At 35.7% G+C, this 72,089-nt stretch overlaps 3 protein-coding genes across 3 annotated transcripts in view; 1 reads left to right on the forward strand and 2 right to left on the reverse strand.

Moving 5' to 3' along the window:
* Positions 1–6,313: 6,313 nt before the first annotated feature.
* On the reverse strand, positions 6,314–35,810 carry LOC121384699 (TNF receptor-associated factor 2-like). Its single transcript, XM_041515189.1, has 8 exons — positions 35,726–35,810; positions 25,582–25,750; positions 23,183–23,264; positions 19,437–19,535; positions 17,115–17,273; positions 12,452–12,526; positions 11,236–11,304; positions 6,314–9,115 (listed from the first exon to the last, which is right to left on the reverse strand). Exons 2-8 carry the CDS (start codon positions 25,722–25,724, stop codon positions 8,096–8,098), a joined length of 1,647 nt encoding a protein of 548 aa, XP_041371123.1. The 5' UTR covers positions 25,725–25,750; positions 35,726–35,810; the 3' UTR covers positions 6,314–8,095.
* A 273-nt stretch (positions 35,811–36,083) lies between these two features.
* On the forward strand, positions 36,084–49,118 carry LOC121384466 (WD repeat-containing protein 31-like). The gene is made up of 10 exons (XM_041514871.1): positions 36,084–36,218; positions 38,213–38,351; positions 39,007–39,081; positions 40,783–40,924; positions 41,418–41,518; positions 43,244–43,311; positions 44,543–44,684; positions 46,136–46,289; positions 47,411–47,480; positions 48,370–49,118. The coding sequence occupies exons 1-10, from the start codon at positions 36,175–36,177 to the stop codon at positions 48,449–48,451; spliced, it is 1,017 nt and encodes a 338-aa protein (XP_041370805.1). The 5' UTR covers positions 36,084–36,174; the 3' UTR covers positions 48,452–49,118.
* A 15,533-nt stretch (positions 49,119–64,651) lies between these two features.
* Positions 64,652–72,089, reverse strand: part of LOC121382540 (phosphatidylinositol 4-phosphate 5-kinase-like protein 1) — a 22,606-nt gene continuing 15,168 nt past the window's right edge. Inside the window, exons 5-10 of the mRNA XM_041511997.1 lie at positions 71,795–71,863; positions 70,904–70,994; positions 69,485–69,580; positions 68,510–68,582; positions 66,895–67,051; positions 64,652–65,402 (exon numbers count right to left, since the gene is read on the reverse strand). Coding sequence (XP_041367931.1) covers positions 64,934–65,402; positions 66,895–67,051; positions 68,510–68,582; positions 69,485–69,580; positions 70,904–70,994; positions 71,795–71,863 — 955 coding nt within the window. The 3' untranslated portion in view covers positions 64,652–64,933. The remainder of the gene's footprint in view (positions 65,403–66,894; positions 67,052–68,509; positions 68,583–69,484; positions 69,581–70,903; positions 70,995–71,794; positions 71,864–72,089) is intronic.

Here is a 72,089-nt window from a genome sequence, read left to right on the forward strand (position 1 = left end):
ATAGTTAACCTGACAATCACTTGTCTGTGACGTGTAACTTAGCTACAAGCGCAAGGGCTGTAAATAACTTTTAGTTGAAAAAAGATGTTAAAATGTGCTTAAAACCAGGTTTTTGAGCATATGTAAGAAACAGAACACTACATTCGTATCCATTAGATACCAGTTACCTTACAACTTGTTGTTTAAAACAGTATCCAACTCGCTTTCGGTCGTTAGATACATTTTGAAACAACTCGTTGTAAGATAAATGGTATCTAATGGCCACTTATGTAATATTCTCTATATCGATACATGCCATTTGTTGACAACCATTTGGTCACACACCACCATTAACTTTATTTAACATTTGTGATATGATGTGTAAATAAAGTTATTATTTTAAAAAACCCATTACGAACATAGCAAGACTTAAACGAAGGAAATGTTTTATTTAACGACGCACTCAACACATTTTATTTATGGTTATATGACGTCAGACATATGGTTAAGGAGTACACATATATTGAAGGAGGAAACCCGCTGTCGCCACTTCATGGGCTACTCTTTTCGATTGGCAGCAAGGGATCTTTTATATGCACCATCCCAGACAGGATAGCACATACCACGGCCTTTGATGTACCAGTCGTGACTTAAATGAAATGCACTTTGGTATGCAGACTATGTGATCAAGTGTATGTAGTATCTACCAACATTTTGTCAGTGGGCCCATTGGGCTATTTCTTGTTCCAGCCAGTGCACCACAACTGGTACATCAAAGACCATGGTATGTGCTGTCCTGTGGGATAGTGCATATAAGACATCCCTTGCTACTAATGGAAAAATGTAGAGTTTTCTCTGATGATTACGAGTATAAATTACCAAATGTTTGACATCCCATCCAATAGCCGATAATAATCAATCAATGTGCTCTAGTGGTGTCGTTATACAAAACAAACTTATTATTATCAAAATTGTATCTTTGCACAAGGCAGAGTTGAAAGGATGTTAGGAAAAATGATTACTATTTCCATAATCTACTATCAGGTGCTAGATCTTAGGAGGACTGTCACTACCCTAGGAGATGGCAACATATTTCATCCCTCTTGCATCATCAGGAGGACTGCCACTCCTAGGGGAGATGGTAACAGGTTTCATCCCTCTTGCATCATCAGGAGGACTGCCACTCCCCTAGGAGATGGTAACAGGTTTCATCCCTCTTGCATCATCAGGAGGACTGTCACTACCCTAGGAGATGGTAACAGGTTTCATCCCTCTTGCATCATCAGGAGGACTGCCACTCCCCTAGGAGATGGTAACAGGTTTCATCCCTCTTGCATCACCCTTAGGAGGACTGCCACTCCCAAGACTAGAAAACCTAAACTTGCACAAGATAGAGCTCAGTGGAATACACACAGCTGGCAAGTCTTCAAACTGCACATTGACCAAACCTCATGCCTTTTCTGTGCAGTGTATTAAAGTCTATACATAACCAAATTAAATAAATATACATGTACTATATACAAGCATGTAATACTGATATATATATGCATACACCAAACTATATACCATACTAGAGCAAATTACTAATTGTAATATGCTAACTTTTTAACTCTCCATAAAGAATTATTTTAAAATAACTAAATTAACTTGCAAATAAATGTCTTGATGCCAACTTGAATGATGTAAACAAACTATACACTGTACTAAAGCAACAAATATTTAACAAACACTAATTGTAATATGTTAACTTTTGAACTATCCATAACAAATTATTTCAAATGACAAACTAAATTAACTTAAATGATGTAACTGAACAATACTAAATGAATGTCTTGATTCTAACTTGAATGATTATAGGCCTCTATAAACTGCGAGAATGATCGTTTCATTTGTTTTGCAAAACCTATTTGTGGTTTGGGTGAAAATTGGAGCACCATTTACATTTACTTGGATATAACGGGTTACATAAAAAGGAAATGGTTTACCTGGATTTATTTCTGCGTAACCAATAAATGGGTCTCGCAGATTCGCAATTCTCAGAGGCCTGCGATAAACTGCAATAAAAGCCTGCTGTTTTTAAAGGGACTGTGATGAGTTTGCTTCCACTGTAAGATATATTTCAGTATAACAGATCCTTTTTGGCGACTTAAATTACATATTGTTTCTTGTTAAAATATCGCTGTCTGATAAATAGTTCATGTAGATTTTCAATTCTAAGAGGCCTGATGATGTAAACAAATAATAAAGCAGTATCTTTATCCTAATGCCCTCCAAAACACAACAATACATGTGGACGAGTCAATAAACACCTCCCACCATGTTAAAAGATGATATCGTATGAGAAATGAATCTTTGTTCACTGACACCTCTGCACAATTTTGTTTGAGTTTTAACATATTGTTATTTTGACATTTGTTTAAGAAAAAGGATATCAATCTTTAAAGGAACAGACTCTAGTTTCAGCCCGTGAAAATTAACACTAAGTTTAGTTAATCTACAAACCTGTTACACATTTGGATAATGTTACAATTGAGTGAAACATGAGTCTGTGACTTTGAAATGGTGAAATACCCTCTAAAACATAGACTAAAACTCAACTCCATAACTGTTACTTCTCAGACGCACGTGCGTTTTTAAAAATATGACAAATGCATTGTGATATTAAAAACACCAGGATGACCAAAATTACTTTGAATGTACGTAAATGGATAATCTAAACAATAAAATCTAAATAATGTCTAATTTCAGTTATCAAAAACGGCTCCAATAGTCAAAAGTATGTCTTAGTGTTTAAAAACTAGGGTATGTCCCTTTAATATGCACTTTCCCATAGACAAACCAGTACCATAATCTTTGTAATATAAGTCAGAAATGGCCATGGTACTGATCAGGGCAGGAATAAACCTGAGTCCATAGAGTCCAAACATCGAAATCGGTCAAGGATTGTCATCCAAGTTACCACGAGGCTAGTTACCACATGTCCAAGAAAGTCCAGAACAGTACATCAATCAATCTCCACAAAATGTTATACGAAAACCCCCACACCATCTAAATATCGATCTGCTGTGTATTATTTAAACACAAGATATAGCCTATACATAGTACTTCAGTAGTATTAATACACTGGGAACAGTGATATGAATGAATGTGACAATGAATGGATTTAATAGTACATGTAATACTAATGTGAATTGTAAATTGATGTATGTGTAGTAACCTATAGATTACCAAAGTTAAAGTTTGTTTTGTTTAATAACACCAATAGAGCACATTGATTAATTAATCATCGGCTATTGGATGTCAAACATTTGGTAATTCTGACACGTAGTCATCAGAAGAAAACCGTTACATTTTTCTTAATGCAGCAAGGGATCTTTTATATGCACTTTCCCACAGACAGGAAAGTACATACCACAGCCTTTGACCAGTTGTGGTGCACTGGTTGGAACAAGAAAAGAAAAAAACCCAATCAGGTGACTGGATCCACTGAGGTGGTTCGATCCTGCGACTGAGCTATAAATAATTACCAGGTGTGTATTTTATAGTAACTTGTACATGGATTACTAGATATGCTCATTCCAATGTCTGTAAAAAACAACTGATCTGCTACCACTAAGTTATATATATCCTACCCTGAAGAGATCATTGAAAAGATCATATGGAGCAGGACGCAGCCCAGTGGTAAAGCATTCGCTTGATGCGCGGTCATTGTGGTAACGATCCTCGTTGGTGGACCCATTGGGCTATTTCTTATTCCAGCCAGTGCACCAAGACTCGTACATCAAAGGCCATGGTATGTGCTATCCTGTCTGTGGGTAAGTGCATATAAAAGATCCCTTGCTGCTAATCGAAAAAAGTAGCCCATGAAGTGGCGACAATGGGTTTCCTCCCTCAATATCAGTGTTGTCCTACGCCATATAACCGTAAAATAAAATGTGTTGAGTGCGTCATTAAATAAACCATTTCCTGATCAGCTACCACTAAGTTCTATATCTCCTACCCTGAAGAGATCATAAAGCTGATCTTCAGCCAGTTTAATTGAACACAACAGTGTTATTCCCCATATCATGATCGAAATAGATCTTACAGTACTGTTAATTCTGCCATGTCTCCGTCAATAGATCTGAACCAAGACAATGTTATCCCATGAAAGCCTGGTGATTTTTCACTCAACTAATATAAAAGCACTTTCAAAATGCCTGTTGACAAATGAAATGTCAGTTCCATGGACACATGAAATGTCTCTGAGTAATGTCAGATCCTACTACATGAAAAAAACGAAGAGAGTACAATAAGATCTTGGCTTGTGCTTACTACTTATAAGACTAGACTCAAATCTTTAAAGGCATCATATACATGCAATTTGTATGGCAATGCCATGATGTTCAAAAGTTTTGTTAAGGACTTACTTGAGTCTAAACTTTATAAAAGTTTTATAATCAAGGGGACCCAATTTCAATCAGTCTGGTTATTTTCTGTTCAACCAGTTGTAAATTATTTGTATATTAAGGGAAAGAACATGTTCTGTCCATGAGAGAGAGATAGAGAGTATTTCAAGATTGCTTACTGGGAATCTTTACCACAAATGAAAAGATGACGGCTTCTGCTTGTGTGCTTCTCTAACCGATGGGCGGGACTTAGCTCAGTAGTAAAGTGCTAGCTTAATGCACGGTCGGTCTAAGGTCCATCTCTGTCGGTGGCCCATTGGAGCTATTTCTTGCTCTAACCAGTGCACCACGACTGGTATATCAAAGGCCAGGGTATATGCTATCCTGTCTGTGGGATGGTGCTACCAATGGAAAAATGTAACAGGTTTCCTCTCTAAAACTACATGTCAAAATTACCAAATGTTTGACATCCAATAGCCGATGATTAATAAATTAATGTGCTCTACTGGTGTCATTAAACAATTAATAATAATATTCCAACCCCAGTCACTGCTCAACTATGTACTTGGTCAGTAACAAAATTAGTCAACTACTAATATTTACACAGAGTGATTATAATAAAACTATATTTGGCTATTAAAATGTTGCATAAATCAGTGGCAGATCCAGAAAATCCATTTAGGGGGGTCTCAGTGACATGAGGCGGAATGCCAAGGGAACTTTGGGGGAGGTTTGGAGGGGTATCACAGAAATAAAATGAAGTAGTGACAGTGGGTTTCTTCCCTCAATATCTGTGTGGTTCTTAACCATATGTCTGACGCCATATAACCGCAAATATAATGTGTTGAGTGCGTCGTTAAATAAAACATTTCCTTCCTTCACATCAAGAAACATTGGGCTGAATTTACAAAGCCTGCGTATGTCTTACACAGATGTAACTACCTACATTTACAATGCTTATAAGCACCTGTGTTTAAGAAAAACAGTTTTCATAAATTCGGCCTTTGATCGTCTATTTTATAGACATTACGACAATTCACAGGGACTTGTAGCGATCTTTATAGCACTTTAGTAGAAGAAGAAGGAAATGTTTTATTTAACGATGCACTCAACACATTTTATTGACGGTTGTATGGTGTCAGACATATGGTTAAAGACCACAAAGATATTAAGAAAGGAAACCCACTGTCGGCACTTCATGGGCTACTCTTTTCGATTAGCAGCAAGGGATCTTCTATATGCACCATCCCACAGACAGGATAGTACATACCATGGCCTTTGTTAAACCAGTTGTGGAGCATTGGTTGGAACGAGAAATAGCCCAATGGGTCCTCCGACAGGGATTGATCCCAGACCAACCGCGCATCAAGCGAATGCTTTACCACTGGGCTACGTCCTGCCCCTAGCACTTAGCAAGTCTATATATATATATATATATATATATATATATATATATATATTTATATTTATTTATCATATAATATATGTGATATTTTTCAGATCACATACTTTAAGAATCTGATAACTGCAAATTAGATGTAAATTAGTCGAGGTCTCGGCACTAGGTTTATTGACATTTAAGCAAACGTACTTGGGTGACACTCCATGATTGACGTATGCATTCATAGTCATAGAATAAAAAATTTCAATGGCAATTTGACACTAAAAGCTGTCCAGCGTTCGGAAAACAAAAAACGTTAGGCATAACTTTATTTTGATGTAAGGACATCCAAAATGACGTCATTCGAGTTTGACGTCATTTCCATTCAAAAATACACCGCGCCACATATTCTTACGTCATTTGAATATCTAGTAATGGCGGACTAGAATTAAAGTTGCGTGTACAGTTTACAAAAACATGTTGTATTAAGCTTGAGCTTATATGATAAAGAGATTATTACCCTCGTGTATTTCGGTATCGTCAATATCGCCAGAGGCTCGCATAATACAATTTTTATTCCTAATATATGATATTGACGATACCGAAAAACACTCTGGTAATAACCTCTATATATACAGTCAGACCTCGTTACAACGACTGTCATTACTACGACATTTACACCATCTGACCACAAATTGTTAGGAACAAACATACATCAGTGTTATTCTGTTCATTCCGTTCACCGGAATTCACACCTTCTGACACCGACAGGGCAAATTAGGAACAAACGTACATCTGATGTCTGAAAACACCTCTTTACAACGACATTACATAATCACAGATACCGTAGCATGTTGGCAGTACACACATAGCCACTTAGAATCCTTGGATCTCGTAGTGAGCCGACAGTGTCACATGCTGTCCAAGCTACCGATGTTTGCGAAATCTGTAGACATGTACTGCTTTTGCAAATAAGTCTTTAGTTAACCAATTAAAGGATTAACTTCGAACAATAAAATCTTCTATTTTCATGATATTCTGTAAACGAAACAGGTACCAATCGGAGATGTCTTTAACCAAGCAATAAATGAATGAATGAATGAATGTTTAACGACACCCCAGCACGAAAAATACCTCGGCTATTGGGTGTCAAACTATAGTAAATGCCATGCAATGATTAGACTGATGCATTACAATGCATTAATTATTTAAATGCTATTCAGTCATCAGTTAATATTAATTAGTATTTTTTGTTACGTTATTTTGGCAATGGGGATAACTCAAGACAATTCGATACCCCAGCAATTTAGATATAACGCAAAGTGACCCAGGGACGAACATGGTCGTTTTAATGAGTTGCGACTGTATATACAATACATGGATATAGCTTCGGTGATCTGCCGTAAAGATCACTACAAGTCCTTGTGGCATAATTTAAAAAAAAACCCAACCAAACAAAATGTATAAGCACACCATTCTGGTCAGTAGTTTGTGTAGCAAATTAAGATAATCCAGTTTAGGAAATACAACCCACTAAAATGCCTTTTGAAACTTTCTTTAATGATTACAAGTAGGTTGACCTCTGTAGAATAGAAATAACCCATGGGATCGACATTGTTATTGTTATTACTACACATAAATAACAAGTGTGCATGTAGTAGGCTGTCACTTACATAACAGCAAAATGAGACAGCACTTTGGATTAATGATTGATAACTAAAATTTTGTGTACCATATTTCATGGTAAGAGAATAAGGTATCTTGAAATCTGTATGGAAATAGACCATTACATGAATTCAAGATGAGATAAAAGCATCTTGGATATTTTCAATATAAACTTTGCACATGGATTTTTGGCTTAACACACGTCACATTCTTAGCAGGATTTACAATACAGGGGCCTAATTCACTAAACACTCACAATTTTGCAATCTCACAATGCAGTGCAGTGCAAAAAAACTTAAGAGTTTTATGAATTAGGGCCCCGATCTCTAATTTGCTTAATCAAATATGCTTGATTTTATTTTTGTATGTACTACATGTATGTTATAAAAGCAATTATATTTAAACAAATTAAAGAGAGAAAAAATTACTGTACCTCTTAAGGTCAGGAAAATATCAAATGTTTGTACACACAACAATTAGCTTCAAAGAAACATAAACATTCAATTACTTTTGTTCTAAGATAAAAGAACTACAAAAAAAATATTTAAAAATATTCTTAAACTACAAGGGAAATTATCTTCCTTTATGCCAGGGTTACTTTTTTCAACTATAGGTGGCACCACCAGCTATAAATTTTAATATTTTGTTTTAACAAGGGGAATTGTCTCCCCTCGTGCCAGTGCTACTTTTTCAAACCAGGTGGCACAACCGGCACACTGGATCTTAGTGGATTCAATTCAGTGTACTTTGCCAAGCCGTCTGTCTCTACAATGATCTTGATGAAAATTACATCATCCTTAACAAAGCCAAAAGCTGGGTCATCAAGTCGCGAGAGTGGCAAAAACAGCGGACAGCCACTGGCAATGTTCATCTCCGAGATGGGTCTGCGGAAGGAAGAGCTGCCCGTGTCTGGCTGAAACGTGTCGATCACATGCTCCCGGAAGTTCTGATCCACTATCATCAGAGTGACTTTCTGCCGAAACGGCCAGGGAAGGAGTGCATCGTAGTGTCCTCGCATGACGACGAAGAACAGCGATATGTGCGTTCCTTTACCGATCCCGTCTCCGTTGAGGTAGACCCTGGCACACATCTTGTAGCCGAGCCTGCCCGTGAAGAATGCTGGCGAGTACAGACTGGTCACGTTGCCCATCAAGGCATCCTGCCTCTTCTTCTTGATGTCCCCGATGCGCCACAGCAGGCTTCCATCATAGCTGGCGAACTCCAGCCCTTGCATTCTCAGCTCGTGTTCAGCCAGCGCGATCTCCTTGATGGCCAGGTTCCGCTCCAGGTTCTGGATCTTGGCCTGGAACTCCTCCGTCTGCTGACATATCTGGTCGAGCCTCTGCTGCGACGTACTGCCCACGCTCCGCTCCACGTCCTCCACCACATGCACACACTTCTCGATCTCCTTGTGCAGCACACCCATGATGGGCTCGAACGAGGTCACCTTGGCCTCGGTCACCTCCAGCCGCTTCTGGAAAGCCGTGAAATTGTTGACACTCTGCAGCTGGGCCTCGAAGGTGCTCACCTTGTGCTCGAGCCGCGTGATCGCCGTGGTGATCTCGTTCAGGCTGCCCTGAGAGTGATTGCCGGAAACGCCCTCGTTGATCTGCTGCTCCAGCTGGAACAACTTGTCCATGACCCACGCCAAGTGTGAACCTACGTTCTTACTCAGATGGGCGTGAAAACGTGGCCAGCTCATCTACAAATAGGGAAAGAAAAAGAGTAAAATTTGTTTTATTTAATGACGCTACTAGAGCATATTGATTTTTTATCTTATCATCGGCTATTGGACGTCAAACATATGGTCATTCTGACACTTTTTTTTAGAGGAAACCCGCTGTCGCCACATAGGCTACTCTTTTACGACAGGCAAGGGATCCTTTATTTACGCTTGCCACAGGCAGGATAGCACAAACCATGGCCTTTGTTGAACCAGTTATGGATCACTGGTCGGTGCAAGTGGTTTACATCTACCCATTGAGCCTTGTGGAGCACTCATTCAGGGTTTGGAGTCGGTATCTGGATTAAAAATCCCATGCCTCGACTGGGATCCGAACCCAGTACCTACCAGCCTGTAGACCGATGGCCTAACCACGACGCCACTGAGGCCAGTGTTTGGGATCGAAAGACCCTGGTATGTGTCATCCTGTCTATGAGATGATGCATATAAAAGATCCCTTGCTACTAATGGAAAAATGTAGCAGGTTTCCTCTCTAAAACTATATATAAAAATTACCAAATGTTTTGACATCCAATAGCCGATGATTAATAAATCAATGTGCTCTAGTAGTGTCTAGTATCTGGATTAAAAATCCCATACCTTGACTGGGATCCGAACCCAGTACCTACCAGCCTGTAGACCGATGGCCTAACCACGACGCCACATAGGCTGGTTTTACCCAAAAAAAAAAAAAAAAAAAAAAAAAAAATTATTTAACGACACACTCAACAACATAGAAAAAAGGTACATGTTCAGCGTTTCTGCCAGAAAGAAAGGTTTGGGTATAGCGCCATGGAATTGAATCCAACCAGCTCCCCCAGAAAGAAAATGGGCTAAGTTTAGGGCTGGGGTTAAGAAAATCATACAGTAATGATAAGGGTAATTAATTTTGTCAAAAGTTTAACTTACCGAAAAAAAAACTCTGCAAAAAAAATGTGGGTATGGCACCATACCCGTTTTACCCTCTGGCAGAAACCCTGATGTTAAAATTGTTTTATTTATACCATTATATTGATATATTAGACTTAATATTCTTGTTTGATGTTATGATAAATTAAAATAACTGTTTACTGCCTTATGACATTATCAGGCTCAGGTTAATTAAGGATTGTCTTGTTTTTTCTTTTATGTTCATTTGGGTATGAACCAAAAAAATCTCACGCACACTGTGTGAATCGGCGAAGCCGTTCTCACAAAAGTTTGCAGATGATTTCTTTTTTTTCATACCCAGATGAACGTAAAAGAAATAACGGACAATACTTATAATTAAATTAGAATCATATTTGCTAAAAAATAACACTAAAACTTCATACTTTATTTTGATTTATTTTTGGTCCATAAACAATAATACTCAATAAGTTAACTTACACCTATAAAATGACGTCATCAGATATGATGTTCCCTGACGACGTAATTTTTACATTCATCGAGAACTGAACAAACTGCTGTTGCTACGTCTCGACAAATGGGATGACATTATATTGTAAGGAATGGAAGCGAAATTTAATTATTTTTGAAAGCCATTCTAACTGTTGCAGGGTAAAGCTGATATCATAAGGCAGTAACCAGTTACTCTCTTTATAGAACTTACCCACTGTCTAAATCTGACAAACATCAATGACTGTTTATGACAACAAGACACTAGCTTTTTAAAACTGTGGTCGTATTTGTATTAATAAATGAACTTTATAATATGGTGCAGAGATTGCAGATTTAAAGTTTATGTCTAATGTCTAAAGTTTATTCCCAAGTTACACCCAAAAAGGATTGGTGTTGCTAAATCTTCACTGTGTGACTATGGTACAGCAGACCAGACACCCGAACACTTGCTGCAATCCTGTCTTCTGCTCACCAGACTTGGACAGAAGGAATACCTCGGAAGACCAAACTCTGGTTCCAAGAAGCGATCTTAGTGCTAAGATCACCGTAAGTGCATAAGGTGACCGTAACACTAAGATCGTTCCATGGAACAGGGCCCAGGACAACTAGAAATACATTGGAATTTAGCCATAATTTTCCTATATTTGAAACAGCAAGGTTCTACGTTACCATACAACTTAAAAGTATAAAACTTGAAACCCTGCTTCTGCTAAGCTCACCTGATCTGGACAGCCAAGTGGACACTGGACAGTTCTCTTGCTGCAGTCTCGCTGTAAGTGGTCCTGAAGCTGCAATGCCAAAACTAGAAATTAGACATGGTTATTTACCGGCCTCGGTGGCATAGTGGTTAGGCCATCGGTCTACAGGCTGGTAGGTACTGGGTTCGGATCCCAGTCGAGGCATGGGGATTTTTAATCCAGATACTGACTCCAAACCCTGAGTGAGTGCTCCGCAAGGCTCAATGGGTAGGTGTAAACCACTTGCACCGACCAGTGATCCATAACTGGTTCAACAAAGGCCATGATTTGTGCTATCCTGCCTGTGGGAAGTGCAAATAAAAGATCCCTTGCTGCTAATCGGAACGAGTAGCCCATGTAGTGGCGACAGTGGGTTTCCTCTTAAAATCTGTGTGGTCCGTAACCATATGCCTGACGCCATATAACCGTAAATAAAATGTGTTGAATGCGTCGTTAAATAAAACATTTCTTTCTTTCATACTGCTATTTGTTCTATTTCAACTTATTTTCGTGCTTATATCCAGTTACGGTTTAAGCACGCTGTCCTAGGCACACACCTCAGCTATCTGGGCTGTCTGTCCAGGACAGTGGGTCAGTTGTTAGTTGATTAGTGGTTAGTGAGAGAGAAGAGGGTGTAGTGTCCTTACACCTATCCATTAAGCCTTTAAGAACTCGCTCTGGGTTGGAGCCGGTACCGGGGCTGCGAACCCTGTACCTACCAGCCTGTAGTCCGATGGCTTAACCACTGCGCCACCGAGGCCGGTTTCATATGGGTGACTCATAGCAGTTATAGCAATAACACTTTTAACAATGAATGAATGAATGAATGAATGAATGACTTAATGACTGTGAATGACATGAATGTGAATGAATGAATGAATGAATAACACCACATCATATCACAGAAAATAAAGTTACATATTAGGTGCTCAAGAATTATGTCATCTTGAAAGCAAGATTATGAGTAAAATTTTAAGAGGTCCAGTAACATTGTGGTGATGTTGATTGGGAGGGGGGGGGGTGGTCAGTAACTTTACTGGCCCTCTGGGTAAAACCTCTATATATTAAACCCTTAAAACAGAAAAATATAACATCTTCCCTATGAAATAGCCAAAGCCATACCTGCAACTCCCACACTTCCCCCCCCCCCAAAAAAAAAAAATCCCCCCAGAATAATCAGAGATCATATCAATTTTACCTGTTCTCTTGGAATCTTCTTCTTCCCACAGTTGTCGCATTTTGTTGGATATTTCTGACAAATCTGATTGTGTTCCTACAAACACAAATACATGTGTATGTCTATATGATTCATGTAAAATACATATTATGCACTATACTATGGTAAATAAACAGGCAAACTTTCCTTTTGTAGCCAGCTAGTCAACCAAATATTCAACCCAAGTTTACATGTCTAAATATGTCTTGGTAACATCCACAGAGCTACTGAGGGACATGCATGTAGGTGTATATGGACTCCCAGACAGGGCAGGCTGATTATTGCCCAAACGAAAATGCCCAAATCTGGACAACCATTTATTCATACATGCAGTGGTTTCTTCAGGAAAACTTTGAGTTTCCCACGAATACAGTGTTCATTACTGCTCATTGCCTTTGTTTTTAAAATATATTTTGTTTTGATTCATGTGCACAGTAGACCCAGTGATTTTCCGCGATCGTGAAACGGTATTTACATTTGGTAACGGAATTACGATTTTCCGCGGAAGTTAAAAAAATTAATACTATTTTACTATTGCCACACGCTATAAAACTGACTGGCAAACGCTAGACTAGATTATGCACTTCACGGTAAACCAAATGGTCACATTGGGAATCAATCAAATACTTCTCGGACGTTAGCTGGCTGAACATGGGGCCGAGTTCTAAAGCCCTCAACTCCTACTCGGTCAGTTCCAACGCCTACTAGTACTTCGTTTTGCAACCGCTGACATGTATTAACATTAATGTCAAACCAGGGGACAATATTTCAAACCGTTAGGTAACCGGAAGTCAGTTAAAGTGAGTTTTACTTGAGTAACTTTGTAGTTCGGTGATGTGAATATAGACTACTATCCTTAGGGTAATATGCACTAGTTTGAGGACAGGTGATGTTGAAAAGAAATAGTTCTTGTAACCAATGAGTTAGGCCTACCTAATCCTAAAACACTTGAAACTACGGTTCTGTGCTACATTGGCGGTTCTAATGTATTTTAAAAACAAACTGATTTTCACTTTCATTACTGATATATGGTACTTTTAATTTTTGAATGTAATTGTTCACCATGTAACCGATTGGCGGTTCTCGCGATTTTAAAGTTGCGTAACTGACATGCGAACAGAACAACGGTTCATGTGAAATATTGTGCCCTGCAAACAGTTATATAGGGTTGCAAATGCATTTTTAAATGGATCATTGTGGGTAGATTGACTGAATGAAATACATGGTGAAAAGGTTTCAGGCCAGCTAATTTTTCCTGAATATCTCTATTGTTTTTGCCAACATGCCCCCTCCCCCATCGACCCCCCCCACCCCCACCCCCCCAATTGCAATAAAACCAAAGTGAAGCTATAGAGCTAAAAGACAAATTAAAACAAATTATGACCATGCCAGAAGTAGTCTCACGAAGCAGGGTATCTGCCAGAGGGTAAAACGGGTATGGCGCCATACCCAATTTTTTTGCAGATTTTAGTTTTTTAAGTTAACCTTTTGACAAAATTAATGACTGTTATCATTGCTGTATGAATTTTTTAACCCTAACCCTAAATGTAACCCATTTTCTTTCTGGGGAGGAACACTGCGAAGGGATATGTTTCTGGTTGTTCTAATATTTGTAGTGCACGTACATGTAGCTCAAACTGAATGTTACCTAATATGTTTGTCTTAATGAATACCAAATTACTGGGTGATAATGTCCAGTTTGAGCTATTACAAACAAGAAAACACACACACACACACACACGCACACGCACACACACACACACAGACACACACAGTGACACACATACACAAACACACATACACAGACAGACAAACACACACACACACACACCAAAACCCCATCTCAAACTAACAAAATAAAACAACCCCAAAACCCACCACACATTGAATATAAAAATAATAATATTCAAAACAAGAGAATGTAATTCATAATTATGTAATTTTAATCATTAGAAAGACTCTACCAACTTGGAAAATATGTTACAAAGGCTACACAATAAAGTATATTCCATTAAATCAACAGCTAACAAGTGTCTAATGAACTGAGTGTAAATACCGTACACAAGGAGAAACCTGACCCTTCCACATAAGCTATCCCAGGGCTAGCTCTGACACTCGCCAAATTTGCCAATTGCGAATTTTGAAAGCAGTTGGCAAATTTTATTTTAATTTGGCGAAATAATTTCACATAATAATTTAATTTTTTTTCGAAAATAACTGTAGATTTCTGCAATTTTTGAAGTTTAATAGATAATTTGGCAAATTGTTTTGCTCACCTAGAGCTAGCCCTATATCCTCAAGGAGCAAAAAGGAATCTTTTACAGGAACGTTTTAACAACAGTATAACACATGACTGTTGATATATACCAGTGGTCAAAAAGAGACTGGAATGGAATATAATCTAATGAGTTCACGAATAGGGACTGACCTTGTGACTGACAACTTTCTCTAGCACTGTACTTCTGTGCTACATCTTGTACCCACCGTGAACAGGTACATGTAAGTCATAGATCTGTATTCCACCAAGAATGTGACAATTTGTGAGTATATATTTTTAAAATCTTTATTAAAGAGTAATTAATATACACAGACCTTGCTTTTTAAGGTGCGCGGGTGCGATCGCACTTGTACTGCGCACATAATTTCAATCTGACGAGTGTGAAAAACAGTGCACGTTACACTCAACAAACGGCGCACGTAAAATAGATTGGTATATTTATTTCCACTCTTTACAAAAATCAACAGTTTTCATAGCTCATTTAGCTGATAGGAAGGTCCTTTTACTAAAACAATAAAAATTAAAAACATGGTGGTGGCTTCCATGCACAGTCGTTAAACTGGTATTTCTCTTTGTTATAGGTAGGGTCAACTCCAACAAGAGCTGTATGTGTTGGAAAGATGCATACCTGGACCACCAACACATACTGACACTTTAGCAAATGAAAAACGCGTAATTTTAGAGTGAATAAAAAACCATGATTATTCCTGCTAACTGGGGACAGCCATTTTGTTTCGTTTTTGTGACGTCCAGTGGGATAGCTTGGGGCGAAGTGACGTCAGCTCCTGACCATCTCCTGTATGTACAGTGTAAACAAAAGCAGTAATTTTTGACAAGGCGCTTCTCTTTGATCAACCTGACTTGTAAAACAGCATAAATGACGTAATAATATAATAAACTATTTAACTAAATATATTTCAAGTTGCATTAACAGAACAAAATGGGATTATAGTATTTTTCTCTGTTTAATAATCCAAAGGAAAAATGTACACTATTAGGCCTATTGATATGCTACGTTGGAGCAAAAATGACAACCCACGATACACAAGTCGGCAAGTGATAATTTTATTTTCTTTGGGACTACGTAATTGGTCAGTTTTGTGGTTGTAGATGGAAAAGTCTACTTAATCAATAGTTTTACAGAACTATTAACAATAATAAACCATGTCCATTACAATTTTAGGGGCGACAGGTAATATTCCACAATACCGGTATGTATTTTGTGTCTAGACAGCGTCAATTAATTGGCTCATCTGGTTACCAATCAAATACACACCTGCCAATCAGAAATCACAGGTAGAAGCAACTAACAGCATAGACCAATTAACTAAGAAAACACTCCATGTATCATTTCAGTACGTACATGTAGGTTAATGCATGGGAAAAACATTGTTAATTGTTTCGACTTGTTGTGTAGCCACTTTGACAATGGTATTTTATTTTGAATTGAAAAATAATATATATAGTGCTGGATATACTTACTGTTGGCTTACTGGGATGTGTATTTTTACAGAACATTGCAATGTACGACTATTTATCATCCCGCAAAAACCAGGTAGATTGTGTTTTTCTAGTTCTAAGGCTCATTCCTGACGTGACGCGTTAAGTATTACGTAACCACCAGCTCGCCAGAGGGCGTACTCACTGAGATGGTACAAAATGGCTGCGCCCGTTATATATAATAGTCGTCACATTTAACCGTTTTATTAATTAACTATACGATTATACGTGTTGATATTAAGCAATAATGTGCATTATATATCGTTAAATATGCATACCAGGCCAAATGCCTTAATTGTCCTCTCCTTGAAACAGATCGGGAAATACTGGTTTAATAGACAATTTTGTAGACATGCCAGTCAAAATCCAATCGGAGCTACACTGCCTATTTTATTTATTTTGGAGAGTGATTTTTCACTCGCCTTAGCATATTGAGGCGTGCGATTTTCCACTCGCCTATAATTTTCAAAAACCAAGGACTGTATACAGTGAAACCTGTTTAAACAACATCAAACAGGAGACCTAATATTTATCCAATTTAGAAGGTCGTATTTTAGAATTTAGAAAATTTGGGACCATGAAACTTGACTGGTTTTGACAGGATTCTGGTTTGTTTCAGTGTACATGCAGATTGAGTGAAATATTCTTATAACCAGAGCTCAGAGACTGAATATAAGATTTATCTTTTACTACAATGAAGCGCAGTTAACTATATACAGTGAAAAACCAGCCAATAATTACATTTTATATTTATTTTTCGAATTATAAAAAGATAAATAATGTGTCATACTAATTTTATCAACAAATATAACTGGTGATAGCTAATAATTAAAATGTTACATATTAAGCAATGAGAAAACTACATACCTCCATGTCAGCTTGAACGATGGTGGCATTACAGTATTTACATTGTATCGGTCTCTGTGGACAGTCTTTAGACAAATGATCATTCATTCTTGGCCCGGAGATGCTCTGACCACACTGAGTGCAAGGAAATGTACGGTAGTCGCATGCTTGTTCATGTGCCTATAACATATAATAATTAGAGTTCCATAACTGCTTTAATGATTTTTTCTTTTTCTTTTTTAAAAATAAATTTTAAACATTAATCCATATTGGAGTATGTGGATAGGTGTAAAGCCACTTGTCTCTCACTAACCACTGGATTAACAGCCCAGATAGCTGAGGTGTGTGCCCAGGACAGCGTGCTTGAATCTTAACTGGATATAACCACTGGTTGTCCTTGACGGTTTAAATGTAGTTTAAATTTACAGCTATGTAATATAGGTCGCCATGTATATTGTATGTATATAGAAGAGGGCCTCGTAAGCTGTCAAACTTGTGCCCGGTTCTTTTGCTCTTTGTACAGTCAAATATGTTTTCTATCCATGAAAATAAGTAAAAATTAAATGAATGCCATGAGCAAAATCAAGGTGAGTTAAAGACAACTCTCTTGAAATGGTGGTTGGTGAGCAATCGCATGAAGGAAAGAAGGATGGAAATGTTTTATTTAACGACGCTCTCAACACATTTTATTTATGGTCATATGGCGTCAGACATTTGGTTAAGGACCACACAGATATTGAGGAAGGAAACCTGCTGTCAACACTTCATAGGCTACTCTTTTTGATTAGTAGCAAGGGATCTTTTATATGCACTATCCCACAGACGGCCTTTGATATACCAGTCATGGTACACTGGCTGGAAAGTAATAGCCCAATGAGCCCACCGACGGGGACCAATCTTAGACCGACCGCGCATCAAGCGAGCACTTTACCACTGGGCTACATCCCGCCCCTGAGCAATTGCATGAAGTTACAAACAAAATTCAATAAAACCTTTGTTTTAAGACGATCACTTTCCAGGCGGGTGTGGAAGGGAGCAGGAGAAATCACTCGCCTTTCCTAGCGAACACTGGAAGAATATCGCTTAACACACGACCTCTCTGACTTGACTCATTTGTTTTGACTAGATATTCACATCAACTGAATGTTCTTACTTCAATTAATTTCATTTGAAATAAAGTTTTGTGTTGTAGTAAATATCCAGTATTAAAAAAAAAGAAGTGTATTTTGGAATGATAACTTAAAACTATTTCTGGATGTGACAAATATAACATATATTATAATAATTTGGAACATTTAGGTATTTTGTACGACAATTTATGTGAAAATAAAAATAGTAATAACACTTCTTACTCATTATTGGCAATATAAATTATACAGTAAAATAGAAATCAGACGGTATAGCTCACAGTTAATATTTTTATCATAGTTAACCTTTAAACATCTACTACTGTCATGTTTAGCCCTCAAAATAATCTGTAGTCAGCATAAACGATTTGTAGGTTATGTAGTATTTGTCACTCGAAACCCAAATTTCGATTATTCTCTAGTTTCGAAATTTCAACTAAAAAGTAAAATGGGTTGCTGATAACAATGGATCACACTAAAGACTGAACGAATGGATCAGACTAAATGTTTTTAAGACATAAGATCAATATTATAACTATTATCAATATTTGGATGTTTAGTAGGACACATTTAATTCCCTTGAGATGGAATCCCGCAATATATTAATTCAATTAACTGTAAGAATATTTTGTTACCATAACAATATGATAAACATAATTAAAACATGTTATTTCATTTGGGTAATAATTATTACAGTAAACAACGTTGCCCAAGAACATTTTCAAAAGCATGCACTGCAAACAAAAATTTGATAGGGATCGAAAAAAATAAAAAAGTTTGGTTTGTTTAACGACACCACTAGAGCACACTGATTCATTAATCATCGGCTATTGGATGTCAAACTTTTGGTAATTCTGACTCGTAGTCATCAGAGAAAACCTGCTACATTTTTTCTAATGCGGCAAGGGATCTTGTATGTGCACTTTCCCACAGACAGGATAGCACATACCACCACCTTTGATATACCAGTCGTGGTGCACTGGCTGGAATGAAAAATAGCCCAATGGGCCCTCCAACAGGGATCGATCCCAAACCGACCACGCATCAAGCGAGCGCTCTACCACTGGGCTACGTCCTGCTCCCTGATCGTGATCAAATGAAGCATCAGTTACTGACAAAATACCAAGGCTTAACCAATACGAGACCTGACCTATCCTGGTCCGACTTATTTCGAGGGATGCATGTTGTATTCAATACTATGACTGTCCGTTTTTACCGTGTAATCTTTAAAGACCCCTCTCCATGTGCAGCCACTGTTGGCACACATTGCTGACTGTCTAATCATCTCTCTTTTAACAGCATTGTCAGGAAACATCTGTCAAAACAAAAACCAAATGTGATTCCTAATAAGAAAAAAATACATGTACATATAACTTTAATCAAAATTTCATCTCATGCTTTAATTGTATTTATCCTATAACTTACCCATGATATACATGACATAAACCCATGTGATAATTTAGTGTATTAACCCGGTTAATAATGGTATGCAAATTTGCAAAATCTCTAAGTAATGTGTTGCTGTAGATGGGTTATTTGCTTACAAGCCAACAAGACCTGTATACCAGAGCGTAATGTTTTCAAAGATTTAGTTAAAATGTGTGACGTCAAACTAATTTGTGCTAATTGTGATGACGTCACAATACCGATGGAGGTGACTTTATTACTGTAATTTACTAAATATCGAATGAAATTGTTATTTTAGAAGTGTTATAGGATAATTAGAATTGTGTAAAATATGTAAAATATCAACCATGTCTAGTTAATTGGCAGAGTGTTGACAAATACCGATTAACAGTGGATATTTTCCATATTAAAAAAAAGACTTGTGACGAATCCTCTATATACACGTAGGCAGGATTATGTGTCAAATGACTTATATGTAATAAAAGCAGAAAGAAATGTTCCATTTAACGACACATTCAACACATTTTAATTACGGATATATGGCGTCAGACATATGGTTAAGGACCACACAGATATTGAGAGAGAAAACCTGCTGTCACCACTTCATGGGTTACTCTTTTTCGATTAGCAGCAAGGGATCTTTTATATGCATCATCCCACAGACAGGATAGCACATACCATGGCCTTTGATATACCAGTCATGGTGCACTGGCTGGAATGAGAAATAGCCCAATGAGCCCACCGACGGGGATTGATCCTACACCGACCATGCATTAAGCAAAAAATTTACGACTGGGCTACATCCCACCCCTTATTAAAGGTGGTCAGACAGCTATGTGACTTGAAATAATGTATACCATCCTCGTCAGCTAACATTTGCTATTATAAACAAGTCTGAAAATATTTCAAGTGGCTAGAGTTAGCTAATATAAAAGACCGGTCTCGGTGGCGTCATGGTTAGGCCATCGGTCTACAGGCTGGTAGGTACTGGGTTCAGATCCCAGTCGAGGCATGGGATTTTTAATGCAGATACTGACTCCAAACCCTGAGTGAGTGCTCCGCAAGGCTCAATGGGTAGGTGTAAACCACTTGCACCGACCAGTGATCCATAACTGGTTCAACAAAGGCCATGGTTTATGTTATCCTGCCTGTGGGAAGTGCAAATAAAAGTCCCTTGCTGCCTGTCGTAAAAGAGTAGCCTATGTGGCGACAGCAGGTTTTATCTATAAAAAAAACAGTGTCAGAATGACCATATGTTTGACGTCCAATAGCCAATGATACAGGGATGAAAGTGACTTTTCCCAAAAAGGGCTGAAATAATTTTACCAAATTATGGATATGTCTTTGGCCGAGGACGCGCTGGCGTAGACATGCTGGCTTTTACTCGCATGCTTTTTCAAGTGTGATTTGCCTTTTCCACCGTATTTCACCCTGTCATTGCACCAAGCATAAACGGCAACACCAGGTTGACCGATTTTGCGAACCCACTCGCATTCGCAAACAATACCACCATTGTGTCCAACATGACGCAACCAATGTATACGATCTGCGCATTGGTCTCGCGCAGATGATACTTCGCGAGACAAATCTGGCCAATGGCGAATAAACAAATATGGCGGCCACAATGGGCGCAGCCATGTTAGATCTAAAGTTGGATCTAAACTCCGGAAATTTTAGGCGGAACGAATGAAAGTTGAAAAGGGGCGGATTTAAAAAACAAACATTTGGCGCAACAAAAAGGCGGAATTCCGCCGAAAGGCGGCGAACTTTCATCCCTGATGATAAGATAAAAAATCAATGTGCTCTAGTGGCGTTGTTAAATAAAACAAACTTTACTTTACTAATATAAAAGTTAGTATTTTTCTAATTTATAACTACATGTACAGTTAGCCATGCATACAATGTCATGTAATTCAGTTATATACAAAGTTTGTTTTGTTTAATGGCACCACTAGAGTACACTGATCACTGGCTATATGGGATGTCAAACATTTGTTTAGTTATGACGTAGGAAGGAAGGAAATGGGTTTTTTAACGACGCACTCAACACATTTTATTGACAGGTATAAGGCGTCAGACATTTGGTTAAGGACCACACAGATATTGAGAGAGGAAACCCACTGTCGCCACTTCATGACCTACTCTTTTTGATTAGCAGCAAGGGATCTTTTAAATACACCATCCCACAGACAGGATAGTACATACCACAGCCTTTGTTACACCAGTTGTGGAGCACTGGCTAGAAATTATGACATAAGAGTCTTATAATCATTATTACTCGTTTCACCCAATTTAAATTAGTATGAATATAAAGAGAACAAAAGCTGCATTAAAACAAAGATTTCAACATGTTTAAGTTTAATGAGTGAAGTTTAAAGTTTGTGTTATAGCCATGCATGCATACATGTACTATATTGTCCTGTAGGGTGTTGGACTAGTAGATATTTTGGCATACTAGTGTAGTAGTGTTGGTATCAAGTGCTCCTACTGGCAATAACTAGTGAGAATTTCCCTATTAGCTCAGTTGGTAGAGCACTGGACTCTTTGTACTGAGAGTCTGGGGTTCGAATCCCCTCAGTGGAGGTTGATTTTTGTGTTATGTACACTAGTAGTTTTTATGATTTGATGCAAGCACTTGCTCCCGGTCGCATGGGTGAAAATGGCTTGCTTCATCAGAAACTGATGTCAAAAATGTATTTTAGTTAAAATTACTGTGAATTTAACACTGACAGCAATTGCTTTCCTACATTTAGTTTAGGAGACCAGTTTATTGTTCACCATCATTTTTCAAACCATAAGCACTTGACTAAGTAAAATATTTATAATTTTTGCACCTCAGTCCCATAATGTAGAGCACAAAGAAATGTTTTATTTAACAGCATACTCAACACATTTTATTTATGGTTATATGGCATCGGACATATGGTTAAGGACCACACAAATATTGAGAGAGGAAACCCCCTGTTGCCACTTCATGGGCTACTCTTTTCGATTAGCAGCAAGGGATCTTTTATATACACCATCCCACAGACAGGATAGTACATACCACAGCCTTTGTTATTCCAGTTATGGAGCAATGGACTCGATATCTGTGGCATCATATTATCGAACAGTGGAGCCTTGGTAAAAATGAGAAATAGCTCAATGGTCCACAGACAGGAATCGAACCCAGATCGATTGCGCAACAGGTGAGTGCTGTACTACTGAGCTATGTCCTGTCCAATAATGTAGAGATACATAATATATATACGGGAGTTGTGAAATTTTAATAGCGAAAGACTTACGTCCAAGCTTCTAAATGATAACTAGCTGTTATCAGTTGCAAATCTAGGACTTTTAAATGGGGACGGGTTAGATAATATTATTAGCACTCTTCGGATAATATGACGCCACAGATATTGAATCCAGCCTGAACAGAATTGTGCACCATACAAGTGAACAATAATATTCAGCTTGGTTTGAAAACATATGTGCAATAGCTGTTGATAATGATGTAATTAAAGAGAATGATGTAAATAAATAGTAATGAGGAAAAGTGACCGTGTTTTTACATACCTGTTCACTTTTGAGCATGTTGTATTCACCATCTTCAATATGTTCTTCAGTGCAGGAAGGGCAGGGAACATTGGACGAAGAGCTGCAAATACATAGAGAATACACGTAACTAATTAACGACGTAGGATATCGGCTTTATCCTGTGACGGCAAGAGAGGGAAATTATGTGAAGCTTGATGAGTGGAATTTCTCATTCAGCCTGAACATGATAAAGCCGATATCGTATGTCATTAACTAGTTATTATCTTTATCCTGTGACGGTAAGAGTGGGAAATTATGTGAAGCTTGATGAGTGGAATTTCTCATTCAGCCTGAACATGATAAAGCCGATATCGTATGTCATTAACTAGTTATTATCTTTATCCCGCAGACCATAAAAATTAAATTAAAATAAAGTTTGTTTTTTATTTAACGACGCCGCTAGAGCACATTGATTTACCATAAAAATAAAGAGGAAAAGCTATTACTTTTGTTATTTGAGCTACTACATGTATGTATGATGACCTAGAGGTCAAATGAGCAATTTTGTCATGTAGCTATTAATGCGTGACGTCAAAAGTCATATCCTGCTACTATGACTTTGCTTTATTCATCATCATAACCTGTCAATAGAAACAGTGGTTACAAGATAGAAATTCATATCAAGGTGTACGCATACATGTGGAACTAACTATATTTAAGTAATAGATGCTGTTTCGAAAGTCTATATTAAAACCAAAAGCCCATATTAAAACCAAAAGACCATATTTTTCTGGAGTTGGCATTTAGAGAATAACTAACGAGCTATGAGGAAATACCAATTATCTGTCCCGAGTGAATGACTGTTGCAAACCCGAGCGTCTGGTCAGTTGGTTTTTTCTCTTTATTACTCAGGCGCGGATGCAGGATTTCTGAAAGGGGAGTTTGTATCCAAATGTGATGACTGATCTCTCCTTTTACACAGAACAGGTAATATAATCATGTTTCCCCTTAAAGGTTATGGTCGATTTTCAAAAAAGGGGGGGGGGGAGAGGGGGGTCCAGATCCACGAAACCCCCCTGGATCCATTACTGTCACCCATTATCACTTTTAACTGGTTTTTAGTATAAAAATTCCTTAGCTATTTACAACAATTCCACCACGCCACTTTTGGCAATTTACCTTTATTTTTAAAATGCCAGCAGCAAAATAGTTCCTGCTTTCTTACAGTGAAGGTAACACTTTCTCCAGTGATGATAACACATTTTAGAGTGAAATAGTGAAATTTTCACTCTAAAATGTGTTATCATCACTGAGTGACTGATAACACTTTTAGTTCACTGATATTTTAAGATATTTCACTAAACGTTATATAACAAATGTAAGTAGAGGACATGTATTTCATAGAAATTGTTGATATGTGGTTACTGTAATTAAAGAAATATTTTATTAGCCAAAGACTCTATGTTGTAGCCACTTAGTAAAACAATTAGCAACTGGCTATAATCTGGGAATGAACACGGTTTTGCCTGCTATCTATGGCATAAAAACAGAAACATTCTCCATTCAACTAAAGCAATTTTGCAGGGTTTCTAGATTATGGTAGCCCCACTCCCATGGCCAGTGATATTCAATGTTGGGCTAGTAAATAACTACTATCGCCATGCCAGACAGGGCTTCTAGATTATGGTAGCCCCACTCCCATGGCCAGTGATATTCAATGTTGGGCTAGTAAATAACTACTATCGCCATGCCAGACAGGGCTTCTAGATTATGGTAGCCCCACTCCCATGGCCAGTGATATTCAATGTTGGGCTAGTAAATAACTACTATTGCCATGCCCGACGGCTAGTGAATTTTTTTTGTCAATGTTGCAGTGAAGTCTATTTTGTAAATATGAATATCCTGGCCCCCAGTGTTAGTGTTTTTAAGCTATATCTCTCTCTTTAGGTGACATATCCGATTTTTACTAATATTTAGTAAAATTGTTATAACTTAAAAGTAAAGTAGGGCTAGTGAATTTTTAATTATGACTAGTATATTTTTAAAATCAATGATTCAATGGCTAGTGGATTTTATAAAAATTCAGAAGCCCTGAATTTTGTTTTTATTCAATGGCAAAACACTGAAGCGGTAAAGCACCTGACTACGGCAATTAAGTGTGGTTGGTGCCGTTGTAAAATTTGAGCCCCATAGATACTCTCCCTCTTCACAGCACCAACCCCTCAAATTAAGAAAATGTCTACGACTATAAAAAAAAAACATGCCGTGGAAATAAATTTGAATATAGACCACAGCAAAAAGAAGTGCTGTGAATAATTAAAAACTCCACGCCTTTGAAAAATTGACAATCACAGCTACAGTATCTTTGCATGCATACACATACAAAGCAGTAAAACTGAGGGACGTTGATCATAGGTAGGAATGGGAAATCCACTTACCCAATAGTTTTCTTCACACACTCTTTACAAAAGCGATGTCCACAAAAACTTTGCAGTGGGTCCCGGAGGATTTTCTTGCAGAGTCCGCAAATAAACTTGTTGTCGAAACCAGATTCAAAGATGGCAGTAGGATATCCTTCCATTGTTACAGTATCTCTGTTCCTTGTATCTAAAAATAACCTATAATTTGTTCACAATATCCTGTAATAATAACCGTATTAATACATACAGGTACAGTACAGGATATAGTAAATACTAGATAATAATTACGACAAATTTTATGGTTTTTTCCTACTGGAATAAAAAAAAAAAATGTTTTATACACTACTGCAATGGTTCTGATTTTTCCTCCAGGGTTTTATTTCTAAAATTTGACTTGACATCCATGGCATTGACTTTGGGAATTTTTGTTGCGTTTTACAAACAGAAGAGGGATTTTTCATCTCATTAAACCAAGTTAGATTTTAAAAGAGTAATATTATACGTATACATGTACTTGTTTATTCAAATTAATATATCTATTTTGCATTATGAAATGTTATATGTGAGGGAAGGTGTGTTTGTCAAGTGTTACGTATCGATTTCAAACTATATCTATATATAGTAATTAACAAAAGGAATATCTACATTCAGATTGGGAATTGTTTTAGTCCGAAATTGGGAATAAAACATGACACAGCATTTTGTGAATGGTGGGAAATGATGCCAATTATCGGAAGTCTAGAAATATGGGTGATAAAACCCTGTGCCATTTGATAATGATAATCACTCTCACTCCCAATGCATAACCCGTCCAAGACAATTTCAAGGAGAGTAATTTTTAGCTCCCTTTTTAAAGTTATAGTAACAGGGGAAGGGCTGGAGGTAGCTCAGTGGAACAATGAATGAATGAATGAATGTTTAACGACACCCCAGCACGAAAAATACATCGGCTATTGGGTGTCAAACTATGGTAATGCAAATAAATAAAGTGATCATCAACATCAATATAAAAATTCAAGACTTAAACAAAAACAGTGTAAAGAACTGCAAAAACACAAATATCACAGAATTTTACGGATACTGAATTTTACTCAAAATTTCAATTTTGTGCTGTATTGGCAATTCTCAAAGAGAATGTTACACCCCTGCACCACGGTGAGGTTACAACACACGCAGGGGCAGTGGAACAAAGAAAGAAATGTTTTATTTAATGACACACTCAACACATTTTATTTACGGTTATATGGCGTCAGACATATGGTTAAGGACCACACAGATTTTGAGAGGAAACCTGCTGTCACCACATAGGCTACTCTTTTTACGACAGGCAACAAGGGATCTTTTATTTGCTCTTCCCACAGGCAGGATAGCACAAACCATGGCCTTTGTTGAACCAGTTACGGATCACTGGTCGGTGCAAGTGCAAGTGGTTTACACCTACCCATTGAGCCTTGCGGAGCACTCACTCAGGGTTTGGAGTCGGTATTTGCATTAAAAATCCCATGCCTCGACTGGGATCTGAACCCAGTACCTACCAGCCTGTAGACCAATGGCCTAACCACGATGCCACCGAGACCGGTCTTTATATTAGCTAACTCTAGCCACTTGAAATATTTTCAGACTTGTTTATAATAGCAGATGTTAGCTGACGAGGATAGTATACATTATTTCAAGTCACATAGCTGTCGGACTACCTTTAGTAAGGGGTGGAATGTAGCCCAGTCGTAAAGCTTTCGCTTGATGCATGGTCGGTGTAGGATCAATCCCCGTCGGTGGGCTCATTGGGCTATTTGTCATTCCAGCCAGTGCACCATGACTGGTATATCAAAGGCCATGGTATGTGCTATCCTGTCTGTGGGATGGTGCATATAAAAGATCCCTTGCTGCTAATCGAAAAAGAGTAGCCCATGAAGTGGTGACAGCAGGTTTTCTCTCTCAATATCTGTGTGGTCCTTAACCATATATCTGACGCCATATATCCGTAATTAAAATGGGTTTGGAGTCGGTATCTGGATTAAAAATCCCATGCCTCGACTGGGATCCGAACCCAGTACCTACCAGCCTGTAGACCGATGGCTAACCACGACGTCACCGAGGCCGGTCTCAGTGGAACAGTGCTTGCCTGATGCGCAATCCATCTAAGGTCGATGACAGTCACTTTTCTCACCCTTGTTTTGTCTTCATACACAATAAATATAGCATATCTCACTGTAATTTCACTTGAAATCCATATTTTGTAAAAGGTACAATCTTTTAATCACAAGATTTTCTTCAAACACATCCAGGTGCATTACTAATGTTCAAACAAAAAAAATTCAATAGCAATTTTGCAATGGAATTTTTCCTGCCTTCTGAAAACGGAAACGTCATGTACCCAGTTTAGTGTTACTGTAAGGAGATGTAAAGTTAACGTCATTGGAATACCGACGTCATTCAAAATAAAAATTAGCTGTATTATTACAATGCTTCACCACATTAAAATAAAAACTGGTCTAGCCTTGGCGATTCTGTTTACAAGTCAGTATGTTTCTACTATTCATAATTCTGGACAAAACATTAAGTTTAAATATTAAAAGATGAAAGAAATAAAATGTACCTTTTGTTAAATATATCTTATAAAAAATTACCATTGAATATTTTTATTTATTGTGCATGAAGACAAAACAAGGGTGCGAAAAGTGACTGTCCCATTGATGGGTCCATTTGGCTATTTCTTGTTCCAGTCAGTGGTATATCAAAGGCTGTGGTATGTGCTATCCTGTCTGTGGGATGGTGCATATAAAAGATTCCTTGCTGCTAATAAAAAAAAGAGTAGCCCATTAAGTAGCGACAGCGGGTTTCCTCTCTAACTATCTGTGTGGTCCTTAACCATATGTCCGAGGGCATATAACTGTAAATAAAATGTGTTGAGTGCATTGTTAAATAAAACATTTCCTTCCTTATCGTAACACTACTAGGAGTACAATGTGAATATACTGTATAGGGTTTCAATATGGCAGAGATGGGGCGATAAGTACTTCACAAAAGTAATTAATTATGATTATGATTACTATTTCACGATTACAATTATTATGATTACAAAAACATTGAAAGTAATCAATTACGATTGCGAATACATTGTCCAGTAATCATGATTACAATAAAATACTTAAAATAGTAAAATGTTGTTACCAACATGAAATTATTCACTTTATTCCATAACCATACCAATTTCATTCATTAAAAGAAATAATCAATAATGTTTTATTATTTATTAAATGATTTCAAAAATTCATGAACGTATGTATACTGCAGGGAGGGAAACAGTTTCCAAAACCAGATTTATTATTCTTAAATTTGGATTATTGACGAAAAGGAACATGTATATCCATAACCAAAGGTATGATTATTGTACCACACACTCACAGCTCCAGAGATGAAGATGCACGTGACAGCCTGCTCTGTCAATCTTCCCCCAAACTCTGGGGGCAATGATCCAAAACCTGGAAGAATTTGCTGGAAGTTCCGTGCATCTTACACCGGAGACAGGGCATTTGCCACTTTGGTGTTCAGCACCCAAGCCAATCCAGCAACCAAGAGGAGAAGGAGACAGAGAAGGAAGAGCACAGGGGGAGACCAAAGCCAGTGGCTACTCCACTGGTATCGGTCCCTTTGTCGCTGAGGACTCCATCCCCACCACACAGACCTACGACCCAACATAACATTGAAGTGGACCCGCCAGCCAGCCCTGAATCTACTGAGCACCCACGGTTTGACACCCCCAGCAGCCAGCCCTTATATGGGCCAATATTTATGGCGATGGAAGGGACTGAACCAGAGGCTGCACCGCCCAGCATTGCGGGATACCGGTCAGTCATGCCACTAGACAAGGGGACAGCTGTGGTGGATCCAGAAAATCCATTTGGGGGGGGGGGGGGGGGCCAATGACATGAGGCGGAGGTTTGGAGGGAATCGTAAAAAAAAATTAAAAATTAATATATAATGAAATTATAACTGTCAAAAAAATTAGGGGTGCGGGGGGAGGGGAGGCGGGCCTCTGCCCCCCCACTAGATCTGCCTCTGGACAGTAGCAGTAGAGTGCTAGGTCAAACAGACAGGGACTAAGCCCTTATGTGTATACAGCCCAACACTGGAGCAGCTGCCAACCATGTTGACCAGAGGGGTGTTTCTGCATCAGTATGATCAACACCGAGGCAGCTTCCATACCAACACCGTGGAATACCGTACCGGAGAGACTGAAGCACTATGTTGATAATGGAACATATGACGGTATCTACAAGCAGGCATACGTAGGAGAAGGCACCATACACTGTCAAACACACGACATGCTGCGCAGGGTGTTCACGCAGAACTACGGGGACATTGTCAGCAAGTATCAATGGGAGCTGTGTCACTTTGCCAGCTTTGATGCCAGAACACACACCCCAGCCCTTTTTAGGGCTATTCCTAGGTTCGTATAGCGTTGGTACATTTAGGTTTAAATTTTAAAAATCTGACAAACTTTAACTTTTGGCTGAACCAAAAAATTGGCTTAATTCTCCTACTGAGAACTTTTTAAAATTACCACCGCCTCTTTCGCCTTGTTTATCTCAGCCACAACAAAACAAACCGGTCTTTAATGCTCCTTAAGTGCAAAAGTCATAAGCAAGAATCCCCCTTCCCCTCTCCCCTATCAATGCATAATATAATAATATATATATATATATATTTATTTATTTATTTATTTTTTTATTGAACTAAGCTATAATTAATATAAATTTAGAAACTGTCTGTCACTATTATTTTTTTGTTTTGTATTGTTTATAGAATGTATACCATCCAATACCATCCACAAATTAAAATAAATGAAATATTTTTTTCTAAATCTATAAATGAAGAAATAATGAAAGAACGAAAAAAAAAAAAAAAAAACTGTAAGTAGGTAATTAAATAAACTGATATCTGCAAACATATACATGTATATGTGAACAAGTTGCTCATTGCATTTAATTTTTGACATTTTAAAAAGGACTATTATTAATCGATTGGTTTTATTAACAAGTTTTTGCAGTCATGCTTTCATTAAACTACACATGTATACCTACATGTATACATACACCAAGTAAACAGTTTGCTTTGTGCCATATTAAAGGATCCAATTGTATTGGTGAAAATTACAAGTATCTTGGTCTAGGTGTGTTTATTTTGATATCAATAGAAGTGCCACGTTTCATAGAACACGATGTCCAAAATCAATTAAAATCAGCTTTCGCAAATTTTTATCAGAAGTGTTTATATTTTAAGCTATTTTAAGGAAAAAATAAACAAAAGGTTCATCTTGATGGACTACTTTCAACTGGGTGTTTGCTTAATTAGTTCCGTTATTTGTGGTTGTGTCTGTAACAGTGTGCATGAGGATATGACTGCCCATTAGTTACTCATGGTATAAAACTTGATACGACTGGTTGCCTACCAGTCTGCAGTCACGACAAGAGGGTGGGAAGTACTCCAGTGGTAAAGCGCTCGCTTGACGCACTGTTGATTTAGGATCGATCCCCATCGGTGGGGCCATTGGCCATTCACACATGTATAAAATATAGGCCTACCTCTGTTATTTTGTTAAAATAATTATGATGTATTGAGTTATCACTGACTAAAGTTTCTTAACAAATTGATTTAAATATTATTTAAATATTCATAATATGTGCTATTGTTCCTCATCCTATACATACATTGTATTACATGTATATTGATGTTGTTTGTATGAATGTATGTATAATAGCATGTATAGATTAGAGAGGGCCTCATGGGAGACCAGACACCGTATACTGAACGTGTTTACCCTCTAAAAATAAAGAATTTTATTGTTATTATTATTATTGGGCTATTTCTTGTTCTAGTCAGTGCACCATGACTGGTATTTCAAAGGCTGTGGTATGTGCTATCCTGTTTGTGGGATGGTGCATATAAAAAATCCCTTGCTACTAATGAACAAAATTACCAAATGTTTGACATCCAATAGCCAATAATGAATAAATCAATGTGCTCTATTGGTGTCGTTAAACAAAACAAACCTTTTTTTTCGTAACGACTAAGAAAAGAAAAGATATCTTATCACAGTACCCTTGGTGGACTTCCACACCTGAGCCAAAACGAGGTAGTGTCACGTGCTTCTTAGTTGAGAATTCAGACCCGTCATAATGCAGTACATGCATTGAAAAGAATGCAAATTTGTGGGGGGATTTTCAATCATTTTGGTGGGGTTTTTTACAGTAATGAATTAGACACAAAATTGGGGAAGGGTGCAGCACTTCTATTTATTGCTAACACTAGCACCAATCTAACAAAAGTATTGCCAATTCTTTACCATGACATTCAAGCTACATATAATGCCACAGTGCTGTCCGGTGTATCGGCGCACCTAAGCATTCAAAGACCATTTTCTATGTGAACACTGTGAAATACTTAATAAAATGTGTCTCTCGCCAATGAAGCAGTGCATAATCTGAAATACGCTACAATTTGTTTTATGTCTCTAGTAAATAAACATTTTAAAATTGTACATAAATGTAAACACCCCCTTGTATCCAAAACAATTTGCATGTCCGGTGATTCGGCGCAGTAGATGTGGATCGGTGACCCTGCTATTTATAAACCACCTATTACCTCACTTTGTAGCCCATAAACGCTACACTATTGTCCCAGGATTATTTTAGTACTTTTTTGTTTTATCTTGTTAAAAACATATTACTATGAAAATGAACGATCACACATGGCCCATCTTGTGATCAGTTTCGGAATCGTTTTCTTGAGTGGCACAGTACTGCAGATGCATACATGTCCATTGTCGTGCATGGCTAAGATGCCTACATGGATTTTTTTCTTGGGTAGATTGTGTACACACGTGGATGTTATTTCGCTTTTATTATTTTATTTTTGGGGGATAACAATGTGACAATTGTGAACTGGAATGACTGTTAATTAAAGTGTAAAACTTTTGTTTTGTTTGCATTTGTCTGTGTTTTCTTTTTCAGTTTAAATCAAAATAACTGAACAAAACAATTATACCGTTTACTATAATTTTTAAAATGCAGGAAAGGTTTTTTTTAGACTGGTTTTAACATTCTTAATATCAATAAGGCTGACCTACTTCGCGTTTGTATACACGAAAGCAGGTGAATGATTTATTTTGAAATCATAAGTATTGATAATTCTATAAAAAAAATATTGCACTCGTAACAATATCGTCAACGTTCCTAACTGCGTTATGCTTCAAATTCCATTCATTTTGTTTTCTCATCAACATCCGATTTGTTGTCATTGGCATATCATTCATTTATGAGGTTTTTCTTCATAGTTCAGGAACATTTTCATAAACAATAAAGTTCAGAAAAGTAAGTATCTAAATAGAAAACTTTACAAACCCCTAAAACCATTAATTTTACTAAGTCGTTTTTGTTTATTCCTTAAAATTACCGATATCGGGTCCACATGACTCGTAGAAATTGACTTAAAATGGAGAACAATGAATTAACATTCGGTGCGTGTCACATGACCTCACACGTGCCAGATCAACAAGGCCAAAGCATTTAATTTTTACGATTTTTAAGACCCCTGTTCAGTGTTTGAGATTAAAAAATTGGGGTAGTATCCCAGTTAGATACTAACATTTCAAAATCTGGTATCCCTCCTGAGAATTTAGTATCCCACTAAAATGAAATACATAAATAACATCGTAGCAAACTTGGACGGCAATTGACATTGTGGAATTCATGAAATTCACAATCAAACGGAATCGGCAAAAAAAAATTGCTGGATTTATTTTTGAGTAATACTGACATAAATGAATATGTAGCAATCTACAAGTGTTTCTGACATTACTAATGGTAAACCTACCTGTGTCAATTTTCTGCAGATGTGGAATCAATATCCCAAATAAAATTTGAAGGGGGGAAACATCCAACAAACACAATAGCGACTTAGCAGTTCTCAGTCTATTGCTACGTCGCTATTTCTCCAGTGTAGCATTAGACTGGGTACGAGTTGGGGGAGATATTGTTATGACATAGCATTAGACTGGGTACGAGCTCGAAAATACTGTTAGTAGTGTTACTTAACTTCACCAGTAAATGACGACTTTCATTGTTTCAGCGAAAAATAAAAATGCAGGATTAATAAAACAAAAAACATTATATGGTATCCCGGTGGGATACTGGGTTCTTGAAGTCTGGTATCCAAAATTAAATTCTGGTAGTTAATCTCGTACACTGCTGTTGTTAGAATTTGTTATCAATTATTACATTCAATCTGAAAAAGGTATGCTACATTTTTGTGCCTCTATTGTAGTGAATAGTATTCATAATCCATTCATAATAATTGTAAATAATTTTGAGTGTATAAATTGTGTTAATTATGAATCAATTCATTGAAAAAGTGATATTTTACAAACTATTCACTGGTATAAACGTAATGCCTATCAGTATCGACATCAAGTTTTAGCAATGTGTGTCGATAAAAATGCTGACCAGACCAGAACGCTTGACAAATTGAATTTTTCCTTTTAAAAAAATATTAAACTAAGTGTTTGTCAACTGTGCATAGTTAAGAAACATATATTTTTTCAGGTAGTGGCCTTAAAAATTAAAAATGACGAACCGCACATGCGTGTTATAATACATTTTTGCAAATGAATGCACCTGAACGCAGTTAGAAACATAACAACACTTTTTCCTGTTTACCGGAAGGTGTTACACTTTTGTTTACTAGATGATTTGTTTTACATCCACATTGTTAATTTTTTTATGTTAACTGATTGCAATCTATTTTGTTTCAGGTATCGTTGCTGAAAAATGTAGAATAATATTTCTGTAAATATCGTATTCGTGTTTTTGTCGTTAGGTGAACGCAGTTTGGGACATTGATGGTAAATATGTAGCCCGAGTACTCTGACTGTAAGAGAGCTAGACGGACATTTGGACATAAACACGCTCTCATTACAGTCAGAGACCAACCTATGTCTTTTTTTGGCAATTCCTGACTACCAAACGGTAGGCAACGAGTCCCGCTCTAATACCACAACAATCCTATGTTTGACGTCAAATATCTTTACATCAATCATTTTCGAGTTAAGTGATACAAAAAAATCCACATATTAATCACTAATACACATACTACAGAAAAAACCCTGACAGCACCCACATTCAGCTACGCTTCGTGACACTCCGTCGCAACAATTACAAAGCTCGGCGATCTATTTCGAGACTGGGCGATTCCGCCTTGTGCAGCAGTTACAGGGGTCGTCTCATAAGAGGAGGCAGTACGTAGCACATACTTTTGCCGTATCCTGTCGATAACACCCCAAATGTATCCTTCAAATTCAAAATGGAATCAATAATGTGTAATTGTTTTGGTTTAATGACGTAATGAAATCCAAATTCATCCAAAACGGCATTAGCCAACTCTTCCATGTTGTAACTTCGCTTGATATGAGATGGCCCCTGTAACTGCTGCACAAGGCGGAATCGCCCAGTGCACGATCACGTGGTCTACGTCTCGAAATAGATCGCCGAGCTTTGCAATTGTTGCGACGGAGTGTCACGAAGCGTAGCTGAATGTGGGTGCTGTCGGGTTTCTTTTTGTAGTAAGTGTATTAGTGATTAATATGTGGATTTTTTTGTATCACTTAACTCGAAAATGATTGATGTAAAGGTATTTGACATCAAACATAGGATTGTTGTGGTATTAGAGCGGGACTCGTTGCCTACCGTTTGGTAGTCAGGAATTGCCAAAAAAAGACATAGGTTGGTCTCTGACTGTAATGAGAGCGTGTTTATGTCCAAATGTCCGTCTAGCTCTCTTACAGTCAGAGTACTGGGGCTAGTAAATATGTTGATACTTGATTAAACATTGAAAATGGAATTGAACTTTAATTTGTTAAAAACACTGACAACATGACAACTTCCTAAGCATACTTGAGCAAAATACCAAGTGCGCCAAATCATCGGACGCGCCGATACACCGGACACGGTTGTCTAATAATATTAATATTATAGGCCTTCTGTGACACAATCATGACAATGACGCACTCAGTCTGAGCCTACTATGAGTAGCCCACAGTGGCTGTACTGGTTAGGTTTAAATTCTTTTTTCTCTCTTTCTTAATAACAAATGACACTGAACTTACTGAATTTTTCAAATTACCGACGCCCTATCAAGCTGAATCAAACTTGATTATGTTTCTGAAACGCCTGGGAAAATGAGAAATCCCCGTCTATAAATAAAATTTAGTAACGGTGTCAAATTTAAATACTCCCCATGATTTAACCATACTGGAAGTTATAATGTTTCATGGTCATACAAAGAAACATCCTGTAAAGTTAACGACTCATTGGAAAGGACACTACTCCGACGTCCCTCTCACCAACCGCTAACAACTAACCATTAGTATTTCGCCCTGGTGTTGTGTGGGAGGGGAATGGTTAGTGGCATTATTACATGGGGATCTTTCAATGTTTTACAACCATCAAGGGACGTAACTCTAACCAATGTCTTGGTTTTTTTGTTGTTACTTGTAGCTATATTATACTTTTAAAAAAATCTCTTCTGCGATAAATATGCATGTAGTTGTGCGTTATGGGTAAACTGTTTAGTAAATCAAAGCACAAACGAGAAAAGAGGTATAGTTTTCTGTTTTACTGTGTTTCTTCAAAATGCCAATGGCAATGGGCTAAAAGAAGGGCTTCTGTTTTAGAATTTTTATAAAATCCACTAGCCATGTGTCTATGATGTGATCGATCACTGCTTTAAAAAATGTACTAGCCACGATTAAAAATTCACTAGCCCTACTTTATTTTAAGTTAATACAATTGTACTAAATAATAATAATAATAATCAGGTATGTCACCTAAAGAGGGAGATAGAGCTTAAAAACACTAACATTGGGGGGTTGTGGGGTTGGACAGAATATTCATATTTACAAAATATTGAAAATAGACTTAACTGCAGCATTTGATCAAAACAAATTCACTAGCCGTTAGGCATGGCAATAGTAGTTATTTACTAACCCAACATTGAATATCTGTAGCCATGGGAGTGAGGCTACCATAATCTAGAAGCTCTGGCTAAAACAGTCTAATATGTAGAGAAACGATATATATATTATCGATGCAGCATCAACCATCAGACCGTCACGTTGTGACCGTAATGCAATTTTGCTTGAAACGGAATTGCGGTCAAAATAATGACTACCTTCTTGTTTTTCCACCCTAATTGTGTATTGTGATCTATTTCGAGCTTATGGAGACCAAGAAATACTTACTTTGAAATGATCTTCACTTTGAATTAAAGGAAAAAAGTCTGACTGTGAGGTTTTTTTTGAAAATGGGCGGTTATTGTTATTTGCCCTTATTGTGGGAAATAAAACTCGGAACAGTCTTGTATGTGGAAAAGGATTGGTGAAGTCATTTCTCGTTCCATAATAAATACAAAATACCCATAAAACTGAAAATGAATTAAAGTTAATAAAATAACTTAAGGTCTAAAGGTTTTCTGAAAAAAAAGTCTGGAAAATTAGTTTTTTTACATCTCCTAAGTTCAAGGGCCATAACTGCATCAAAAATGGGTAAATCGCCATGAAAGTCAAACTTGATCTGTAACAGTATGTGATGAAACTATACAATTTTTTTTAGCACAATATATCTCAAAGCTTTCTGCAAAAAACATCCAGAAAACATGTCAGACAGACAGACAGATGGATGGAGATGGAATCTATAGTTCCCTCCAGTTATTCAATAGATAGCTGTAACCAGTGCCTTCCAACAAAAGAAGTACTCCTAAGGCTTATGTCTGTTATGCTTCTGTGCAGTGAGACTCGTGTAAAAGTTGAGAACTTGTAGTTGACACATATTCTTTTGATCTCTATTAAGTCTCGGACGACTCAATACACATCAACACCGTATCCACATGTCAAGGCAAGGTATTCACATGTCAATGCACGGCAATGAAGAGACCAATTAACTAAATAAACAGTCATTTTATGGGTTAGTTTTGATTGTGATATAAATTGATGGTAACCGTAACAAGAGTCCAGTTCAAGAGATTATTTTTGTGCTATCAATAAATAATGTGTTTGAAATTTAATTACTCCCTGAAACGGGTATAATTCCGGTAAATTTCCTATTTTAATGACACACTATCCTAATCCGAGGTGGACCTAAAATGAAAAAAAAAAATCGCACATTTTCTATATCCCAATCAAACATTTACATTTTCCAGGACTTTTAAGCACTTTTTTTGTTCGTTTTCCAGGACTTTTTTACATTTTTCCAGGAGTCTAAATATATTACCTGAAAAGGAATTTTTGTTTAACGACACCCAAGTACACTGTTTATTAAGTGTTTAACAAAAAAAACCTCCACCCATCATAACAACCCAACAGATCTGTATTAACATGTACATTGCCAAATTAACCAATTGCAAAGTTTTTTTCAAAGTGGCTACAGCATTTAGCATTTGGCTAATAAAATTGATTTTAAATTAGCCACTTTTTAAAAAATTTCAACAAAATTCTCTCCATCCATATCTGAAAATTGGCTTAAACAAAGTTCTTTCCAGCATGAGTCCTGATATACACGTATGTAAGTGTATTATTATTATTATTGCTTTTCTCCAGTGATCAGTACAGTTCAAGATCAGCACAGCCAGAACAGGATATTTTGACGGGCATGGCAAAGAACCCAGTCCATCAGGATGCTGTTGTTAGCTTAGCTCCAGTTCAGCCAGGCTTGTGTCTGTCTGGCAGTAAAGACAAGGTACAGATCATTTGCATACAGTGCTTATTCTGTCAGTTAAGCAAACTGTGAAAAACAAAGGAAAATGGGGGAAAAGTGTTTGCTTAATCATAGCAGTATATTTTAGACTATATGGAACAGCCATATGTTTATCAAAATTCGTCTGGTACATTTCAGGAGAGCAACAAATTTATTGCATTGGGATGGTGTATTATATAGAGTATATGTACTTGTTCTTTGTTTTAGTATGTTAATAACTGAGATTTAGATTTTGGAGTTTTTTAATTTATTTCATTTATTTTATTATTATTCTCTTTTTAATTTACGTGTTCAAGTATTTATAACAGGACATAATGTCATCAACAACAATAACAATTATTAACTTGGTTTTTAACTTTATGTGGACAGTGGACTAGAATTAACCTTTTGGCTAATTTATTTTGAAATACATATTGTATATATTTAATTAATTTTATCGAATTCTTGAACATCAATTTTCCAAATATGAATAATAAAGTATAATGTTGATATGTATACACAACATATGTTGTAACATGTTGTGTATATGTTTTCACACTAATTATTATTTATAATTATAACACAATAATCAAGTTAACATTTATGAAGTAAAAAAAAAAAAAAAAAAAACCATTTATGAAGTATAATTTTCTTTCAGACTGTAGTTCTATATGATTACCATAATTCACGTATAGAAGACAGATGGAGCGGTCATGAAAGAGAAATCACAAAGGTTTGTACATGTTTTCACAATACAGATACATAAAGGCTCGTGATCATTCTTAAAATTGTTAGATATTAATGTTCATGCTACAACACAATGGATATAAATACTACAGTTATACCTCTTGATTAAAATTAAAGGGACATACCCTAGTTTCAACCCGTGAAAATTAACACTAAGTTAAATTAATCTACAAATCTGTAACTCATTTGGATAAAGTTACAATTGAGTGAAACATGAGTCTGTGACTTTGAAATGGTGAAATACCCTCTAAAAATAGCCTAAAACTTGACTCCATAACTGTTATTTCTCAAATGCACGTGCGTTTTTAAAAATATGAGAAATGCATTTTGTGATATTAAAAACACCAGGATGACCAAACGCACTTCAAATGTACAGAAATTGATAATCTAAACCATAAAATCTAAGTAAAGTATGATTTGAGTTATCAAAACGGCTATAACAGTAAAAAAAATATGCCTTACTGTTTAAAAACTAGGTTATGTCCCTTTAATCAAAGAAGACAGAATTGTCTTTTTCTGCTTGTTTAGGATATAGCTTGATGTGTCCCTGACTACGCTATAAAATGTAGTCCTGCACTGAATTGTCATGCTGATTTAATTGTCAGGCATCATGCAGTTTTAAACACACAGGCACCTACACGTATAGTACATTGATACAAAACTGAACGCCAAAAGAAATGCAAATCAGGCTTGTGGTTCATTTGTAATTAGAATAGGTTTACGGTAGTTGATTACATAAATGTATATGTTCAGTTTTGGTTATGATAAATGGTACATTGTGTATGAACCTATCATTCTTCTAAATCATTGAGCGCTCGCTTGATGTGTTTGCATCACAAGATTGAACCACTTCTGATTGTTTTTTTTTTTTCTTATTCCAACCAGTGTAACACGACTGGTCAAAGGCTGTGGTATGTGCTTTCTTGTCTGTGGGAAAGTTCATATAAAAGATCCCTTGCTGCTAATGAAAAAATGTAACGTGGGTTTTCTCTGATGACTACATGTCGGAATTACCAAATGTTTGACATCCAAAACCCGATTATTAATTAATTGATGTGCACTAGTGGTGTCGTTAAACAAAACTAACTTTATCTTTCTCCTAAATCTCAGTATGTGTTGATCCCTTCTTAGAAAAGAAAACTTAATGGTACAACTGAAAGTTATATTCACATTTCTTTCGATGTTCAGTATAGTTAAAATCAATATTAAATGCTTCATTTGTACATTTGAAATTAGATGTCGACATCTCACATTTGTACCTGTCAGATTCTACAAGTATTAAATTTGCAGACTGCACTCCCACTTGAGATAAAACAACTTTATATGAAGACAATCAAATCCTGGGTCAAAATTCTGACGTTAATCAAGTCCTATAATGTCAGGAAATTGTAATACATGGATATTTATTTTAAATCTGTAATTCTTCTAAATTTGGAATGCATATGCTTCAAAGATTTTAGGTCACTGCCCCAAGGCAAAACAATCTTGGGACATGAAAAAATAGTAATTTTATAAATTCATTATTAAGAACATATTAATGTTGATATTAGTCACCGTCTTCTGCTTTCATCTTAGAGTGGTCGCGGAACTACATGGTAGATTAATTCCAAAGCTTCATTGAGTAACAATTATAATTGTGTATGTTTCCAACAATTAAAATGCTGAAATGTGTATCATCTGTATACAGGTGAAGTTTGGTGCTGCTTGCAATGGCATATTCAGTGCTTCCAGAGACAAATCAGTCAAAATGTGGCATCGTGGGAATGCTCATCCTGTGCGAGACTTTCTAGGACATGATTTGGTTGTCACGGCAATAGATCTCAATGGTGGTAAGTTATGTTATATAATTATGTTTAACTTAATATTCAGAATGACCCAGATTTAGATTTTAAAAATATTTGTCATATAGAGATAAGTAGATTTAAATAATTGCACAATTTGTTTTTTAAAAGATATGTTTCACTTTGTGTATAGTATTAAAAACAGTCATGATGTTTTATTCTGCTTTACATATATATATATATATATATATATATATATATATATATATATATACAGGGATTAAACTGTTTAGCAACATTTGGAGGGCACTGCATTTGGGACTGCAATGTTAATTAACTACATGTATGTTTAAGAAAGGTGAGCTTACTCTATCGGTTTTAAAAAACAACCATATTCATTGTTCGTTATATATGTTCTTTCACACTTGCTCTAACTGGGGTTGTTATTTATGACATGACCCAATAGAGATTATTCCCTATTATATCCGTACAAAATATAAAATAATATTTAGATGTTCAATACCTGTACGTTTAATTTCAGACAACACCAGGCTATGTACTGGGTCCAGAGATAATACAGTCAGACTGTTTGATATTGAAAGTGGATCTTGTCTTCTAGAAAATAATATACCCCAGAATCTTGTAAGTTTAAAAATGCTAAAAACATTACAAAACACGTCCTTTTTCAGGCTAGCTCTGGGTGCATACAAAGTTCCACCAAATTATATGTTAAACTTCACAAATGGTTAGAAAAACATATATTTTCTAGTAAAATTATTTCGCTAACTTAAAATAAATTTGCCAATTGTTTTGTGACAAAGAACACCTTAAGAAAATGCCCAGTTCACCCTGTTGTTGAGTAGAATTGTTTAAGTTGGAAAAGCAACCTATTTAGGACTCGACAGTCATGATTAGAGTGAACTAAAAAAAGAAGAAGTTTATAAAATTCGCAGCTGACAAATTTGATGACTTCCAGAGCTAGCCCTGCTGTTTATTTACTCGGACACACAATATATTCTTGATATACAAGTGATGAATATGGCATTGTCATTTACTCACTTTCAATTTTTCTTGAAGTTTTGAAAATGTAGGTAACTAATGAAAAGTAAAGTTTGTTTTATTTAACAACGCCATTAGAGCACATTGATTTTTTATCTTATCATCGGCTATTGGACGTCAAACATATGGTCATTCTGACAATGTTTTTAGACGAAACCCGTTGTCGCCACATACACTACTCTTTTACAGCAGGCAACAAGGGATCTTTTATTTGCGCTTCCCACAGGCAGGATAGCACAAACCATAGCCTTTGTTGAACCAGTTATGGATCACTGGTCGGTGCAAGTGGTTTACACCTACCCATTGAGCCTTGCGGAGCACTCACTCAGGGTTTGGAGTCGGTCTCTGGATTAAAAATCCCATGCCTCGACTGGGATCCGAACCCAGTACCTACCAGTACCAGCATGTAGACCGATGGCCTAACCACAACGCCACCGAGGCCGGTAGGTAACTAATGAATAAAATGATTCTATTCATAACATACACATGTGTTTACTAATAATATTATTTGTACATTATCTGTCTAATCAAAACGGTGTAAAGAAAGAAAGAAGTGTTTTATTTAACGACGCACTCAACACATTTTATTTACGGTTATATGGCGTCAGACATATGGTTCAGGACCACACAGATTTTGAGAGGAAACCCGCTGTCGCCACTACATGGGCTACTCTTCCGATTAGCAGCAAGGGATCTTTTATTTGCACTTCCCACAGGCAGGATAGCACAAACCATGGCCTTTGTTGAACCAGTTATGGATCACTGGTCGGTGCAAGTGGTTTACACCTACCCATTGAGCCTTGCGGAGCATTCACTCAGGGTTTGGAGTCGGTATCTGGATTAAAAATCCCATGCCTCGACTGGGATCCGAACCCAGTACCTACCAGTACCAGCATGTAGATTGATGGCCTAACCACAACGCCACCGAGGCCGGTAGGTAACTAATGAATAAAATGATATATGACAGATTCTATTCATAACATACACATGTGTTTACTAATAATATTATTTGTACATTATCTGTCTAATCAAAACAGTGTATTATTACATTTCGTTCTTTGAGTTACGGTGAATTCCCAATGGTGTGAGTGTACATATATAATCTTTGCATAATTACATTGTAAGTAATGTGCTGCCACTTAGTGTAAACAGTGGTTTCCTCAAGGACCCGTTGAACAAAAATACAATAATGCAAAATACAGCTTAGGATTGTATGGTGAAGAGAAACTCAAACTGCATGTACATTGCAAAAGATTCTCAGTGGTGTAATTGTTAAATGATCACTTTCTTTTTATTACAATGTTTTAGATAACTGATATCAAATGGATTCCAAATTCAGATCTGGCTATACAGGTTGGAGAAGACAAAGATGTAAGGTAATGCAAAATATGTCATTTATATTTATTTAGAAGAAAGAAAGATATTTATTTAATGATGCACTCAACATATTTTAATTATGATTGTATGGTGTCGGACTAATAGAATCTATCACCGTTGTGAGGTACAGATACGGCTATTTCAACACGAGGGACAAAATGTTTTTTGTGAGGGCTGAAGTTTACCAAGGCCCTGACACAAACATTTTATCCCAAGTAACAAAACATTAATTTTGTAAGCTACATGTATGGTTTGTTTATTGTAGAACGATTCATATATATTTCACCTGCAAACTCATTTAATCATATGCAGAAAAATATAGTCCACATTATGCAACGACATAGATATATTACAATTTACCAATAAATATAAAGTTAATTTGTTTAAATATTTTTAAAACAATGATACAAAGTGAAATGGCAAACAGAATTTTGGAAACCATGAGTTATGACGTCAGTCATCGTAAAACATGAGTTACGACGTCACGCGTATGTAGAAATCGTCTAGCCCTTGGGGTCGGACATATTGATCTAGCCCTAGGGTCAGACAGATTTTTTTAGCACCGTGCTAAAGCTGGATAACCCTGTCCAGTGGGCAAGAAAAATGGACAACGACCACACAGAGAGTATCGGAAGAAATCCACTAGTGCCACTCTGATTAGCAGCAAGTGAAATTTTGTATGCACCATCCAACATAAAAAATGGTATTTAAATATATATATATATATATTATTTATGTTGTATACAACAAATCAGTTTACACTACATGAGATATATAATATTGCAAAATTCTTGTTTAAAGCATTGCTTCAATACTGATATATGTGTGCTCTCTTTAAGAAACTGAATATAACAGACCTTTTTTGTAAATTGGAAAGAGTAACCTATGTGGCAGCAGTGCCTGTAGGTTTTTCATCTGAATCTTTTGATCGAATACATGTATACATGGTATGTGGTGTGCTAGTGGAATGTGTAGTGGGTTTGCATTGATTTCATGTCACAGTGACCACATGTTTGACATCCAGTAGCTGATGATTAATTAATCCATGTGCTCTAATGGTGGTGTTAAACAACCAAAAAATTGTATGTTGTTAATCAAACATTCTTGTCTTCAAATTTTTAATTTTAAAGGCATGGTATGAGGTACATAATGTTTATAAACATAGTTTTTTTATGTTCCTATAAAATATTTTTAGTTCTATCTTTGACAACATGGCGACTAATTTTTCAGATTGTTTGACATGAGGAATTTGAACGTGGTGCACACGTTCACCAAGAAGCAATACATCCAGATGTGCTGTGACATCAGCAGTGATGGAAACTTCTGTTTAACATGTAGCAATGGTTTTGGAGGAAATGGCTGTGAGGCAACGGTTTGTGTATACGTTATAACTACATGTGTACCTTTGTGTTTGTTATTCAACCTGGTTAGGTGATAAGGCCTAAACTATGGCAGTTTAGTCTGTATCCAAGCCCCAGCTCCAGTGTAGAGTACGCAGCTCAGTAGCAAGATAGAAGGCCATTAACCCAAATTCTCCCAGACTTGAAATTCATTTTGTGGAATGAGAATCAGTCTTTGCTTTTGACATTTTAGTCTGGGAGCGAATGCTAGAAATTGTTTCAATACTTAGGCCAAAAATACTTACTTTTTTCGGGTCTTTTTCTATAATATAGGGCGAGACGTAGCCCAGTGGTTGGTATGGGATTGATCCCCTTCGGCGGGCCCAATGGGCTATTTCTCGTTCCAGCCAGTGCACCATGACTGGTATATCAAAGGCTGTGGTATGTACTACTTTGTCTATGGGATGGTGCATATAAAAGATCCCTTGCTGCTAATCGGAAAGAGTAGCCCATGAAGTGGCGACAGCTGGTTTCCTCTCAATATCTGTGTGGTCCTTAACCATATGTCTGACACCATATAACTGTAAATAAAATGTTTTGAGTGCGTCATTAAATATGTCTTTCTTTCTCTTTTTTTTGCTATAATATATAACCCTAAAAATGTGCTTGTGTCCCCTCCACCACATATACTCCTCCACCCCCCCTTCACATATTGTTCCATCGTGCCTGCTTCTAGACCACTACTTGCTTTGATACAAGACGTTACTGTAATTCTAATTTTTTAACGTAAATATCAATTATCAGAAAGCTTATTGTGTATTTTGTGTAGTAGTTTTCCTTTTATTGCTTATCAATTTCGAGTCTTGCTTCTCTCTCAATAATGATTAACCATTAACATAACCAGTAACGTGTATTAGACAGTGCAGGTGGCTGAGTTGTTTGCCCAGGACAGTATGCTTGAGCAGTAATTAGATTAAGCTTCAAATAAATTAAAATCCTCCGTAGCACAATTAATGGCAGTTATTGCAGCCATTGCAAAAATAACTGTTTTTAATGTAATTACGGTTTACTGTGTAGGTTATTTGCATAGCTCATAGGTCATGGGAGACCACTCGGCTGTGTTGATATATATATTTGTTCAGAAGTTAAATATTTTGTCCGTTACGTTTTGAAGGAAGCTGTACTATTATTAAAAGCATTCTGATGGTAATCTGTTTTGTTTTCAAATATATAAATTTTTAATTGACAAATAAAACCAGGTAATATATTCACCATTACGTTTGATGAATAAAGAACACTGTATTTTTGGTCCATGTAAAACAGAGCTATGTAGAACAGAAACTATATATTTGGCACCAAATATTCATGATAGTTTATTAACTAGCTTTAAAACTATCTCACTGCACATAATTTGTTTATTTTTAATCAACCTGGTCAGTTAATTGAGACATAATCTAAATTGAATGTTTCGTTATTACTTCAGTTGTGGGATTTGCGTTCAAGAAGACTTTTGCATGAGTTCAAAGGCCACACCGAGGCTATAGAATCCTGTCTGTTTTTACCAAATTCTGATGAACCACTGGTTGCCACAGCATCTCGGGACTGCAGTGTTAAAGTGTGGAACAGAGATACCAAGGGTAAATATAAGAATCATTTACTCATGATCATCCCAATGTTCTGAGACTTTACACATGATTACCACTGTGTTTTATTGCTGTGGTGTCAAAATTGGGTACAGACACACAAGCCAGTGGTAAGTGAGACCTCTGAAAATTGTGAGAAGGATAATTTTGTTTCCTGATGCTTATGCAAGTCTACATGTAGTTTTGCATAACCTGTTTTCTGTTTGTGCTTTAAATTGAAGTCACCGTATATATATATATATATATATATATATATATATATATATATATATATATATATATATATATCCAAAAGAAACTTTACAAGGCTTGAAATTGTATTATAGAAAACCAACGAACGGTATGGTGGGATATGAAAGATGTTCAACAAATAAACGTTACAATGCTCTTCGTGATACATGCAAAGTGTTTCTAAGGTGGTTTCTAAATTGGTTCTTTTCGATTAGCAACAATATTTATTAAACTATTCAAATTGTATGTACCTGTATGTAAAGTTTCTTTTGGCCGTCAGTATATACAGTGTATATAGTTGTACCAGGTTACACAAAATGAAATTGGTTTTCTATAATTGTTTGATGTAACCTTTAAATGGGTAATTTCATCATTGATTTCTCAAAATATTAAGAGTCTAGCCTCGAAACCTTAATGGAGTTTAAGACTCTTAACGTCATGGCAATGCCATATAAATTGTATGCATGTGACATCATTAGAGATTTGAGTCTAGACTAAAGTTTAATAAACACAGGTCCTGTTATAGAATAAGGAGCAGAGACACTAAGGATAATACAGAAAACGTCTTTGCTTATGATCATCCCAACATTTTGAGAACATATTGTGTGTATATAAAAAAGAAGACACCAAGGTTAAGTACAAGATCATCATTTTGATACTGTAGTGTTAGAATCTGAAACAAAAACACCAAGGAGAAGTACAGATGTTCTTTCCCAACAGAGACGGGGACAGTAAGTACAGGAATCCCATAGGCTGCCAGATCATCTTGAACTGTAAAGGTGAGTATGTTAAGAAAAGCATGACTATCTTGGTTAAGTTATTTTGAATTTTCATCCAATGATCCACATTTTGTCTACATATTAATTTTAACTTTTGGTTTTTAGCCCTGATTACAGATCTGGTTTTAAGTGGTGCTGGACCTTTGACCTCCCTCCTGGCCTATGAAGATAGCAGGTTTGTAGCATGTGAAATATCTCGCTTACTAAGGGCATAGGCATATGGACTCCCATATTTATAGGTGGGGAGCAAATGAATCACAACAAATTTTTACACAGATTACCACTAATATTGTGGGTAGAATGATGGAAATATGTGGTGAAAAGGTTTCATACAAATCGTTTTGTAAGAATATCTCTATTGTTTTTGCCCGAATTTGAGGATTTGCTCCAGCACTGTCTCGTATGCTTATAACTAAGGGCAATATTAAACTATGTTTACAGCCATCACCATAACAAATATGTCTTCTGGCACAGTTTCAGATTCATTAGTAATACTAGCATCTGCACATTTAGCAATTTAAAACATACTGACATATTAGTATTGTTATTACTGTTTGGTGCAGAGTCTACTCATTGGAGCTGTTGGAATCTGAAGGGAGGGGGGAGCTTGGCAAAATAGTGGTTGATTGCATGAATCTTTATCTAGTGCCTCGTCTATAGGAGAACAGCCACTACCAAGGAGATCTCTTACCTTTTGCACTGCCACAAAGAGGATTGCCACTCTCAGACTAGTTTACTAAATCAAAACTAGCACAGGACAGAGCTCATTGGAAGATAGATTTATTTAATAAGCTTACACAGAATTCACCGATATAATGACTTACGTAAATTGGTGATTTTGTAATTTTATTCCATTTGATAAAGATTTATTTAATAAACTTACGCAAAATTCACCTTTGTAATGACAGTAATGACTTACGTAAATTGGTGATTTCGTAATTTTATTACATTAATATCAAGATTTTAGAACATAGATCAATAATATAAGAATACACAGATCACTAGCCGTACTGGCATTATTGATTTCTAAAATGATCTTTGATTCACCTATTCTTTGTTTGCAGTATACTTGTGGGATCATTCAATCTTGGTGTTATTGTGCTGGATTTGAAGAATGGCAAGCTAAAACAAACGAATCAGTTCTGATCTGCAGCTGAAGAATGAAATCTATACCAACATGAATTAGTCAAGTGTGTTCACCGATAATCTCATGCAAAACAAAACTGATGATCCAGTATTGATTTTCACTTGAAGCCCGTGCTTATAAAATGTTTAATTCAGACTGAATCTTGAATGATGTCACTTGCATGTAATTTGTATGGCGTTGCCATGACTTTAAAGTCTCAGACTCTGTTAGAGTCTTAAGTCTAAGACTCTAAACATTTTATAAGCACCAGGCCAGTAGTCAGTCATTTATTTTAATTTCTTGTTAGATAGATGCCAGTTTGCTGATTTTAACACATATTATAAGTGAGGATGTCAGGCTGTGCTTTCAAAGGTCATATGTTAACTAGGCATTGTTTTATTTGAATTATAATGGATAGCGCAGGCATTGGTTTTGTTTGTAATCCTGGTAATACTTTATTTAAAATGTGAATTGTCCGGCAGGTTGCACATAACCAACAATTACTCCATGCAGTTCAATGCAATTTCTATGTCAGAATATATTCTGTGAAAAATACAATACTATTGAGAGGGCACTGTGACAACTAGTTTTAGGGAAAGAAGGAAATGTTTTATTTAGTGACACATTCAACACATTTTATTATATATATTATTATTATATGGTGTCAGACATATGGTTATGGACCACACAGATATTGAGGTAGGAAACCTGCTGTCGCCACTTCATGGGCTACTCTTTTCGATTAGCAGCAAGTGATCTTTTTATATGCACCATCCTATAGACAGGGTAGTCCATACCACAGCCTTTGATATACTAGTTGTGGTGCACTGGCTGGAGCGAGAAATACCCCAATGGGCCCACCGACAGGGATCGATCCCACACCAATCACACATCGAGTGAGCTAGTTTTAGGGAGTTCTCTGCCTTAACATTTACTTTGCATATAAAAAATCAACATAGGTTGACCACGAAAATTTCAGGTCGCTTCAGGTTGCAAGTAACTCCAAAACCAATAGGATATTTTAATGCTACAGGTCAACCTACTTGATGATATCAAATAAAAATTTCAAAAAGCATATCAGAATATTGTATTATATTTTTTATGGGAAACTATTTCCTAAACCAGACTATATAAAACTACTACAACACGTAACAACACGACAAATGATGATGTGGTGTCTGCAGTTGTATTTCATTTGAAAGATTTTTTAAAATTAAATATTGCTTTGTTTAACATGTGAATAGTCCTGTAGATATTTCATTTGAATTTATCATGTAAAATTGGATATTACTTTGTTTGTAATATGAACAATCAAGCAGTAATTTCATAGAAATGATCACAGAAAATTGTTTATTAAAACAATATATATGTCAATAGTCAATCAATAATTTTATTCAAGTGATCATGCATAGTCCAGTTATTTTAATGTGAATGATCATGCAGTCCAGTCATTTTAATTTGAATGATCATGCATAATCCAGTCATCGTTTTAATTTGAATGATCATGCATAGTCGTCCAGTTATTAGTTGCTTTTTATGAAATGAGCATGCATAGTTGAGTCATTTAATTTGAATAAGCATGCATGGTCAAACTATTATTCATTTGAATTATTCTGCAGTACAGCAATACAGCATTTTGATACAGCAGTTATCATTCAAATGACTGTCCATAGTCCATTCATAATTTAATTCTAATGATCATGTATATAATCCAGCCATCATTTACCTTGGTATATATGTGTATATGTGACTCTGCATCTTTAAGATGTTATTTGTTTCCATTTTTCTGTCAATTTATTTAAAAAAATTTTTTTGTTAATTCTGTTTATTGATCAATATTGGTGCATTTTTGTTTATTGCAAATCTTGAATGGAAATATTTCAAGTCGGAGGTTACTTGCATGTGTTTTTATTTACTATAGTTAAAAAACACAATTTCGAACGACTACAGACATCCAACATGTTCACAAATAGTGTACAAATTGCAGAACACATGAAAGCAAGGGATTGTTTTACTTTTTACAAGTTTTATAATTAAACAGGTTTCTTACACACTGATTTGAGAGAACACTGAGACATATACATCACACGGCGATATTCAACATATGTTTGAGATTGATTTAAAGATTTCTTATTGGCATGTCTGCTTTATGGTGATGATGGCATAGACGTTAACAAACCATCCATTGAATTTAACACTACCAAAACCAATTTCTACTTGTGATGTGTATGCTCTAACTGCAATTGCAAGCGGTGGCACAGTGGTTAAGCCATCAGACTACAGGCTGGTAGGTACAGAGTTCGCAGCCCGGTATCGGCTCCAACCCAGAGCAAGTTCTTAAGGGCTCATTGGGTAAGTGTAAGGCCACTACACCCTCTTTTCTTTCACTAACCACTAACCAACCAACAACTAACCCACTGTCCTGGACAGACAGCCCAGATAGCTGAGGCGTGTGCCCAGGACAGCGTGCTTGAACCTTAGTTGGATATAAGCAAAAAAATAAGTTAAAATGAAATGTAAGATTGTCTTATTGACATACATTTTAGGATCAAAGCAAATCTGAAAAATAATTTATTTTGCCATAATTTCATTTGAATGACTATCCATAGACCACGCATCAGTTTATTTGAATGATCATGGTATAAGCTATTAATTGTTCCAACGTAGCAAAACTGTCAATGAATTTTGGGCTTTGAGTTCACTCTTAATAAAAGGACTGCATACATGAACCCTGGAGTTCTTGACAGCTGGTACTAGATTGTACTATTTGATCATGTTAATAGATCGTGTTGCACAATTTACTTGATTATGCTGCTTGACGGTGTTACTTGACTATATTTGTTGATATTAAAGGTGCAGAGCCTAGTTATAACTCGTAAAAAATGGACACTAAGTTGAGTTAATTTACAAACCCATAACTCATTTGGATAAAGTTATAATAGAGGGAAAGAAGAGTCTGTGACATTAAAACAGGAAATATCCTTAAAAATAGACTAGAACTCGGAATCAATAGACCGCTACTTCTCAGATGCATGTGCGTTTTAAAAACATTTTGGTATTAGAAACACCGGGATGACCAGAAACCATGTTATCTGATTATGTTCCTTTGTGCTATTTTATGTTTGTTGAATGTTATAGGCAAATATGCAGACGTTTTTGGGGTCAAAACTCCCTTGCTTGAAGCAACTGTTTTTAAAAATGTATTTTCTGGGAGAATAACCTGAACCCTTAAAAAATGTGCTTACATCTAGACCCCGTGCACAATTTCCTGCACACATACCCGATGTTACTTGATATTTCTTGATCACTTTAACATGTCATTGACTGTAGGACCATATCATTTGACCACCTGTTAAAGGCATACTGTCACAGACGTAAGTACCTTATTTCTCTAAAAATGGATAATAAATAAAAATTACATTAATTTTTAGAAACAAAATCTAGCTATCGCATCACCTTAACTGAACCATGATGGAGTGAAATCCATGTCAACCCTCTCGGCAATTTTAGTTTTTGAATTATGGACCAATGCCATAATTCAATTATTTTTACAAAATATCAATAAATGAAGTATGGCGATTATGAAGATGGTTGAATAAAGTACATTTAGGGACAAATCAAATTAGTTTTGTTCAGGTAATATTTTGTTAGACCATTAAATAGGTCAGTAATCTGTGACAATATGCCTTTAAAATGTAGTTTGGTCTACATGTACTGGCATCTTATTCCTACTTTTTGTTTTATTTCATGGTAGATACATGGTAAATACTCAGTCTTGGTATGTTGGCATTCCTAATGAATCATACAATATAACAACATTCTAAGACTCGTTTACTCATAACTTTTCTTCTTTATTTTATAATCTTTTTCTCAATTTTTTAGAATAACCATGTGTCAGCTCAGATATAGCAAATTCATCTTTGTAGCTGAAAACATTTAAACAACTTCGGTAATAGTGGATTCAATAGTGAGTTATTATTATAAAAAATTGTGAAATAATTTTCACTTATCACGAACTTTAGCATTAGCAAGTGACAAATGAAAATTATTTCAAAAGGGACATAATTTAATAACTGATTCCGATTTTGATATTCTGTTAAAAGTGTTTATTACTTCAGCTAAAAGCCTTTATTTTTAATATCCAAAACTCTTTAAACTATGTGATGTCATATTTAGTACCCACAAAGTCATTGGTTTGTAAGCACCAAAATAGTCCAGTAATACTGTGCGTTACACCAATGCATTATAATTCGTCACTTAGAAATCATAAGTTTTATTTTCCCGGTTACAAGTGCCCGATGAGCTAAATAATGTTTGTGTATTAAATCAAGAATTAGGCCATTTTAAGCCAGAAATTGTCCGTTTTAACAAGACCGAAGTTTTTCTACATATATGTACTTTTAATATGGTTTCATAGTTACTTGAATATCGGATGATCCAGCAACATACCAAATAAACCCACCCTTCAAACGAATCTCTATTATCAATCGCTAGTGAATTATTTAGCAGTATTATACATTGATTTACATAACATTGGTTTATCCTTTATAGAAGACTTTAAGATTAAGACTTTAGGATTTCTTTTTTAACGAGAAGAATAAACCTTTTTTATTTACATTTTATGTGTTGTGTTGAGCGAACAAGGTTTTAATAACGTATACTGTGATAGACGTTCTGTATGAATATTGTGATACCAAACAATGTGCTAAATGTTTTGTTACTTAATTTAGAAGTACCACACTTTTTTTATGATGCAAATATTTTGCATGGATTAATAAAATATTTGCTTTGAAACCTGTTGTGTAATTTCTTTTTATATAATTTGGTTTTGTTTTAACTGTACCAATGTGTATGTTGAAAAATCTAGGTTTTATAAATGTCCTAACTTTGGCATCATACTGAACATTGTGTTTACATGTACATGCATCTATAATAATAATATAATATCTATCAATAACATTTGGCGAGATACCAGGGCCATACCTTGATCAAAATCATAGGGGGGGGGGGGGGGGGGCACTATTTTGTATAAATAAATTAAACCCTGAGAAGTGTATGCTATTTTCTGGGGTAAAAAAAAGAAGATGAGATTCTCAGGGGGGCAACTGCCCCCCCCCAAGGGTATGACCCTGGATACAAAATAAGAAACAAATGTCAAGATTGTAATTATTTATTTGCTTAAAAACAAGTGTAGAAATAGTTATAAATGTAAGACTAAGCTAAGGAGAAAAGTTGGTAGACATAGTTTTTTTTCAGAATGCAGGATAAAAAAATCAACTGAGATCATATAAAAGTTGGCAGGAAGTATTACTATTAGTGAAAGAGAGTAAAATAAAATATAAACTCAATTCTTTGAAATTGAAAACATTACTAAAAAGCAAGTGTTTATGCATAATAATAATAATAATAATAATAATTATAATTATAATTATAATTATAAAAAGATTATATATTGTGCAGTCAAAAGGATGAGAATGATTTTGAACTGTGCTCTAAACCATCAAAATAAATTTGAATTATGTTAACATTACTGTAACTTTGAAATGTTTGTGTTACATCACATTCATAATTTAAATATTCTGTAGTTAAACAACCATCACAACAACTGTTCATTGATCATGTTTGTGAATCCTATAATGAACCATCACAATGACCATGTTCACAAACCATCATGAGTGTAAAATTATGGTCATCATCACAACTAAATCATAATTACACATTATCATAATTCATCACAATGACTGCTAAACAGAACTGAAAACTGAAAAATTTAGATACATTAAACTAGCAATATACTGTGTATCCATGCACAACTTTGGAACTATATAAAATATGAATAACGTATCGCACAGAAAAAAAGAAAGAAACCCCCTAATAATTGTCTTGATTTTGATAGTGAACATAAAGCAAAAATACATTGTACGGTACACCTACAGCATCAAAAGCATGATACACTTATGTATGGAAGTGCTTCTGATCCCATAACCGTTTATTTTTACGGTAATAAAATATGTGTTTAAACAAAGTGCTTCCACTGTGCTGCATTAAGTTTTCTGACTAGCAATACCAAATGTGGGGTAACCCCAAAGACCCACTCTTAGTCACTTGGAGCTACATGTATTGTTTTATTATAAATTTCATACATGTATTGAAATTTTGCTGAGGCTACTTCCAGCATATATGCTGATCACCTGAGGTGCTTTGGTTTGAATAACTTTAAACAAATCACAGTAGGCTACAAGACCCTCATGATGTTTTTTTAAAAGCTAAAATGTTAATGCATACAAATGCAGTGAAAGTTAGTTTGTTGTGTTTAATGACACCACTAGAGCATATTGTAGGCAGATGGAAGCATGTAGACATTAGGTTGGGGGGGGGGGGGCTGACAAATCTAGGACACAAAGCAAAGTTTCTAGGGGGGTTCGGGTGTATGCTCCTTCATAAAAGTTTGAAAAATAGATGTCCTAAAATGCAATTTCCTGCACTCTACAAGTAAAATTCATCTCTGCCTTAAGATTTACTACCAATATTATTTTTGATTCAGAATTATTGAGGGGAGCTAGAGCACCCCTCTATTCCACTGTGCCTGCATTGATTAATTAATCATCAGCTATTAATGTGAAACATTTGATAATTCTGACATCTTCTGGGGAAACCCTCTATATTTTTAATTAGCAGCATTTAATTTCCCCATAGAGAATGATACCACAGCCTCTAATAACCAGTCTTAACTGGTCTAAAAGTGAGGTGATGGGGTGATGGTTGTTATTTTTGACTAGGCACAAATTGCTGTACTCATTTCATGACCTGTCATTTTGGCTGTCTGGACATCATGCTGGCATGCAATGACTACACAGAGAAGTGAAATGTGAGGTGGAAAAGTTACATGTATAATAAATATGACTAGAATCTACTAAAGGACTGGAAACGAGACTTTGACAATATATCTCAGCAGACCAAAACATCAACAGTTACAGAAACAGGTACAGCATGCACATATGGATCTATATTGGATTTTAAGATGAGTTGTGTTTATGGAGACTGTGGCCTTGATAACAAAAAAGGCTAACTAAAGGCAAAATTAATTACTTCCAATGGCGTAGCCAGCATGAGGCAGACAAGGCGCTTGCCCTGTCTGGAATTTCCCCAGATTTATTTTATTTTCCCCATGACATGGATATTTATTTTACCGGTCTGGGTTTGCCTCAGCACTTTTTCCTCTCTGGCTACGCCCCATATACCCAATTCCTGAGCTAAAAAATCTTTCTATCTTTTTTTTTTCCATTCCTAGCACTAGTATAGACAGGATTATAATTATTCTAGGGGTTGTGGAGACCTGAGATTTCTGGGATATATCTACAACAGTGCATGTTTTCAAATGTTTTATGAATGGGTGTCAAAAAGTTTAAATGTCCAGTGTTCCAAGAGAAAACATTCAGTAAAATGCTAGGATACAAATATACAATACTATGCATATAAACAATCACAAGGTGCCTTATTTAAAATATATTAATTAGTGACCTCGCACATGTGTTAAATATGAACGTAAAAGCATGAAAAGATTTATTAAGTATAATTTTTTTTTTAGAAATACATGTACTGAGCTGAATTCAGCCAAAATGTCAAATGTAATAAAAATGGAAAATTCAAAAATTGTAATCATTACACTATAGAATGCTATTAAAGAGAAATGTAAACACACTTGTCAAATACAATGCAAAATGACTATAAATGTTGAATAAAAAAAATATACAAAAACAGATTGTTGGGATGGAGAAAGCCTCTTTGGTGTGAATGTGTGAATTTTAATTTTCTGTTTCATAATTTTTGCTTCCAACATATACATCGCACATATGTCAAATATGAAAGTAAAAGCATGAAAAGATTTAGTAAGTATAATTTTTTTTTAGAAATACTGAGCTGAATTCAGCCAAAATGTCAAATGTAGTAAAAATGGAAAATTCAAAAATTGTAATCACTACATTATAGAATGCTATTAAAGAGAAATGTAAACACACTTGTCAAATACAATGCAAAATGACTATAAATGTTGAATAAAAAAATATATATAAAAACAGATTGTGGGGATGGAGAAAAAATCTTTGGTGTAAATGTGTAAATTTTAATTTTCTGTCTCATATTTTTTGCTTCCAGCATATAGTCAAATTTTATCATGATGTTAAAAAAGGAAAACAAAAAACCCAGTAACAAAACACAATCTGTACAAAATGAAACATTTTTAATGATTTTATAATGAATTTCCTCAGCATTACCCAGGCTAATTCATTAATTGTCCCTAGTACCCTGGACATAGGATGGTCGGATCCTTTACCTACCCAATACAAGATGTTACATTATTTGTAAATTAACCAATTTTTATTAATTTAAGGAACCTAAATGTTGAAAACAACTAATATAAGACTTTTCATGTAAAACACTGAAACAAAATCCAATCGGACAAATGTAACTGATAAAATAAAATGCAACAGAAGAAATGCAACTCGTATGGCAAGAAGAATAAAACATTTCACAAGTTCAACACATTTAATTGTTACAACAATAAGACTTTCTATGTAAAACAAAAGAGATAATATTATTAGCATTCCAGAGAACATATTGTTCAGTATTGTGTCGAGATTCACTACGCAAATTTCACAGATCACAACACACTTCTCAACATTAAATAGTTATTGTTACTCAATTTTCATTTGATCACAAACCGTCGAAATTTAAAAAACAAAATGTTCCCTATATTCTTGAATTATTATGAGCAGTGGAACTTCCATGCCACAAAATATCATTTATTATGGCCTCACCGAGTCTGCCCACAAGAGACACTTTCAATATATTAACATGCTGTGATAAATATTTACAGAAGACATTTCATTCCAAGAACAAGAAACAAATTAGCAACATAAATCTCATTCATACTTTCATTATAAATACTGTAACAAAATCCAACAGAATAAATGGAATTCGTTTTTCAGCATAAAAAAAAAAAACCCTGGCAAAATCAGACTGAGAAAAAATCAACTGGCAAAATATAACACACAACTTTCAATACAAAATGCTGAGTAGTGGAATCTTATTGTAGAAATCAATGTAATTTGTTGTACATAAACACTTTCACTATAAGATATATAAATGGAGGTTAGTGTGTGATGCAGGGCTCACTCTGTAACATTGCCAAATTAGCCAGTTGCTAATTTTTATTAAATGTGGCTAATAAAATATTCCTCAAATTAACCACATTTTAATAAATTTAAATGAAATATGCCACATTTCTCAAACTTGGCTAAACCGAAATTTGGTCCACAGTGAGCTCTGGTGATGGGAAAGTAATATAAATATCTAACAAATATACATTTTCATAGCCAAAAATGGGTGGAAAATGTATAGCAATGCCTCATCTATTCCATCTTCATAAATCAAGGCTAATATTCGTTCCTCGTATTCAGCCTTGATACATGTCGTCAAGAAATTGTGCCACAAAATGCTTAAATTTCATTGGATGCGATGAGATCTGATTGCAACGAATCGCAACGCTCCTTATAGATTCCCTTATTATTGTAAACAAACATGGCAGCGTCAGCATCTGTGGACACGTGTCGTGTTTGTCACGATATGTTAAAAAAAAAGATTTCGGCGGTTAATTTTTGATATTGCTTTCAAAATGGTCACATGTTACCGATGCTGTGATTGGTCAGCGATGTCATCGTGTAAGGGACATAATCGGTGTTACAAATTTTCTTCCAATAGAGGGCGCTAGTAGTGGATATCAGTAATCTTGACTACATGTATCAAGGCTGAATACGAGGAACGAATATTAGCCTTGATTTATGAAGATGCATCTATTCAGGCATAACTTGCAAACCCTCCATACATAATACTTGCCTACCTATAGTATAGGCCTAAAACTAGCCATGGAAACACATCAAATTGAATAACAGGAAGCTTTGGCAAATAGTGCTGCTTTGAAATACAATGCTGTTTGTAATTGTGGTTTTCCACTGGGTAAATAAAAAAAATAAAAAAAACCATCCAGATTTTTTTTTATATAAATGTTTCCAATTTTGTTTCCCATCAAAAATATACCATAACCAAATCATGAATATTCACATACATATATGATAGAAGCAAAATAATTTCGGATACATTGTAGATATGGTTTAAAAATACTATACAATGAAAAATACAAAGAAAACATTTACTTCACTCTAAATGTTGAGATGTCAAAAAGAAAGAAAAAAAAGAAAAAAGAAGAATACTTTTTATTCAAATATAGAGGAGTAAACTATGTATAGATGTTATGGAAGTACAAAATATGACCAGTCAACAGTTTTATTAAATATTATACAGTGAAGGGTGTAATGTTAATCTTTATTATACATGTATGTCATGGAATCTGCATGCAAATCTCCTAAACTCAACACAGTGTGATCTATCAACATGATTTTCAACTTAGTGTGGAGTAATTAATATCACCCTGATATAGAAACTAACACTGTTGAACCACCGAACATCCACAGCATTTTCATACACATTCAATAGTGGAAGGTGGAATTAATTTATGCACTTAAGGTGATCTTGGCGCTAAAATCGCTTCATGCAACGAGAGCCCTGGTCAATTGTATTTCTAAGTGTGTCAATGGTCAGTGACAGAATTTAGTTCAGCTTGGTCTGGTTACGGTTGTATGTATTTGTAATGAGAGTCTTATGATGTGATGTCAAATGAAGGTAACAAGACAGGCCCAGTTCTGTCATATCTGCATCATGTTTGAGTTCTAAAGTGCATACAGCAACCACTTCTATTCTAGTTCACTGCTGTCATAAGCTGTAATGTCATGTCTATATTTTGTATTAGACTGTCAAATGATTTTGTTCATATGCTATCTAGTATTAATGTCATGTCCATATTTTGTATTAGACTGTCACATGGTTTTGTTCATATGCTATCTAGTATTAATGTCATGTCCATATTTTACATTAGAGTCTTAGACTGTCACATGGTTTTTGTTCATAGCTATCTAGTATTAATGGCATGTCCATATTTTATATTAGACTGTCACATGGTTTTGTTCATATGCTATCTGGTATTAATGTCATGTCCACATTTTGTATTAAACTGTCACATGGTTTTGTTAAATATGCTATCTAGTATTAAAGTCATGTCCACATTTTATATTAGACTGTCACATGGTTTTGTTCATATGCTATCTAGTATTAATGTCATGTCCACATTTTATATGAGACTGTCGCATGGTTTTGTTCATATGCTATCTAGTATTAATGTTTCATCCATATTTATATTAGACTGTCACATGGTTTTTGTTCATATGCTATCTAGTATTAATGTCATGTCCATATTCTATATTAGACTGTCACATGGTTTTGTTCATATGCTATCTAGTATTAATGTCATGTCCACATTTTATATGAGACTGTCACATGGTTTTGTTCATATGCTATCTACATGGATGATCATGTCCATATTTAAACTAACTGGACAGTCATATCCCCTCACCATTACATTTCTCATACTCGAGATTAATGTAAATGGAAGATAATAAAATATGTGAAATACTTATGAAAATAGTATGTTTCCAAACAAGACATATAAAAGCATTATGAAAATAGTAGACAGAGTACATGTACAACGTCACAACAGTTTCAGATGATATCCAAAAAAGAATGCTTAAGCATTATTCAGTATTAAAATATACACTTGCCATAAAAACATTAACCTTTCCATGAACTGTCAGTGTGGTTTGAAAGTAGGGAGTGGGGAGGAGTTACTGTCAGTCTGATGTTCCAAAGGGCCCGGATCTCTTATAAGGGGTTTGGGGGCATGCTCTCATAACAACATTAACCTTTCCATGAACTGTCAGTGTGGTTTGAAAGTAGGGAGTGGGGAGGAGTTACTGTCAGTCTGATGTTCCAAAGAGCCCGGATCTCTTATAAGGGGTTTGGGGGCATGCTCTCATAAGAACATTAACCTTTCCATGAACTGTCAGTGTGGTTTGAAAGTAGGGAGTGGGGAGGAGTTACTGTCAGTCTGATGTTCCAAAGAGCCCGGATCTCTTATAAGGGGTTTGGGGGCATGCTCTCATAAGAACATTAACCTTTCCATTAACTGTCAGTGTGGTTTGAAAGTAGGGAGTGGGGAGGAGCTACTGTCAATCTGATGTTTCAAAGAGCCCGGATCTCTTATAAGGGGTTTTGGGGGCATGCTCTCATAAGAACATTAACCTTTCCATTAACTGTCAGTGTGGTTTGAAAGTAGGGAGTGGGGAGGAGCTACTGTCAATCTGATGTTTCAAAGAGCCCGGATCTCTTATAAGGGGTTTGGGGGCATGCTCTCATAAGAACATTAACCTTTCCATTAACTGTCAGTGTGGTTTGAAAGTAGGGAGTGGGGAGGAGCTACTGTCAATCTGATGTTTCAAAGAGCCCGGATCTCTTATAAGGGGTTTGGGGGCATGCTCTCATAAGAACATTTTGAATTTCAGGTGTTCAAAAACCTGAGCACAAAAGCAGGGAAAAGAGGAGGGGGCGTGGCTCCAACTACCTCTGATGTTCACTTTATATGTAATTTTACTTACAAGGGTAAATATTATGTACTGTATATTTCTTATTAAACATAATTTTTCTAAGTTCATTCAAATTTGATCATGTTATGACACTGAGAAGACAAGTTATACATTTAAAATACGGTAATTATGACTGATAGTAAATGACTGCAAAATGCCATTACAAAATTATATAGAAGATACATGTATGAAAAAATATACCCTGTGAAAAAATACCATTTGAATCCTACCAGTACTCTAGGCATGTCCTTAAAAGAAATATTGTTCTGACCTGGGCACATGTTTAAACATTATTTTTGTTAATATATACATATGAAAAAGAACCCCAAAACAAAACAACAAAATGATCAAATACAATTTTAGTTACAAAAAAACTATTGAAATTCAAATATTCAGACACATGGTCTTAGAGTAAACAGACTACAGTTTTTCTTTAGCAGCAAATGATATTTTATATGCACAGGACAGCACAAACCACAGCCTTTGATATACCAGTCACAAGGCACTGGTTAGAATGTGGAAAAACTAAAATTATTAGAGAATAAAGTCCAACAAGGGGTTTTGATCCTCCCAACAATTGATGTTAGTCAGCACACTACAGTACTCAAGTGCACCCCAACACACACGCACACACAGGTGCGCACACACACACACACACACACACGCACACGCACACACACACACACACAAAACACATGCACTACAGGAAGAGTCAAGTGGAAACACTCAACAAAAAAACACTATCTCTTTTTTATGGTCGGTGGACATGCTAAACTCTCCAGAAATGTTAACTGGGATCCTTAAACAATTGCAAATAATTCTTTTAAAATCTGTACACATATACTGCTTTGAAAATATAATTAATTTATACTGGCTGTAAACTAAGTAAAGAGATTAAAATGATTATAATGGTTAACAGGTTTGATCAACAACAAAAATTGTTAATAAACAAACGGACTCAATCTCAATACTAAGCACAACTCAAATTATAAGACAGTCCAATGTCTTATCTTTTATGGATACCTATTATAGAAGAATACTAAATACAATAAAGTATTCTTATAACGAACCAGAAGGGACCATGATAGTTAGTTCGTTATAGCAGCAGTTCGTTGTACACATTTGCACAAGTTGGTTATTAATGTATAGGTAGATAAAACGGGACTTTGCGATCAGTTCGTTATAAGTGTACTTTACTGTACATGTATAACTGATTAAGCTGTCAGCACATACTGCTTTGAATATCTGTTTAAAATCGCAACCAATGAATGCAAAAGTAGTCCATTTAAAACGAAGGAACACAGCTCAAGCTGTTATGGATATCTAGTATTTATAACACAATATCTAGTATTTATAACACAATACAAAGTATGCAACAATGGAATAAATAGGTCAAATCAATCTGCTTTGATTTTTCACTTTCTAGCAACATCCATAAAAAGTATCCATAAAAATATTAAAAATAGTCCATCTAATAAAACCAACAAACAAAAAAACAAAAACATAAGTCACAACTCAAGCTGCAGTTGTGTTATAATGCTCTGTTATAGTCCAACTATCAACACAGTAGGATTTTATAATGTCCGTACCATATATATGTAACTGCACATGAAAATCCCAAGCTAGGCCCCTGGAAAGAATGCAAAGTAAGTAGGCCATTCAAAACAAATCTAAACAAAAACGTGTTATAAATAACTACATTGCATTTAATCTATCAGAATACGTAGCCAAATGTACAACAACTGAATAAAATTATTAACTCGGTCTGGTTTGATGTTAAGCTTCACAGAACAGTAGAATGCAAAGAAGACTGGATTTCCAAACCAAGACAATACAAGGTACAGCTTTGTAATTCAGCTCTATTATAACACAATATCAAATAAAATAAAAACAAGTCAATCTAAAAACATATGACTCGAGTTAAAGCTATAACATCAGATCTGTTATAGACTTCCATTATAATGGTAGAATATGAAATACAACAACTAAATAAAAATGTCAACAAGTCTCGACTGGATCATTTACTTGTCGTCAATCAAAATACTCCAAGCAAAGAAGTTAAAACTACATTTCATATATATATATAAAAAGAAACGTTAGCTAAAGCTGTCACATAAGATCCATTATGTACATCGAACACAGCACAATACGGTTAAGCTATGTTTCCATATGCACATTTTCCGTAAACGTACTACCCGAATCTGCGAATCCGTGTCAATGTTGATCATTTCCATACACCTGCAATACCTGTGTCAGTACCTGCATATATACCCACGGCAATTAGCAATGCCGTGCAGTTTTTAATTCTCCATGACACTTTTTGTTTTTACTATGGACTATAAATGATTTTGTTTTCCCCCGTGGACAATTTCTTCATTGCAGGGGCCCCTGCGCATGCTGTAACCTCACCGTAGTGCAGGGGTGTAACATTCTCTTTGACAATGGCCAATACAGCACAAATTGAAATTTTGAGTAAAAGTCAGTATCTTATCTGTGATATTTGTATTTTTGCACAATTCTTTACACTGTTTTTATTTAAATCTTGAATTTTTATATTGATGTTGATCATCATCTTATTTGTTTGCATTACTATAGTTTGACACCCAATAGCCGATGTATTTTTCGTGCTGGGGTGTCGTTAAACATTCATTCATTCATTCATTCATTGCAGGGGTTGGTGTATACCCATCCATGAAGGTGCACTGACAGAAATTAATTTCAAAAGGACACAATAAGAACGTCAGACACTTTAGATTTCTTGTCCATATTAATGATGATGCTTTTTTTCCATATGCTGTGATTTCTCGTGGGATTCCACACACCTGTGGTCTGTCTATCTATGAAAAATTGCTAAAAAAAAAAGCAATTCCAAATTCACATCACTGGATCAGGCATGGTTCACAGATAACATGGAAACACAGACATAACAGACACATTATTTTGATAATTCGCGATAATTCGATAATACTTCACCTAAAAATATAAGACAACTCCAGAGAAGGCTGCAATTTGAGATCTATGATAGATATATTGGACTCAATTTCCAGGACAAACATGTAAAACAAACCCCAAAAAACATTTGTCAACTCAGTTTGCTTTGATCATTTGCTTAATAATACCCCAAAACACATTCCATCAAAGGATGCAATTTTTTTTTTTTTAAATTGTATCTCAAAGAATAAATAAAAAACTCTTCAGTTACAGCTGAGATATATAAGATCTATTATGAATTATAACAGAATATCAATCCAAAAAATATGTCAATAATTAAATTTCTGTTACATTCATTACAACGTAACGTCATCCCATTGGTCCAGATGTTGCAACAGGAGTTTGTTAATTTTTTGATGAACGTAAAAATTACTTTGTCAGGGATTGTCATATCTGAAGACGTCATTTTATATGGGCAAATTGTCTTATTGAGCGTTATATAGTTTATGGATAAAAAAATAATTCCAAATAAATTATGACGTTTTAGTGTTATTATTAGCCTGTATGATTCAAATTTAATTATAAGTATTGTCTGTTATTTCTTTTACGTTCATCTGGATATGAACAAAAAAATCATCCGCAAACTTATGTAAGAACAGCTTCGCCAATTCACAGTTTGCGGATGATTTGTTTTATTCATACCCTGATTAAAGTAAAAGAAATAACAGACAATCCTTAATTAAATAATAAAACCTACAAATCAGTCTGGATTCGATATTTTGCTTAACATCCATCAGAATATTCTATTCCAGCAGAAGAATGTGAAAAAAAGAAGAAGAAAAAACCCCTTCATTATCTCAGTAAAGACATTTCAGCATTCAAGAATTTAAAATACAACATCGGATCTATTCTGCAGATATATTATGGCACAATATAGTGTACAACATACAATAACAAAAGAAAAAAAACAAAGAAAGAAACCTATTTCACTCTTTCAATGATAAATTTAAGAAATCGGTCTGCATATTCTCCTGGTGGCACCGTCGAATGGTCTCCACACCCATATCTGACATTCTTATACATGCGGCCAGCAATCTGTCGATACTCGTACAGAGTGAAAAAATCGATGATTCCGAGAAAATAGCGCTTTTCCGGTCCGTCAATGATGTGCAGAGCGTTCTTGCAGTTTGGCAGCAGCCGCCTGTTGGATGAGCCCATGATGGTGTCGAGGTATGAGCTGTTGGTGAGGGAATGTGGGAACAGAAGGGAGGCATTGTGGTTCTTGGAGGAGTCCACCTGCTCCATGGGGGGGATGTCGTCATCCAGGGGGATGGTATTCATCTCGGTGAATTTGCTGTGAATGGGGCTGATGTCAGAAGACTCTTTAGTTGCTAATGTAATGTTGGAGTTTTCAGGTGACAAGGTTGGAGAAGATGTATTTGGGAGAGATCTGTGGATATTTAGAAGAAAAAAAAAAGAAGATAAATCAGGGATGTCATATAGCCTTCATCAATAGTGCAAAGAAAGAAACAAGTACATGTGTAGTCTTTCCTGTCATCTGTGTGTCATGATGGTTATAAAAATACTGTTAAAAGACTTTTGTTTAAACAACAAATATAGGAAAGGAAAACACAAAAAGGTTTGTTTAACAACACCTCATCATATTTTTAAACTAAAGCAGTTTGGAGTCTAACGTGGTTGTTTTGACCCATAGTCAGGAGAGAGTTCTAAAGAAGGGAATTGTTTTTGAGAAAATTACTAGCCCTAACAGAAGCTTCGGCTAGTGCCCCATGTATTATAGTAATACAGCTGGTAATTTCCACTAGCCCTAACAGAAGCTTTGGCTAGTGCCCCATGTATTATAGTAATACAGCTGGTAATTTCCACTAGCCCTAACAGAAGCTTTGGCTAGTGCCCAATGCAGTACAGTAATACAGCTGGTAATTTCCACTAGCCCTAACAGCAGCTTTGGCTAGTGCCCCATGTATTACAGTAATACAGCTGGTAATTTCCACTAGCCCTAACAGAAGCTTTGGCTAGTGCCCCATGCAGTACAGTAATACAGCTGGTAATTTCCACTTTTGCTTTATTTGTATTACAGTGATCTGGCAATTGTATGTGACACACCACCATCCTAAGTTGTTCCTACATGTGAGGTTTGATGGTCCTGTATGCATCGGTATGCAAGATATGATCCGGACAAGGATTTACTGTCATGTGCAGTAGACTGTGAAAAGTAGGTCACGATGACCTAGTAATAGTACACGACACACCGCCGTCCCAAGTTGTTCCTACATGTGAGGTTTGATGGTCCTGTATGCAAGATATAGTCCGGACAACAAATAGGTAACAGACAGACGGACGGACAACGCCATGCCCTAATACGACCCATCATAGACGGGCGTATAAAAATAGCAGGTCCAAAGAATTATGTTCTGCTGAAAAACCACATATGGCCTGCTAAAAACACGACATCATGGGCTTGGGATAGTGTGGAAAATTAAGACCTCTAAGATGTATTTTTGTTTTTCATTTTTAATACTGTAATGTTTATGTATTTGTTTTATATACTGTGTATTAATAATGTGCCATAAGCGTGGACCTTTAAAAAAAAATTCTAGTCAGAAAACCACCATTATCGGGAATAATGGACATAAATACTGGACCGCTGGCCACAAATGCCTGTAAGTAAATGACACTTTTTCAATGTTTTGCCTAATTTTAATTAATATTATCAGATCTAAAATATCATAAAAAATTGAAAACAATCCACAAAAATAATACTTACCGATTCAAGTATGAACTTTATTTTATGTATTTATAAAACATTTAAGTGAGTATATGTGAGTAAATATTATAAACTTGTACCCATTCCACGTGGTTTTTGTCAAAAATTAATCCAGTAGTCGAAAGGTTAAATATCAAACCTAAATGCTGCTTACTTTGCAAGTCTCTTCACTAGGTTCGGCAGTGTTTCCTTCATCTCATCTGAGTGAAGTTTCTGTCTTCCCACCAGTAAACTGTAGTCCTGGACCGACAGACCTCTAAGAAACTCTGTGTCAGCCTTAAGTTGTGTGATGAACCAGTCGCGCTGGGAGCCTGAGTCAAGGAAAAGAAAGGAATATTTGAAGGGTCCACGGGAATAATCTGTGATGTTATACTTTTGGTAATGTGATATTTTTGAATTTGGACTGTAATTGTGGAATATTTATACCTAAGCAAGTTTGATTTACCAAATATCCGATGTCTGATGGGACTGGGGAAATCAGAGCGAGTAAATCATACATGGAGCATGTCTTCAGCCACCGAATGATGCAGTACACCACTGATATATTAAAGGGACATTCCTGAGTTTGCTGCAATTTTAAGATGTTATTGACTAACAGAGACTTTTTAACGAATGTAATTACATATCAAATATATTTTTCTGCATAAAATATTAGTGTCTGTTTATTACACGGGTTTCTAATCATTCTAATATTTGTACTAGGTTAAATTCCATTTTATTTCCTAAAATATAATCTTTTCGTACATACAAAATTATTTGAAGACAAAATCTAGTTTGCACTTCTTACAAATATTAAGACGACCAGAAACAATGAATATACAGACACTGATATTCTAAACAAGAAAATATATTTAATATGTAAGTTTAATCGTAGAAATATTTTATTAGTCAGAAACATCTTACAATGCGGCAAAGTCAGGAATGTCCCTTTTAATTTATTAGAACAGACATAAAGAAATATATATATTGTACATTTTTAGCATAGAAATTGGGAATTTTTAATAAGACTTTCTTTTGGGAAGGAGCCTACATGTATGTTCGGACCCACAGAATGCCTGGATAAATCCTTGGTATGAACTGGCAACCCATAGTTAAAGTAAAACAGAGGAACTATTAAACTGCTTATTTAAACAGAACTGACCAGGGCTAACCTTCTCAGTAATTAAAACAGTCAAATGCAAAATTTTACACAGACAAGCTAAAACCTTTTGTACTGGACTATTGATATTTTAGTTACTTTAACCTCTCAGGCTTTCTGCCAGAAAATAATTTGGCAAAATAAAACAGATTATAAGTGACCCTATTATAGTCCATCCCATCATTCTATAAAAATGTTTTTTTCGTAAATAATTTCAGTTTGGTTTGACGTAAGAAGAAAAGTAAAAGTGTTTTGAAACCCCCCCCCCCAAAAAAAAAACATCGCCTATTTTTGTGTATAATTTACAAATCAATTGGCTCAGAAATAACTTCTAATGAATTCCATAGTATGAAAAAAAAGGTGTTCTCTGTGGCATGGATTATAGGTACCATATGGTCTGAAATCTTTTGAAATTGAACTTGGACAAATTTTAAACTGCAGTTCCCTTACTGTAATCTATCTAAAATTAAAACAATTTATCCATTAATTTCCAAGATTTTAGAGTATGTAATTTCACCCTTCGTACACTCTGGTGGAAACCCTGCCTCTTTGTAATAACTATAAAGCTAATTATCTAACTTTGATCAAACTTGCTAAAACAGAAATACATTCAGGACAAGACCTTACTTACCAATATCAATTGTTTCTTCCAAAAAATTCTGATCTTTCAATACTGTCACTACATTACAGCCAGGTGGATTGGGCTGTTAAGAAAAAATAGAAAGAAAAAAATTATATAACTATTGTAAACAATATTCATTTTGAAATTATATTTATTGAGTCATAAAAAAACAATCAAAATGTAAACCTGTACAAATCATAATTATATGTATACACATGCAAGTAAACTATATTTAAGAACATGACATGAGACATGGAATTTCACATTCAAAATTTAATAACACCACAAATGCCCTCGCCTGCTACCGACCCCGGTCGGGCTGCTGGTGCTCTCTTGCACTTGCCAGCTCAGGCGGTCCCTCCTCCCACCCACCTCAAACCCTTTCCTGTCCTGGCTGGAGGAGCCGGCCTAAGTCAACACCTGCGCCCATGACAGGCATGCATTACAACAGCTTGCTCTGAATATGCACGTTAAGCCCTTTGACCTGACCTGACCAGAATGGGTTCTTAGCCAGAAACAGCATGCATCACAAGACATCAGAATAAACATAGTTTGGTAACACATATACAGGTTAAAAAACCCCGCCAGACCTGTGGCTTCTTCAAGACGATTTTGCACCTCACGTTAGATGAATGTAATATTATCACAAGTGCTTGGTGACCTGAACATGACTCAAATAATCTACGGTTATCAAGTTTAAAATTTCTATTATTTTTATGATTAAAACGAGGTGCATGTGTGCAGGACATTTAGCAGGGGGTGTCTAGACTGTGTCGACCGCAGTTTATAGGAGGGTCAAGTCATACTCCCCTGGAAAATATATTGCAAAAACAAACACCCCAAAACTCTCCGCTGCATTGGTGCCTGAAAACTCTTTATAGACACACTAATACTTTGGTATTTATCCATGTCTCTGTTCTGACTGTATCAATACTATGGGTGTATTTTATATTTGAATAAAATACAAATGCAATATTTACTGACTCGTTGGTATCTTCCAGCTAAAGCTCCTTTGATGTCAAACCGATCTTCTAACCGATGGCTTGGGTAAAATATGCTCTGCATCACCAGGAAGTATTTCTGCATGACATATAAAATAACAGTTAACAGTAGATGTTTGGTCTAACAAAACATTATTACTAACAATATAATAGTATACTTACATGTGTGTATAGTGATCTAGTACATGTCAAAGTATCAGTGTTTCTGCCAGAAAGAAATTTTCGGGTATGGTGCTATGAAATTGAATGCAACTACAGTCAACAGTGGGTATGGAGGGCCTCCCCCAGAAAGAAAACGGGTTAAGTTTACGGTTAGGGTTAAGAAAAGCATACAGTAATGATAAGAGTAATTAATTTTGTCAAACCGTTAATTTAAAAAACCCAAAATCTACAAAAAATGTGGGTATGGCACCATACCTGTGTTACCCTCTGGCAGAAACCCTGTGTATAGATATCATATATATTATATACATGAAATTGAATCCCAAATTTAGAGTCTAGACTCAAGACTCCAATAGAGTCTAGCCCTCCTGTCCCGGAACCAGTCCCTGGCGATGTTAGAGATCGGATCCGAATCAGGCGTGCCTGAACCTATCTTGGACATGGGCATGTAAAAAAAAGTTACCATACACAACAGTGTCTAGGATCAATCCCCGTCGGTGGACCCATTGGTCTGTTTCTCATTCTAGCCAGTGCACCACAACTGGTATATCAAAGATTGTGGTATGTGCTATCCTGTCTGTGGGATGGTGCATATAAAAGATCCCTTGCTACTAATGGAAAAAAAATCCTGTCATGGACAGAAGAGCTGGCCAAGGCCGGCTCTTCTGCCCATGACAGGCGTGCGCTACAACAGCTTGTTCTGAATATGCACGTAAAACCCTATGACCTGACCTGAATGGAAAAATGTAGTGTTTCCTCACTGACACAATATCAAAATTACCAAATGTTTGACATCCAATAGCCGATGATTAATAAATCAATGTGCTCTAGTGGTGCTGTTAAACAAAACAAACAAAACAAACTTTAACTTTAATGACATGGCAACACCATACAAATTGTATGCATATGACGTCATTAGAGATTTGAAATTAAAGTTTTAAAAGCATGGGGGCAGAAATATAATTTGTGAAAGAATTTTGGGTATTATGTAATTAGTGGTAATAAACCAATTCCAAATGAGGTATTTTTAAAGTATACTATTCAAAACAGCATCCCAATATACAGCTCAGATTTATGAGTATCAGATTGCATGCTGTTTATACTTGATTTTATTTTACCCTTTTGTGGCAAGTCTTCCACACTAAAAAATATACATTTACGAAAAGGGATCAATAATCCACTGATTAAACTATGTGACTACTGTGACATAATAGTTTACACAAACTAATGATGTAAATACCTTGCTTTCTCCTGGCATAGTGATGGAATATAATCCAAGGAATTTCACAATCAAAGAGTGTGGATAGGTCAGAAAATGATGCAGATAATCACTGCCAAAAAGAAAAGAATTTCACTGAGGAATTATTACAAGAATATGTAAGAATAACTAATACAAACAAAATCTGTTTATTTTATCTAGTTGACACAGCTATAGAGGATAATAAACAAGGCACCAGTTATCATTATTATAAAATTTATGTCCCGAGTGAAATAAGTTTCACTTAAGCTGTCACAATCTTTAGCGATAGACAAATGAACATTATTTCACGAGGGACATAAATTTTATAATAACTGGTACCAAGTTTGTTATTCTATTTATTACACCAGTTAACGCTGGGGTAATAAAAATTGTTATGATCTAATTTTGTAAAAGCTACTTCTTCATTATTATCAGTTTTACTTGTATTTGGTTTTTTTTCTTTTTTCTTTTCTTTTTTATGCCAACATAGCCAAAACTGTGAAGTGTTTAAAGTTGCAGACAAATCTTTTCAGCATAACATATAAAACAATGGCAATATAAAAAAAACCCCATAAAACTGTTCAAGCTATTGAACTCATGTATTTTAACATTCACACCAATTACTGACTCCTGATTGTAATAAAATGCAATTTAAATAGGAGTTAAGCTGCTAATATAAATTAAATTTGAATTTAGCAAATTTCATTTCTAATTCACCAAAAAAACTACCTTAAAAATTGTGTCATTTTTAGACATACCATTTTTTGCAGTTTGGCTAAATAAAAAATAGAATTTGGCTACAGATTATCGTATCACATTTACCAAATTACTAATCATTTTGAACAGATACGTTTGTAATAAACATGTTTTACATAGAATTTAACTACTCACCCAATGTTAGCCAGGAAGAAATCCACACAATATTTCCTGTCAGTTTTGAACAAATACTGCTGGTCATTGCTGAAAGAAGTCATATTGTGTGATTGGACTGATAACAATCCATTAACAGACGGATGGAAGGATGGATGGATGGAAAGACAAAATTAAACACTGGTTTATAGCATGGGTACAACTAGTTATTAAGTAGCAAAATTAACGTAGTAGAATATCCAGATAATGGATGGATGCATTAGGTGAATATTTAGACCAACAGATGGGTTGATGGAAGGATGAATGGAAAGACAAA

Source organism: Gigantopelta aegis, chromosome 10 (assembly GCF_016097555.1).
Source record: "Gigantopelta aegis isolate Gae_Host chromosome 10, Gae_host_genome, whole genome shotgun sequence".
NCBI classification, from domain to species: Eukaryota; Metazoa; Mollusca; class Gastropoda; order Neomphalida; family Peltospiridae; genus Gigantopelta; species Gigantopelta aegis.

Bases quoted from the DNA above. Each gene is read 5' to 3' on its own strand.
- LOC121384466 (XM_041514871.1), top strand. From the start codon at position 36,175: ATGGGTAAACTGTTTAGTAAATCAAAGCACAAACGAGAAAAGAG. The intron at 36,219-38,212 runs GTATAGTTTTCT...GCTTTTCTCCAG, and splicing joins AAGCACAAACGAGAAAAGAG to TGATCAGTACAGTTCAAGAT. The intron at 41,519-43,243 runs GTAAGTTTAAAA...ACAATGTTTTAG, and splicing joins ATAATATACCCCAGAATCTT to ATAACTGATATCAAATGGAT.
- LOC121384699 (XM_041515189.1), bottom strand. From the start codon at position 25,724: ATGGAAGGATATCCTACTGCCATCTTTGAATCTGGTTTCGACAACAAG. The intron at 19,536-23,182 runs GTATGTAAAAAC...TTGTTTTGACAG, and splicing joins ACATGCTCAAAAGTGAACAG to ATGTTTCCTGACAATGCTGT. The intron at 17,274-19,436 runs GTAAAAACGGAC...TATATGTTATAG, and splicing joins GGGTCTTTAAAGATTACACG to GCACATGAACAAGCATGCGA.